Genomic DNA, 72089 nt, shown 5'->3' on the forward strand with positions numbered 1-72089 from the left:
CAGAATAGTTTTTTGAGTTTCAACTTCATTGTGCATTGTTGAGTTTCTCTGCAATTAAAATCAGTGTATAATCTTTCTGTTGACGATGTCTCTAATTTGATATGATTGTACTTGGGAGTGGTATCACAGAAACCTTATTTTTGAGATTTTTTTTTTAAATTTTTAATTGTAATTAAGAATGGTAGACTATTGAATGACATGATACTCTATGCCAACCTTATTAATGTGCAAATTACCTTTTGTTTTTTTAAAAAAACTTAGAATAAAGTATTATTTAAAAGATTAGATGTTTATGAAGGTGGATTTATCCCTTTGTTAATTTCTCAATCTTGTTGCTAAAATAATTATGCTTGGACTCTTCTCAAATATCATTGATAAAATTTGTTTCAAAATCTAAAAATTGTATTTGGATATCAAATTTAAAAGTCTTCAGATCAAAATTGGATTTTTGAACACAAAATTCGGGTTGGGATTGAAATCGGGTATTGAATTAGGAAGTCGGATTCGGATTTTTGAATTTAAAATGTCGGTGAACTTTTTCCCAACTTTTTGCTTTATGTGATTTTCTCGTAAATATCGTGACATTTTCTTTTTGTTGTAAAATCTCGCGATATTTGTGGCATTGCATGGAACCAAACGATCGAATGCATATGACAGTAAAAAAAACATACACACACACACACACACAGTTTTAACGTGAAAAAACATAAATAAAAGTTCATCCGTTGGTTTCCAATCATGTGAAGGTATTTATACAATCGGATAAAAAAAAGCCAATTTCAATTGAGATTTTAAAGGCTGAGAAATCTAAAACTGTTAATTGATACAAATTTAAGACTCAACTATGAGAACTAAACTATCAGATATTAATGTCATTCCGTTCTCTTTAAAACTGAATCTTTGTTTAATATGTAAAGATTAATGAATCGGTTTCTATTTCATAGCATCATCCCAAATCTAAGAAATTTTAATCTTTGTTATTAGTGAGGTTGGATTCAGATAAAAATTGCTACCAATTCAGACTCCTATTTATGATTAGATCCAGACATCTTACCTGGTCCAGATAATGCAATTCGGAATTTGATATGGTAACTCGATATGTTTAATCCGTTTACATCCCCACATTTAAGATGATCTGAATAATAAAGATGTTGGCAGATTAGTATCCAATCGAAAATTGGAAAATGAAAAAAAAAAGAGAGAAAAATAATAACTTGTTTTGAACTTAAAGTATTCTTTTATGACTGAATCCAAGTCTAAGTCCGCTGAGATCTGACCTGATGATCTCCGCTCGAGCAAGGGTTTCAGTCGAGTGAGGTTTTCACTTGAGCACAGGCTCTTGCTCGAGTGAATATCTATTTTCTCTCTGACCTTGTTCGAGTGATCTCTGTTCTCCTTCAAACCCTCGCTTGAGCAAAGATCTGTTCTCTCTGAGACCCTTGAGCGAGGGCCGGTTCTTCCTCAAACCTCGCTCTAGCAAGTGTTTTAGAACCTGAAACCCATTCTAGGCTTTCATGTTTTCAGCTCAATCTGAAGATCTTTTTTTTTTCTTCTTTTAGATTTTTGTAGTAACATATGATTGTTCCTTCTCCTTTTCTGCCCATTTTTTTTCATATTTTATACATGAAGCAGTGTCGCCTTCCACAACAGAAGCATATTGAACAAGCAAGAACACAGTTGATCGAGTCAAGCTTGAGCTATCATTGTAAAGCTCGACTCGAGTTCAAGCTGAAGAAAACAAGAGTTGAGCCAAGCTTGAGCTGGCCAAGCTCGGGCTCGGCTCGACTCGTGTTCAGCTCTACCAACCACGTAGACCTGGAAGAGATCCGAACAAGTTGAATACAGTAAACAGTGGATTTGAACCATGTCCGAACTAGGGGCGCAACAAACTACAAAAATTTATGACCTAACCCACCGACATAGTCTTTAGCCGACCCGAGTTTGATTCACGGGTTTACTTGATTTTTACGGGATTAGCTACATGGGTGCTGGTGTGGGCAGTCACCGGACCTTCCAAAATCTCATTGAAATTGAGGCTAATCTCAGGTCTAGTCACCTGCGATGCCCACGCTGACTAACCCCGGCCGTCGACTCCGGTGCTCTTCAGCCAAAAAATCCCACCTCTGGCAATCTGATCCAGTTTGTTTTTTTTTTTTTAAAAAAAAAAATTAATTTTTTAAGCCTTCTCTTTTAATTTAATCTTTGCAGGGGCCTATCTCCTTGACTTGGTGATGTTTCTTCGGTGGACAGTTGGAGTTTCAATTAGATTTGGAAGAATGAAGCATCAAAGTGTGGTGGCGTTATGGGGACTCCTCAGTAGGTGTTATTATTAATAACTCCAGCTTCATACAATTATGGCCTTTTAAAGAGGAGTCATATCGGGGGTCCCCGGAATTTGCATTTGAACGATTCACGTCCGCATTTTAGTTGCTCAGCTCTTGGCTGCTTCAACACGGAAAAGAAGATTTATTTGGTCAAAAGTTGCAAATCTACAGCTATTAATGCACCAAATTGGGCTCCAGATAAGACATCTCGTCCATTTTAATTATTCAGAGACAGCTACCTAGTATATTATATATATAATTCAAATCTGCGGTCTATTTTTGTGGCTGCAGGATGATTTTTGTTTTTTGAAGCTTATGATGCTAAAAACCATCACTAATGATATATTTTGTGATTAAAAACTATGTTCAATCAGCTGCCGTCCCAAGATACATCATTTACCACAGGTTTTAGCATTACAAAATATAAAAAAAACCATTAGACCATAGTTGTTAGTTGGCTAATTTCAATCTCTCTCTCCCTCTCTCTCTCTTATATATATATATATGAGGAAAGATATAAAAACGGCATAACGTCTCATTGATTTTACATCTGACAATTTCTTAAAAATGAAAAAAAGGTAAAATAAAGATCTTATCAGAAGTTAAATCTTATATCTGATCTAAGATTCTTAGTTTTACCGGATCTTCGGGCACATCAGTAAAAACATGCTACGTTAGATTCATGAATTTCAAAAGTAGAGTAGCAAAATGCCCTTTAATTTTAAATGAGGAGATAAAGGAAGAGCTAAGAATGGAAACATTCTATTTTCTTTTCAATAAAAAAATACAAAATAAAAATTTGATAGCTAAAAAATTACAAAATATTTTATTTTCAATAAAAAATGAATGGAAAATATATGAAAATAGTTTCAAAATAAAATTACAAAATATTCTTTAAAAATGACGAAAAATTGATACGTCGCACTCTTGAATGTCCACTCAGGCCCGAGTAAACGTCCTTTTGGCCCTTTGGGGAGATGAGGAATTTCAGAGATTTCCGTCTACAGTCCCATCTTCGATGCAGGATTTATTGTTCATTTGTTTTACGTGGTCTTTCATTTTTCTGCATATCAACAGACGTCAGATCGAGCCAGAACACGCAATAAAGGTGTTCGTTAGGATGTTGGTTTCTCGTTCGTATGCTCTTCTTGCTTAGCTTTTCAGTACTGGATTTTTTGCTACCTTTATTCGTCAGAAAATGATTATTTTTACTTAGCTTAATATACATTTGCAGAAAGTTTATAAAAGTAATGATTTATTATTGCAATATCATGTGCAAGCGCGTTTCAAATTTCAATATTTCATGTTGTTTTGTCAATGTTTACTAATGAAAAATGTCATACAATCTCAAGCAACACACGGTAAAGTGATGGATATGAAAAGCTTTAAAAAAGGAAAGATGAATTCTGAAAACAGCCGATCAGATGGGGAGAGCCCAAGTGGAAACGTTCAATTTTAAAATGTCAATACCGGGTCAAACTTGGTGGTTCTAAAATTTTATTTCCATTGACAAATATGCCCAACAAATTTAATTAAAAAAATAATAAAATTTTACGGGTGGACTCGGCTTTCGACAATGACTGCCCATCAAACCAAAAAGAAAAAAAAAAAAAGAAAGAAAAAAACTTACCATCAGCCTTTTCCTGGGACATGCCTCCGACGGCATACGTATTTATAGTAGGTGGCTAAATATGTTTTGTTCTAAAATTAACAAAAAAACGTACCTCTCACTCTTATTCGGCGGTTTCATTAAAAACGTAGTTAAATTAGAAAACCACTTTTCACAAATGAAAAATGAGTCTAAAAGCTTTCCTACGGGCGCGATAGGAAAGCCTCACCCCGGGAGGCCCTTCCCCATTCAAAGTCAAGTTAGCCGTTACAGTAGTGGACAGGCAACATTGCCGGCGCCGACCGCCGCTTGGCAGTAGTTGGATTTGCAATATGAGAAAAGCTGCACAAAAGAGGTGGAGCACAGGACACTGCGCTGGTTGGCGTGCAACAAGAAGAAGCGTTTACATGAATCATATTTTTCTTTTAAAAAAAGGATGTAGATATTATAAGTTTGTCTGTAGGTGATGAGGTACAAAATGTATTTACATTTTTGCAGATGACTCTCACCAGTCACCACCAAAAAACAAACACAGAGAAGACGAGACCAGTGTTTATTCAACCAAGAGGAGAAACGCAAAACATGCAAACAAAAAAAGAAAAAAGCAAAAGCCGTATCCTGCGTCCCAATATTTACAGTGAAGAGACTAGGAAAAAAAAAGAACGGAGAGTTGATGTTCATGGTTGGTTAGTAGGTGTCCTCTAAGCCGGCGAAAAACGGATCCTTGAGAAGCTCGGAGGCAGAAGGCCTGGCTCGGGGAGCGGCCAGGCACTTCTCAATGAAGGCCTTGACGCTGGGGTCCTTGACTTTGTTCATGGCCGCCGGCCGGATGCCGGAGGTAACCTTCTTGTATATCTTGGCTATGCTGTCGCACTCGCTGTAAGGGATCTCCAGGGTGACCATCTCGAGCACGCACATGCCAAAGGAGTATATGTCGACCAGCTCGTTGTAGTCCTCTTCGTAAAGCTCGGGAGCCATGAACTCGGGCGTTCCGAGTATCGAGTGTGCTAAGTGGTCGCTTCCAACTATGGCCGCCAGACCCAAGTCGCCAATCTTCACCTGAAAAGTTTGGCATCCAAGCGCTCAGGGAACGACCAACAAACGGATCTCAAGACCAGACGGGCAACCGAACTTCAACGATTCAGTCGCTGATACGACTCTCATTTACATTAACAAAATTAGAAAATTGCATCATATGTTTATATGGTAATTCAATGCAATTTACTTGAACGACATGCATGGGCTATGGAAAAAAAAAAAACCCCCGTTTGCACGCGGATGAGGGATTAAAGTTACCCCTCTCATGAGTCTCATCAAATAATACAGGAGAGCAGCTCTATAGTCCCACCTCTACGTATATCTCATCTGCCCACAGGTGTAAAGGGAACACCTGCAAGGCTGGTATGATGGAAAAGAGGCGCCATGAGAGAGAGGACACATTAAGGGAATCACCGGGGGGAGGGGGGAAAGGGTGGGGGGCAGAAGAAAAAAAAAGTGCTGCAAAAGAAAGAAAAAGGAAAGGTGGGTCTACCAGACTACAAAATAACAGGCAAATAACAGGCAAAGGGAAGCACCCTTCCAGCGTAAAAAGAAAAAGAGCATTAATGAGAATCAGCAAAGACGTGACAAGGTTCCCTATACAAACAGGCAGAGGGACAGGTGAAGCTCCCCCGGATCTGTCTTGTTCGAGAAGAGCAGCATGGCGTTCCCAAATGTCGAAAATCGTCGAAAATAGCCTAAAGGCAGACTCCAGCTGTTCTCAAAGACTATCTAGAATCTCGCAAGGACGAACCTGACTGCTGAACTAGAACCATCTTAGACCGGTGTGAACCAACATAATTTCGGTCATGGTTGTGAGAGGGTCTCTTTCACCGCTGAGATAACCTAAACCACGTAAACATCATGCTTCTAAGTTTCTAACCATTTGTTTTCTCTCCCTTCAGAGACTCAAGATACCAAAACCAGTAGAAGTGACATGCTTTTTCTTTCTTACCTTTTTACTTTTATTAGGGACAAGCTGGAGCAAAACTCAGTCGTCGCGAATAACACTAGTGATTGTATCAGTCGGTAAAGAAATAATAATTGGAAAAGGAGATTTCTATAACCGAAAGATCAGAAGAATAATAAACAATATATGCATATAGTTCTCGGTTTATTATAGTTATCTTAGAGAGAAGCGGCACACGAAAACGTGACAGAATCAAGAAGAAAAAATCATTATAAACATGCAAGGCAAAGCATATATGAAGAAAAAGGAAAAAGAAATGAAAAGAAACCCTAAAATTCAAGAGGAAGAAAAATAGTAGGAAAAGGAAGAGAAAATCACCTTGCCGACGTTGCCGTTGATGAAGACGTTGCTGCAGTTGAGGTCGCGGTGGATGATGCACGGCTCGTGGGTGTGCAAGTACTCGAGGCCCTGAAGAATCTGCTTGGACCACTTCTTTAGGGCCTTGAGAGAGACGTGCCGGTGCTTTTTGCGGTACTCGCGCAGAGTCCCGGACGTGCAGACTTCCGTTATGAAGTTGAGGGTGCTCGGCTCCTTTTCCACCCACACGGCGTACAGCACGATAATGTTTTGGTTCCGGAGGGACTTCAGCAGCCGGACCTCGGCGAAGAGCCGGTCCAGCATCGACAGATCATCTGTGAAATTCCGCAGCTGCACCTGGTTCCACGCGACCTCGATCCCTTCCTCCTGATCGAACGCTCTGTAAACCCTCTTGACCGCGCCCGAGCCCAAGAGGTCGCTGTAACGCCCATAGCGCCCCGTCGGGTCTACCTCCACGAACGGCTCGGCGTCCTTATCGGCCGGATCCAGCCTCACGCAAGGCATCCTCGCGAACGGGACGGGAGACCCCTGTACTGATCCCAAACCCTAGAGCCCGGAAACCCTAAGGTTTTCCGGCTACACAGAAGAAAAAACAAACGCGAACACGGGGGGAGCACGCGGAGCCTGGCTAAAGGAAAACCGACGCAGAGCAGATCACCAGGAAATACGACGTACGTGCTTCCTTCAGATAGGGAATCGCCGACATACTTTCTCACCGGAAACGATCAATCCGGCTATTGCCAAATGAGAAAACCGGCCGGAAGCCTGGTCGGCCTCCAGGATTGCGCAGATAGAGAGAGAGAGAGAGAGAGAGAGAGAGAGAGAGAGAGAGATTAGGCCTCCCGCATCACCAGAGGGGCGCGTTTTATAAGCAGGCAGTTGACCAGAGTTAGGGTTTTAACCCGAGTTGGGTTGACTCGTGGTGAGACGAGAAACCCTTCGGGTAAGGTAAATCACTAACTCGGATTTACTTAACTACGTTGCTAATCAGGTAAGTAACGTAATTACCGAAACGCCCCTATTGATTTTCCAAATTTGGAGATAAAAACCTTCGGTCGGGTCTGAATCCAGAGATCTGGATCCTTCTTTAACCGCCTGTGGTCGACTTGGATTCCGATCCATTCTTTCTTTTTGGATCTCACTTATTCTAGACTGATGGTCACAGTGTGATGGAATTTCTCATTGTCAATTCGATTTTCATGGTTGTTATATTAATTGACATATATCAAATTTATAAGAAAATAATTTTCACAATAATTGAAATACTCTTCTTAATTTGTTCAACATATCACGTTCAAACTCAAAGTCCGGAATTCAAATTAAAAGAACGATGACAACTTGGTTTTTTAAGTCATGAATTGGGTCGGCCAGTGCGCGTTCCAGCTAACTTGAATTTGACCGTTCAAGGGTATAATTGTCATTTTACTCCGAGGACATGGATACCAAATGTGAGGATACGCGAATTTAGAAAGCTTAAAAGGAAAGAGGGAAAATAAGAGCTGCGTTTGCGGCGAGGTATGGATTATCCCACGCACGGTTTATCCTCCCCGTTAGTTAAGCTAAGGATAAATATTTACTTCCTTTTCATCTCCATTTGCCTCAAAGCTCGCGAGAATTATTTGCCCGAAAAAACCGGTGAACTTCAATATCATTAAATTCTCAGTTAGAGTAAAAAAAATTGGCCTTTAATTTAGAAAAGAAATATGTTTTATGATTTTTCAGTAAAGAGTTATACGTTTTATTCATATATATTCAGTAGGATTCAATTTACATTTTCATATTTTATCTGTCTAACTTTTGAGATAAATTTGAAAAGTTTTGTGGACTCCCCAAAGAAGATAAACCATTAAAAAACAAAAAAAAATGTTGATTTTCGTGTTTCCTACCAGGTTGGACTCATCCAAACCATTAGTTCCGGTTAAAAACTGTCAAATATGAACATGATAAACTTCTATTAAACTAATAAATAAAAATTATTAACTAAAACCGTACAAAAATGTCTTAGCGGTAAAGATAACAATATTAAAAAAAAAAATACATCCATCTTAAGAATCATCCGGACTTTAGGATATATTAAAGTTTCTCTTTCTATATTCTTACTTTCTCTCTCTAGACCGCCAAAAAGTTCGGAGGAAGAGAAAACTCTCCACTTGGTCGTCCCACCCTCAAATGTGGGGACAAAATGTAAGGAGAAAATTCAAATGAACGATTCCGCAACGGCTATCTCTTCCTTTTTAGAACACGAAACCGGACCTATCCAATTGCCCAAAAAAATCCAAACCCGTCTAATAGAATCCAGGTAAACAAAACTGGATCTGATCTTAAAGGATTTTGGATCCGCGTCATCATGATCAACCTGAATCCGTCCATCAGCACGCATTACTTCTCGGGACACCCATCAACTAAAGTATCGCGCTCTCGGTATGGATCTTTCCCGATGCTGACACTAGATTTGACTTTGGATATTAATAGGCTTGATCCAGTTCCGGTTTTAAATTAGAAGCCCCTGTCCCTATGTGATGGATCTTGTTAAATTATTTCTAGATCCAGTTCATATCTCGCGTGAAACGGTGTGATGGATTTGGATCAGATTTACCAAATGGTACGTTGGTATTCTTTTGAAGATGAAGATAACTTGGAGCGATTTGCTTTTAGTAGAGAGCTCCAGATCAACCGATAAATGTTAAGAAATAGATAAAGAAAGACGGCAGACAGCATAAAGGTACTCCAAACAAGAACCAAACGGGACCGAATTCTGATTCTTTTTGCCAGAGACCACCCCAATTTGTTGGAATAAACCATGCGGGTGCCATAAAGTTTTGGGGAGATTTTTTTTTTTTTAAGAACCAAAACAAAAAGTAAAAAGGAAAATATAATATTTTATTAATATATATTTTTTAAAATTTCTTCTATAGAAAATCCCGGCTGGCAAATACCCAGTTCACCTGAAAATGAAGCACTCCATGTGCATCTCTATTGACTTGACATAGTAGAAATCTCACTGATAAAAATGTAGCCTAGTTTTAAAAAAAAAAATATTGGCAAAAAAATACTGAAGCTAATGTTTTCTATTTTTTAAAACAATGCAAAATTAACTTCAGGCCCTAATTCGAAGGTTTTCAATATAAGTGATGACAATTAAAAAAAAAAACACAAAAAAAATATTTGCCTTCTTAGAATTGATACTTGCAAAAAGTAAGCTAAAAAATGAAAATCCCTAAAAAGCGATTGTTAATTGCATTAGCTAAAAAGGAGACGTAATGTCTCGCCAAGGGCCCAAATTTAAGACTTTGAAGTTAAATAAAGTCATAATGAATTTGTTTAAATTAACATACATTAGGTTCATATCAAACAGCCATGCAGCCTTTAGACCTTAGAGATGTGAAATTATTTACCATTCAAAAATTACTTGCTTATCCGAATTACATTTGCCAAAGACAAGAATATAAGAAGATGTTATGATATAGAATGATAATCTAGATCGAGGTTTGATCCAAAAACAAGATCTGAGTTTAGTTTTAAAGAACATTTGAGATTGCATTGATTTTGCAAAAGGTTGAGTAGCCATATTATGTTGAAGGTGATATCTATTATTTATATATGTTTGAGCATTAAGTAGATGTCATTTTTAAGCATGGGCACCGGGCCAGGCACTGGACATGTATTCGATACTTGGCTTGACTCAGGCTCAAAATATGGGTGTTTTCGATAACTTATATTTAATATTATTTTATATTAAAAAATAATTTCAATGTTAATGAGGTGGATCGTAGCCCTGGTCTCGGATAGTCGGGCCAGACCTGGGTCACAATTATGGGCTGCGGCCTGCCCGACAGCTTTAGTCATTTCAAATCTAAATTCAAACCATTTTTGGGTTTGTTATTTTTTCCATTTAGTTCGATTAGTCAATATTTGATTCAAATCTAATCCATTGAAAACCCATAGTGCTGCGTCCTCTCATGTAATCTTCCAGCCCTCTTTGACATTTCTTATTAAACGTTTAGCCGACTTTCTTATGAAAATTTAAAAAGTTGGAAGCTTTTTTAAGAAATTATAAGTAAATGATAGTCCTCAGAAAGGAAGTTTTCCCATTTTACATGGTAATGCTTGAATACGTTGGTAAACTTTTATAAACATTTAATAATTGCCCATAACAGGACTTTTCATAATAATAATACTTTATAATGTTTTATTAATCTGTCTCAAAAATTAAGATAAAATTAAAATGTAATTAATTAACACAAAAACGTTGTTTAAATTTTTTTTCTGCCTTTGCTTTTATCCTTATAGAGTACATTGTTCCTTTTTTTTATTCAAGGGCACTTTTTCGTCGTTTCAAGCCCCGAACGCTCATTCCTGTGTTCGGGACCGAACATATAATTCTCTGCTCGTTCGTTATATCACGGGCTGCAAGAAAAGACTCTAAAACCATAAATCTAAAATTTTATTTTCACATTTATCCACGATTCTAAAATGACACCTACATTTACTTAGATGGCGAACACATAAATGTATTTTTAAAATAATTATTTGTTTAATTTTACATTTTTTGCAAAACAGTTCAGTTGGATATTGGATCCAAATAAAATGTATCAACATCTACTTTAATTGTGCAACAGGATTGGAAACATAAAATGATCTCACATGAATTGTGCCAACAAACTATCCGGAACCAATATTCGCGGGCTTAGATCAGACTACTCAATAATCTAAAGCCTTGAGTTGAACATACTTTGAGAAGCTTCCCTTCTAGATCCAATGTTTCAATCCATGATCATATTGTCAAATATGTGGAACTTGAGTTTCACGCTGGAAGGTAGGTACTCCATTCCGGTTGAGCAAGAGGTTAACAATCCAGTGTCGTGAAAAGAGACCCGAGAGTTATTTGAAAAGTTATTTAAAAAATAGTACTAATAGTTAGGGGTGAACACGGCTCGACTCATCACTTACGTGTTGAGCTCGAGCTCGACTGGGCTCAAGCTTGATAATAACTCGACGGAAGCAGCTTGATCTCGACTTGGCAGTTATGTGTTGAGCTCGAGTTCGACTCGATTAAAGCTCTACAATCCTCGTTTGAATAGAATTGATATTCATCGTTACGTGTTGAACTTGAGCTCGACTCCATTAAAGCTCGACAAACTCGTTTGAATATAATTGATGTTCATCGTGCCGTGTTGATCTCGAGGTCCCCATCATGGGGCAATGTGGTAGGAGCAGGAAATAACACAACTACCTTTGATGGTGAATGAGAAATCTCCTCGTATAAGGGCAAATTTGGAATATGAAAAAAAGACTTTTACAAAAAGATGAAAACATCCCATTATAGCCACCTAACACATAAACTTACCTGGTCAATAATGCACACACACATATATATATATATATATATATATATATATATATATATATATATATATATATATATATATATATATATATATATATATATATACATATATATATATATATGTCCATTGAGAAATCAGACTGGATTGGTTTCAAGAAAAATGATATCTTATGTATTCTGTTTTATTTTAAATAAATATTGGAAGCATAAACCATGTTTTCATGCACCCAACAATGCCCATGTATTTTGAAAGTCAAGTTTTTAATTGGATTCGATTGTAAATCTGATAGTAGATTCCATATGGGATTTGGATGTGAATTTAAGACTCGGATAATTTTTTCTTCATCTACATTCAAACAAGAACTCAAATCCAAATGTGTGACTATTAGATGAATCAAACACGATAGCGGTACATCCGATTCAAATGATCAGTCGACATTCTTGACTGCTCGCAAAGGTAGGTTGAGTGTTTGCTTCACCAGGGTTGACAATGACTCCCGGTCGTTTTGGGACGTGGAGTTCACCAATACCACAGGTGTGAATGCAAGAGACAGATGAGAAAAATATCATTCTGATGGCCGTCCGCCCCTTTTCATGAGATTGTGGCTGACGTTCACAAACGCTGCACGTGAGCCGAGTCGAGTCGAGTTTAAGCGAAGCTAGAATTTGACTTGAACTCGAATCGAGCTCCATAAAACCCACTCGAATTCAACTCGATAATGCAATGTTGAGTTTAAAGTATAGTCACAAATAACGTTTTAGAGTTTTAAACGACGAGCTTAAAAAAGATGTGAGAACGACGAAAAAATATGGTAAATTTTTTAAAAAATTTTAAAAACAAAAAATTGAAAAAAGTAAAATAAGTGAGAAACTAATAACATAAACATCACGAGATAAGTAGATTTGCAACAAAGGAAAGATAAAAAATAGAAAATAAAAAAACTGTTTGGCATTAAAAAACTGAAAAAAAGTAAAAAAAAAAACCTGTTAAAAACGCATTTTTTTAAAAAGTTTTAATCGGTTATTTAAGTTATTACGTGTTTTTTTTGAAAAAAAAAAGTGTTTTCCGTGACTATACTTTAAACTTGGTTAGTTTTAACTTGTTTATGTTAAGCATGCCTTGTTTCTTTTATCTCATTTAACTCATTAACTAGTTTAACTCAATTAACTCGTTTAGTTGTTATTCATTTAACGATTTTCTCATTATAATTCAATATTCATTGTGTAGTCTAACTGAGTAGAGTTCTTACAACTCGAACTTAATTTGTTTAACATTTGTGTTGTCGAACTGAGTCGAGTTCTTACAACTCGAACTCGAACTTGTTTAACATTTCGAACACACATTTGAACTTCAACTCGACTCATTTATAAACAACTCGACTCATTTATAAACAAGTAAGTTTTGGCTAGTAACTCACTCGGCTCGTTGCGCAAACGACATGCCCATGGGGGCAACATGCTTTGTCAGAAAAAAAGGAAAATTAGCGACGACACTCGCGGCAGAAAGTGCTGTAGCTTTCAATGATAATGCACATCAGATATGCAATAATTTGAGGTAAGAGAGCACGTGTAAAGTGATCTTGCGTTCGGACCTCGGTCCGGTCACGTATAAAAATGACCCTTGATATATGCTTTCAGGGTCAGACCGATACATTACCTGGTGGGTCATTTCATGTGAGGTAAAATAGGAGTTGTACATGGACTCTAGTTCGAGTCGAAACTCCGAACTTCCCAACTAGGGAGGTGTTTGTATCGTCTTCCCTTTTCCCTTTGTCCACTTGAAAAATTTGTCCTATATGCGTCGACCTACGGATTAGCTGTGTTTGACTGACCTCCAAATAGGGTGTCTGCGACACTCCTTTTAAGATGCCCAGTCAGGGCGGCACAACGAGCCGAGCCAACTCGGCCTCGATTCGAACACAGTAAAAAACAGCTCGGCACGTGCTCGACTCGTTTACAAATGAGTCAAGTTTGAGCTTACAAAGATACTTGAAACGATAAACGAGTTGAGTTTGAGTTTCAAGAACTCGATTAATTTATATTCGACTACACTCTCAAACCGGTACTCTATATAATATTGTCAAAACCAGCTTCACATGTTACAGAAGTTAAACACTTACACAAGTTAACGCTAAACAAGTTAAATGAGTTAAACAAGTTGAGTTCAAGCTCACTTTTGTGTAGCCGAGTCGAGATCAAGCTTGCTATAAGGAGCTCGATCTCGAGCTTTTTGAGCCGAGCTGAGTCGAGCTCGAAGTGGCCAACTTGGGCTCGACTTGGCTCGTGTGCAGCCCTATGCCCAGTTTCACGCCACAGCGTGTGAACACACCTAAGGAAAAAAAAAAAGACATGTCGCACTATATATGTGGGAGACATAAACAAAACAAAAGGCCTATTAAAAGGCATGATTGAATGTCACGGACAGTCGGTCATGCAAACAGTGTCTCAACCGTGCAAACATGCCCCAATCAGCTGATCCAGCCAGCCAGGGTGTTGTCGTTAAGTCATTATTTGAGCTCTCTCCAAAAACTTGTTCAAGGTGGTGTAAACAGAAAACGCGTTTAAGTTGGATTCTGTTTGTTATGCAGTCCGGATAGGTAAATGAAAAATGAAAACTTAAGCATGCTTTGTGCTATTGCATCAAAAGTTGAGGTCGCTTTGTCAAAGTTTGGTATTAATATTAAACGCGGTTGTTGTTTGTAGTTTTTTAGTGTTTTGACACTTCTAATGAATATTTTAAAGACTAGGCCTTTTTTATAAAACATTTGACTTGTTCGAGTAATCCTTAGAATGATGGATCCTAATCCGCATTTACTGAACAACCAAGTTAAACTTGTCAATTTTTTTTGATATTTTGCATTTTCAGACCTACTATTTTTTATAATATTTGAAGAAGGGACTATTTTTGGTGATGTTTGTATCTTAAAGACACAATTTTCAGGGAACATAAAATGTTGGCTGAAAAACACCTTGTTCTTGTTCGAGAAAACTTGACGTGATTATAAACCTTGTTTGTAGATCCATCAACCAAATCTTGCACACAAGCATATCATGTTTTCTAAAACAACGACAACTTGTTATCCAAATATGTTTTATAGGAACGCATATTTCGCGGACACAATGTTCTTCTTACCAAACGCCTCCTTAAGGTGAGTTCTATCTAACAGGTTAGGCTCAGTCGGCGCCTAGCCCACTTGCAGCCCTAGAGATCTCAAGGATTTATAAAGAAAAGTTGCAAATGAATTACTCATGTACTCATCATCCGGAAAGCTGAGCAAACGTTACGATCAAATATGAGAACAACCAAGTTGAAGAATGCTGAAGATTCCAAGTAACAATGGTGTGAGCTACTTGACTCCAAGTAGTGGATCCATGCTTTAGAATGGTGTTCAAAGAAGTGCACATGGTTAATGGGGCCCTAGAAAGGCTCCGGACACTGGCGCCTGCCGGCCCGCTCCTTGTTTATCCTTAGGCCATAGGCAGGTGTGGTTACCATGTGGGCAATTGCCCACACCAACCCACAAAAAGTACTTATTTTTATATTGACACCTTGCAGCAATTTTTCTCATTTACATGTTGATGATTTCTTTCTAGTGCCCTTTAGCAGGAAAAATTTGCTCTACTCCTAGTTGATCCAGACTATGTCCATGGCTGGAAGGAGAATCTTCATCCTAGGGACGTAAATGGTTCATATTCAGGTCCTAAAAACTTCACCAAAGAACTTCACATGATTGGATTTTATGTAATCAGATTCGTATTCTGATTCTCTCAATGAATCCATAAGAAGTGATCTAATTTTGTTCATCGGGTTCGGGTGGAGACCAAAGATCTTAAGCGACCAAAGATAAACAAGTATCGTTAATCCCTTCATGCTCGTTCCAAGTTCGAAGTACCATTTGGAGAAGGAACACATCTTATAATTAGCATAAGTTCTGCCATTCATAGGTGATTAGTTCAAATCATTCCTGGACAATAATCATATCTTGGATCTTGAATCCAAGATATGATTATGAAACTGCATTCCAAGTTTGAATATGTTGGGACTAAATGAGGTTTCAATTTCGGATTAATAAACAGATGTATTTGATCTATTTACATCCCCACATCAATCCAAGTGAGAAGATACACATAGCCTGTCAAACTAGAATCTCTTGAGCTTAATTTAGCAAGTGCTTCAAATGAACAATAGAAAGAAAACAAACAAACAGGCCATAAAATGTAGGAACAACTAAGGAATAGAGAAAACAGTTGGGTAGATACTATTTGCCAGTCTGTAGATCAAAAGGAAATGATCAGTAGATTGTAGATGATGTTGAGTTGGAGACTCTGGTTCGTGTCTCAGTTCTGTCACTCTGCAGATGATGTCGTGCTCGCTCCGAGTATAGGTCACCGCGAATGAGTTAAGCTCATGCTCTCTTCTCCCTCAGCTCGGTTCAGTCCACCAGTGAGCTAAATATAAGCTATGAATCAAGTTCAAGCCGGGTCATCTTTGTTCGAACCAGCTGGGTTAGGTTACTTAGCCAAATGATATGTATCCAATATGTCTAGTAGTGCTGCACAACGAGCCGAGTTCAAGCTTACAAAGATATTCAAAACGATAAACATGTCAAATTCGAGTTTCAGGAACTCGACTCGCTATCCGATACTCTATATAATATTATCAAAATCTGTTTCACAAGTTACACCAGTTAAACGCTTACCTGAGTTGACGCTTACAAGAGTTAAACGAGTTAATGGTTACACAAGTTAACACTAAACAAGTTAACGCCTAAATGAGTTAAATGGGTTAAACGAGTTGAGTTCGAACTCTATTTTGTGTAGTTGAGTCGAGCTCGAGCTTCTTATAAGGTGCCCAACTCGAGTTTTTTGAGCCGAGTCAAGCTCGAGCTGGCCAAGCTCAGGTCAGACTCAGCTCGTGTGCAGCCCTAATGTCCGGTACAGACACCGATCACGATCGATTTCTTTTGTATGATCTGCCTATATGGTTATGGTTCGATGAGAACTAGACCTGAACATGACTTGGTTTTGCTTCCAGGGCCTACTTGCAGGCCATGGTCGGGCTCATCTAGTGTTTGTTTACCATTGAGGGAGCATGCCAACCAGGCCAACTGGTCTCTGGAGGGTTGCTCCTCATAAAAATGGAAATCATCATATAAAGTGAAAAGAGGCAAGTTATTTGAATTTGTGTCTCGTTATAGGCAAAATTGGCGCGCAAATTCCCGCCTAATTGTGATTTAACATTTGGAATCAACTTGTTCATCTGTTAATGATCATATATATGTGTGGAAAGGTAAGGGTTTATGTACGTCACTCTATGAACTCATTCAATTCCTTTGTTTTTAAACATACTTACGTTGTTTAAAAACAGTTTTTAATCAAGAAAATTTACTTGATGAACTTATATAAGCACTTCGAAGGCGAGGGTCTCCGCGGCAAATTTGAGTAATGAAACACAAGAAAAGAAGTTCAGATTCTTTCAGACATGGAAAGACCATGCTCCTCCAAACAGAAGTGAGCAGCGTAGTCCCTGCATGTATAACTGGTTGATTGTTTTAAAGGTCAGAGCAACCTGCTTTTCCGTTTGTACTGTTTCTTCTTATGTCCTGTCTGGTTGTTCTAACTTGTCATCTTTTATCAATTTCCCTATGTTTGGTTGTGCCAAAAACTGGCAGGAAATGTGGGGTGGGGGATAGTTTTCCCTTTAGTACTGTTATGAACATGAGAATAATTTGAGTGTATATTCATTGACAATGGAAAAAACAAACGAAAAGGAAGAAAATGGGGGATGGGAAAAACTATCTTCTTCTTTTCTTTTGGTCACAAACATGATGGAGGAAATAGGAAACAATGTTGATCTTTTCTTTTGGTTCGAACATGAGAAAATTTGTCCTAGGAGACTAAGATATTTCTTTCTTTGTAGAGCATGGTCATTCTTAGGTCCGAGTACTTTTATCTTTGTGATCCTAATCATGTCTGTGATAAGAGTGAAAATTTTCTCCATCTTTGTTCAAGGAGAACCTTGTTTGATCTCCAGTAGTGCTCTTTGACTCATTTTCTCGTGTTACATCCTTACTTGCATCAAAAGACAAGATTTTGCGTGTTCTAGAATGTTTATCTATGTTTGCAGATGCAGACTGTCAGTGACGTGGTTTTAGTAACATGTTGTCTCACTTTTTTTTGTTTCAGCAACGAAACATGTACCGTGAAAATGCCGACTATTGGTCCACATGCAAACACGTCCTTACTATTTCCATCATTTTCATTGTGAGTTTACCAAATCCAACTTCTGTTTTGTTTAAATCATTTAAACGTCTTTTCAATCACCGCCATCCTAATAACCTGAACTTGAAAGTCAATTAGCCGGACATTTTCACTCTTAACTTCATCTATCTTCATGAAGATTTTCATATGTTCAAAAACCACATCTTAACTTCTTAGATTGGCGAGGTAATGAAAGTTCAATCGTCAGTTTGATTCCTGTGAGGGCTATTCTTCTGAGTGGATGCATGACACTCTAGTTAACAAGTACTTAACAAGTACTGCACTCCACACCGAGATTTTGAAGCATCCTTGGACACCGAGGCAAAGAGAAAGAAGGAGAAGCTTCGGCCTCCTTGGGGGTATCTCCCTTCCCCTTCATTCCTGCAAATGCTTTCAAATGACTCTTTTTATATGTGTAAACAAGATTTAACATGTCATTAGCTCAAAACATCTGCACCATTGATTTTTAAATTATCAAAGAATCCAATCTATGCAGGAATATGTGTTTTGATGACACACTTAAATAACATTTTGGAGGCAAAATGCCATTTTGTGTCCAAAATAATGTTCATTAGGTGATCAAAGTTGGGTTTGTGAAGAACCCAGTTTCACAAAAACCATTGTTTTAGATGTGTCACTCAAACACACAAATCATACTAATTATAAAACCCAAGTTTTAAGAAAACCTATGTTTTACAAACGCTACCTTAGATTTTCCCATACGAATGTCACATCTTTGTGGGAAAAAGAAACAGAAACACCATTTTATAACTTGCTACAGTGTAATTTCCAAGACCAACTTCCCATTTCTATCCAAAGTCATCTTAAATCAAGCGGTTTTCTCAATCAATTCAACGTCCTTCCATTGCTTCAACGAGGAACTACAGTCTTGGTTATGGAAAAGCACAGGATTGACAAATCTGAAAAATAACTGATAAAGGTAGAACTCACATGAAAATTTTAAAAGAAAACTTGAAACTTGAGTCCTGTCATGTGAGATCCTCAATTTTCCTATGAAAACTTTTCCCACCTTTCACAGGCACCTTCTTTCCCAAGAAGGGCAAGCAGGTCTGCCCTGCCACATGCAGTAACCGGCTGTGGTATAAACCAACATTAACAAAGAGGCAACCATTGTCTGCCATCATGAACAGGCCGTGTGAAGAACCAACAACAGATCGTAAAAAGTGGGAGGAAGGAAGAGGACATGAAGGCAAGATCAAAAGATCACCAATCCAAGGACCATACAACATAGATCTCCGCATACCCATCCAAGCCACTCCATGACAAATCTTGAGGGATCCTCTATCACTTCCATCCCTCCTCCCTCCCCAAATTTATTCCCTCCCCACTTCTTCTCCTCTTCCTCCCTTGTCTCTTCTGTACCTCCCCCCACTGTACCCTCCTGCATTATTGAGAGAGAGAGAGAGAGCACTGTGGCAATAAAACGACAAGGGAGTCACCATGCAGAGGCCCTCTAATGATTTTTACTTACATGGCAAGTCTTGTGACTGCAAGTTTCTGCTCTACCATCTTGCTTTTGCTTTTGATGGGGTCTTTTGTAGGTTTCTCCACAGCCAGGGAGTAGGTTGGTGATCTTGCAGAGGAATTATTCCTTCCCGAGTGTGTGAGACCAAAGACCAAGGCAAAAGGAATTCTGAAGCTAGAAGACAAGGCCGTCCTCCCAACCATGATTCCCCAAGGAGTGTTCATCCAAACGCAAGGCTCCAAGCCTCCCTTGGATCTTGCTCTAATTCTCTTATTGGAAACACCAAATGCCCCACACCCCCACCTCATTCCCTTAACCCAAATTCAAAAACACTTTCTCTGGATATGATCACAGCACCCCACCAACAACTATTTCCTTCTTGGATTTGGTACCATCTCATGCTGATTCTATCAATTTTTTCTCACTTTTTAGATCCCCCTTTCGCTGTATATCTATATATATGTATGTAAATTAGACGCCCCTTTTCACTGAAGAATCCCTATACTTTCCCCTTCATACACCTACGTAGGCAATCAAATTCTAGATTGATGGGGAGGCATGCAAACGATTCTGCGGTCCTTCACTCAACGATTGCTCTACTGCAAGAAAGATTCAGACAGCTGCAGAGAGTGAAAGAAATGAGGGAGGAGAAAGAGTTGATGAGATTGGTCGCAGAGACAGAGAGCAGGGCGACTCCTCCTCCTTACTGCAGTACTTCAGCAGCGGCGGCGGCAGCAGCATTCTGCCACCCGGACGCGGCAGCGCTTCTAAATTACAGGGCTGCAGCGTCTCCTCCTCCTGATCAGTGTGGGGCGCAGAGCAAGCACCTCGGCTTCCTGCAGCCTGCAGGCACGAGTGGTGGTCTCAACAGGGTGCACAGAGCAGGCGAAGAGCTTCGGTTCCTAAGTTGCACCCCACATGGTGAGGATGATAGCAGCGAGGTTGATACGTCTCTGCATCTATAGATCCATGAGAGCCTTTGGGTTCTTCCTTTTTGGTTTCTTTTCCGTGTTGGCTGTGGGTGAGGAGGATGTAGCAACGGTTAACTAGTGTTCACAGTAATGATCAGTAAACCCTTTCAGGTTTCTGCCCATGAGATTGTCTCACCTGGTCTCACTAGTTAGATTGTTTTATGATTAGTTCATAGAACTATAGTGGAAAGAGCAGATGGTGTGAAATGTAATTGCACGAAATCTCTGCAACTTATCAAAATATACAAATGTAATTTCTCTAGTCTCAAACCTATGAATCTGCTCTTGCCTAATTATACAGCTTCCGATCTCTCCAGTTTTAGACCCATAAATATACTTCTCAACTGGTTCTATTTGAATATTATAAATATGTACCATAAGGTTTAATTGCTAGATTTTTTTTTCCCATACACCACTTGACAAAAATCCTGTCAGTATTGCTTCATGTTTAATCATCACCTATGTCACCTCGACATGCTTGGAAGGAACACGGAGTTTGCTAAATTTTTGTAATGCAGCTAAGGGGCATCACGTGAACATGAATTGAGGTGTCCCTTTCATATAAGGCCATCAAATATGCCCTCATGGCGGAATGATTCTCAGGGTTCGGTGCAGCTTGACATAATTCAGAAGAGAGAGAGAGAGGAGGTATATGGGGTGTAGAGAGAGAGCAATACATGAATATGGGGAGACAGAGATATTTGTATATGAGGTGTAAAGAGAGAGCAGTATATGAATATGGGGTGTGCAATAATGCTCCTGTTCAAGGGGGAGATTTGCTTCAGACCAAGAAAGTTTTTCATTTCTTAATGGAAAGAGGCCGATATCCATAACACCCGTCCTGTTTCTCTTTTTCCATATTGGAGTTAATGTAAGGTTTTTCTCTCAGTCTGAACTGTTAGATGTGTCTTCTATTGTCCATTTGCTAATCAACATGTATTAGATCAAATCGAATTGCATCAATTAAAATTGAATCTTGTTGGAGGGTTTCACGTGGTTTCTCTCCATGCCTGAGCGAGAGCGACCCCTGTCACGCCAATAACTAGTTAGAAGACAGTTTTTCATGGGTTTTCAGATCACTCAAGGATGGGAAGGACAGCAGTCAGGATCAACATTTCATTCTAGTCCAGAGACGATGTTAGGATGAATGGAGTCAAGGAGAGTAGTGGGTTTCCACAGCCTGCCAAATCAAATTCCAAAAGTTCAGATTCTCAGTATGACAAGACTCCCAATGTGAAACAGTACTCGAAAGATTTCCATCTTTCTTGGGCTGAGGCAAATGCTTGAAGCAGAATAGGTGCTTGTGCATCAACAAAATAAACGAATCGAACACGCTGATCTATGAGTTCCATCTTCCTGCAGAATGAGTTACTAACTTCCCACCTTTGTCGTATAAACAAATAATCCAGTTGGCGACGAAAGTGATTATACCCAGTAAGAAAAACAATTCAAAGTTTGAAACATATGGTGCTTAGCCAAGAAAGATCTGAAGACGAAAAACTAGAGGTGAAGCCAGCAAATTCTGGCTAAGGGGCACCAGTTTTAAAATCCTTAATTTGTAAAGATCACCAATATTTAAGTGAATAGAATTTCCTTGAAATATCAATATGAAAATAAGAATGTTTTAGTATATGTAGGCAATTGCTCACATGGTGCCGACACTTGCCCCCGCCCTTGCATGAAGCCAAAGACACCAAAGGTAGGATTCATGGATCCACCTATCATGGGGTTCAAACACTGCAGTATCTTGAGGAAAGCAATTCCTAGAACTCAAGAAAACATCCATCTTCAACTCGAGGTTAATTTCTTGAACAACACAACAAGATGAACTCAGACAATGGAGGACTGTGACATTTTTTTTTTTTTTTTCAGTTTTGGAAAACTTCATGAGGACCTAGGACAGGAAAGAATGGAAAGAAGAAAACATGTCTGATCATAACAATATGGCTATGTGGAGATAAACAGATTGCCATAGAGCAAGTATCAATATCAACAAGGACGCAAATGGTGGTTGTGGGTTGGTCCACCTGAAGATGCAGGCCCCCAACTAAAGGGGAGGTGCCCTACCTGGGGAATGAAAATATCAGAAGCCACAAATCCCAAACTGATAGCCGCTATTAAAACCACCCACGGCATATTTATTTGCAATTAATGGTAAGGCCACAAACGACCGAAGAAGATTTAAGGAGAAGAGTTGTCTACGCCATTGCGTTTCCAAAGGATAAAAGACCATTGACATACTGAAGCATTGTCAGTAAAGATACGAAGGATAAAGGAGTAAGAACGCTCGAATCTGCACTGCATAAAAGATGGCGAGCAGCCCCACAACGTTAGATTGAACAGATGGCGAGATTATAGGCACCTTAGCCCAAGGCCACTCTAGTTCAATACCAATTTTCCAAAACCTGGCTATACATGTTCTGTATGAAATTTGATGCATCATTTTTACAACAAAAATTCCTATAATTAATATAAAAAGAAACTTTTTGTAAAAACAAAAATAAAAACTAGAAAAAAAAAGATTTAAGGATTCGATAAAAGTAAAATTTGTTAGTTTGTACATACATATTGTTACGACTAATATACCTTTGAAGCAGTAAAAAAAAAACGTTTTCCTTTTTTTTTCTTGTTCGTAACATTATCTTATCAATATTTTATTATTTCATAAACATTATATCATACTTATGTTTAGCACTATCTCATACATTTATCTATTATCTTATTATTTCATAAATATTTTATTATTTTTATAAATACTATCTCATACTTATGTTTAACATTATCTCATGGATCTTTTGTTATTTTATAAACATTATCTCATATTTATTTATTATTTCATATTTAGTTGTTACCTCATGCACATGCATATGTAATGTTTAGACATGAAAATAAATGTGCATATTGGTAATAGGGTCCACATCCAACATATGCTGGTTACACACGGTGGTGTACAGAACTTGCTCCTCCACCCAAATACCATGCTAGGTAGAGAGTGAACAAGCGAGTCCCATGAAACTGAGTTCAACGTTTATTAATAGATATTCGTTAAGTAGGAAAAACGGACTCAGAAGTAGCCATGGAATGAACAATTTCAGTTGCCAAGATACAGTCATCAAGGAGAATCTTCTTCATGTTGAAAATGGAGGCAGGCAAGATGTACCCCTGGTTCTACCCCGTCCAGATGGTGTGGTATGCCTACCAGTCCAATCATGCGTTCACGTTGAGCATTGTTATGCAGTGTCTAGTGGTCACTTCTGCTTCAGTTGTAAAGATTCAACTAGAATGTCTTGATTGTCCGAGAAGTGAAAACAGGCATTTGTCTAACACTCAACTGTGGTGCCCATGAACAGCATGGAGCTTTGCTGAAACGTGTGGCTAATGATTTTTCAAACTGCAACTCGTCAGGACAAACATGCTTCTACATATTCAGTCTCATTTAACTGACGTCCATTTAACCGTAAGGCCTACGAAAGACATGGAAGCTGCAGAAGAGCTTAGGGTTCACTCCTGTCGAAATAAATGTTTTACATGAGAATTCAGATCCAGTCAGTAAGAGCAGTAAGAGCATCCTTCAACCCTCAGAAGATGGAAGACCCTAAAGCAAAGTGAAGTTCAACCATTGCTCATAGAAATTGTGAAAGTTCCTGATCAGGGAAAATAGCTGCAAGACAAACCAGGTGAGAAAATAGAGACGCTTTTGGTGAAAAGTGATTGGAAAGTGAAGGCAAATAAGGACTATACGCCAGACATCTGAAACATCATGGGGGTGATAGGAGGTTTAGCTGATCAATGGAGAATAAATTACAGTTGTTGATCAAAGAACCGGTCAGGCTGTCCACACATGGCTTATCTGATAATTTCTCCACAATGGTCCAATAACAATAGGAACCAATCATCTTGGAAATTTTTCCAAGTATCCAGCGTCTAAATTTCAGTGCAACAATTTTTGCTTTTCAAATTCATTTTCCAACTTCAAAGTACATGGGAATATAAATAGAGTAACAACAGTACATACCCAGATATCACAATTTGCTCTTCAAGTATACAAGAGGAAGGAGTAAAGTGAAATTATACCATCAGAAAATACAAATACGGGATCTGCTCAGATGAGAACCCAAGTTGTTTCTTGTTGCTCTCCAAATCCATTTTAATCTTTTAAAGCAATCGGATAACATAGCAACAAAAGCACTAGGCAGGCACCACCATTTGCTATGAGTAAAGAAGAGGAAGGAGTGGAGTGAAATATTATTTTCACGACAGAAAAGATGGATTAGAGCAACCAAGTTGCTTTATCATAGAAGAAACACAAAAGATTACTTTACAAGTTTGCACCAGAAAATATGCGACTCCTGTAAATGGAATCAGATTCAATACTAATTTTCTTCATAAGATCAGAATGATAAAGCGCTCACACTAAGCGATCTAAGAGTTTGAGACAAGCACCTGTTTGAAAAGTACATCGATCAACAAATGTCTACCTTGGTGGGCCCTTCCCATTGTTGTCAGAACCCAACTACAGGAAAGAATAGAAACGAACCATTCCAAACCCTTTCATGTATCTACACCCATACAGAAAACAAATAACCCTCACCCAGATAGCCTCTCCGGATGATTTTTTCCATCCTCCTGAAGGGGATGGATCGGTAAATGCACAAGTCTCTCAAGCACAGTGAACTTTTTCGAGAATTCGTCTGATCATGCAAAAATGCTCGTTTATGCACAAGTCTCAAGCACAGTGAACTTTTTCGAGAATTCGTCTGATCATCCAAAAATGCTCGTTTTTGAACTGAAATGACGAAAATGCTGACAATGTAAGTGATTATTTGAAAATGCTTACTAGAAATACGTCCTAAAATATCAAACATACATCGTCTCCTTTCAAATTTATAAGACCAACTCCAGTAATACTGCAGCTGGTACTGATTAACCTGAACAATAGATGCCTGTCACAACCACCATGTAACCAATCTTCCATGTAGATTGACGAAGTTGCTGTAGACACAAGTGAGGACATCATGAGAAAGAAGGCATAGAGCTAGAGCGCTAGATGAGGTGCAGACTGAAGAATGCCACTTCCACCTAGAAGCGTGCCACCACCATGATGATGGCACGAAGACCTGTTATCACACTTCTAATAACAGATAATTATAAACAAAGTGATGGGCAATGAACTTCAAATATTTAATAGTTGCACTTTGGAAAAGTTAAATAATAAGCGACAGAGGCATCCCTAACAATTTTTGCTTGCAGCAATTCTGTTCAAAAAGTGGCTTGCATTTTGCAACATAGTATGCATTAGAAAAGCGCACACCCTATGCAAGGACAGTATCACCTTTTGATTTGTTCTCCAAATCTTGGAATTGCAAGCATATATTGCTGCCAAGGATCTGCTACTGAGACTAGTTGATATCGAAATTTCTAATGAATCATTTGAGACTAGTTGATATCGAAATTTCTAATGAATCAGTTGATTTCTATGTGGAAAACAATCAAACCATCAAAAGAAAAAGTAAGAATAGGAAGTAAATGAACTTGTCGCTTTCATGCTTCACCTTTCTCAAGGTCAAGAACAAATAATTATATAAAGTACAGCCATAGAAATGATTTCAGCCTCAGATTCTGGTTCCCTGCTTTCTTATCTTTTGGTATGTGAACATGTACGAATTACAAAGAGTTTAATAAAGGAAGCATGTAGATAGCATCTTTACTGACCCGAAGCTGATCCCACTATAAGGTACCCGATCTGGTGAGCGCAACTATCGACACTGTTTGTTCAATCCTTCGAACTATGAGTAGAACCAGAGAGGTCGATTGCCCAATAAACCTTCTTTGAGACATGGGACGACTCTCCATGGCTACCAGAAAAGAGAGATGACTCTAGGAAGCCAAGATGCAGCCTCCAACTTAAGGTTTCAATTTCCATGCCTTGCTTTCTAGACCCATTAGGCACAGAATAATATGACAAGGGACTAGGATTAACCACATCCATGACAACTAATCACAGGGTCACAGTACCACCTGAAGTAGAAAGCTTATTTAACCTAGCTTGTGCAGCCTTCTTCCTAGCATACGAGGAATTCCATGGTCCTCCATCCTGAGCATAATAGTCCATTGGATAATCATTTACATGATTCTCTCCCTGCTTTTGAGGCTCTTCCCTCTGCAGCACTGTTTTACTTGCTTCGTCAGCACATACACCAGAAGTTTTACCGCAAGGCAAGCACTCATTACAACTATCAACTTTACATTCCTTACCAACAGAGGAAGTTTTCTTTTCCCACCAAGGGTGTACAAAGCCAAGTGCAACTTCAGCCTCAAATGGTGTAAGCAAGGGCTTAGTGAATGACTCTCCCCAGTCGATCGAAAGACGAGGACAAGCTATCTGTATCCAAGCATCTATAGAATCCTCAAACAAAGCGATCTTAGAAGGTGTTACCTCAGACAAGAGAACCAGCATCGACACATACCCCTTCTCTGCCAGACGTCGCTGTACATGTTCAAGAGTCCTAGGGTTTCCCTGGTGCCCTAATGTGCCGAGAACAACGCCCCACACCCGAGATCCCCGAGCTTGAAGAATGGCTTTCTTACGTGCTTCTTTCATGCCATTGTGGTCATACTTCTCTAAGAACAAAACCTTAAGGTAAGGGTCATAGCGGTAGGCTTCAACCTCAGGATTAGCAATCATAAAAGCTTCTAGATGAAACCGCCCGTCTGCAACAAACACTACAGCGTCCACAGATCCCTTGGGCAAAGAAGGAGAGGTGCACCCCAATACTTCCCCAGATGATAATGGCTTTGATTGGGGCACAATTATCTGCCTACAGGCATCGGCATCCGCATCACTTTCAAGGGCAGCTTTCGCGGCATGGATGGCAGAAGAAAACTGGATGGTTCCCGCCATTGCAAGCTTCATGTGAGGTGCAAATTGGTTCTTTACGGTATCAACTAAATGCTTTACATCAATCTGTATATCGACAAACACATACAAGCAGGGAATGCTAGTTACGTCTATGGGGACCAAACAGCTATGACCATAATGAATCAGAAGTTCAGCACCGAGAGCAGAAGCAGAGAAATCATCAATGCAGCAGGCACCGTAAGTCACATCACCAAGAACAAAACATTCCTGTACATCAGAAAAAGCCTCTAAGATGTCGCAGATAACCAGTGAATACATTAGCAAGCCCTCGGGGAACTGAAGCGCCACGCGCTTCGCCCCCGATTGGCGTATCCTCCAGATGCACTTAGGAACCTCCAGATTGTAGTTGGAAGGAAGAAGGGACATGGCCGCCTTCAGCGCAGGGTCGTTCAAGATTGAATCCGGCACTTGCTGCCTTACGAATCTTTTAGGAGGAGGGCGAGATGCTGAGACGCTAGAGGAGACGGAAACACCAGAAGTCTCCATGCCTCAGGAACACAAAAGGGGGTCGGTCACTGGGTACCTTCCCTTTTACCTGTTACAGAAGAATTCTGCAAAATAGAAACATGGGATTTCATTCACATGCCTAAGCATTCAACTTTACCAACATTGAAACCAATGAAGAAAGTAAACTACCACTTCTGCAATCAATATCTTTCACAAACACCTATTGACAGAGAGAGAGAAAGAGTACGGCAGGATGGGGCGACTGAGCTTCCCAGAAAACTCTGGCTCTTGTTCGGAACCCCGCCGCCGAAGATGAGAGATTGATGGAGGCGCTTGGAGAACGAATCTCGGAAAGGAGAAGCTGCCTGAACCTACCCAGGGCGGCAAACGGGTTAGACCCGGACGGGAAGTGCCTTACTGGATCTGCTTATTTCGGTTCCCCAATTACCCGAGTTTGGGTCGGAACCTGGGGTTTGGAGTTATAAACAAGTTCATCCAACAAGGTTCTGTATGGTCGCATTTGAAATCGAATTGAATTGGATAGACCCTATTTTCTAAACCAAGTTTGAATCCAACTCGCATAAGATTCTAGGTAAGCCGGGTTTTCTTCAGATCTCCAATCGAATCACGAACTCAGATTCAGATATGAATCTCCACTCCCAATTTCAATTTGATCGATACTGGGATTCAAATTTCTTTATCAAATTCAACTAATTCAAAATCAAAATCGATAATCAGTCAATTTATTGAGTAACCAAGAGTACCAAGTTATCAGGTTGTACCAAGACCGACCTTAAGCTTTTACCACAACTTGCTCTTCGTCTGGTTCAGATCTGTTTTAGCATTTATCAAGTTAAAGAAAGAAACCCAGATCTGAAACACCCGTAGGAACAGGAAGTACATTCTTTAAGGATGTGAAAATAGTTCAAATTTGGCTTGGATCTAGCCTTAAACAAATTTCTGCTTAATCTCATTCTACACATACTTAGCCCAGTAAGAGCACCCTGGCATAAAGTTGACAATTATGTGTAATCAGGTTGAACCTTTACTCGATCTCAATCAGACACTAGTAAGGAATTTGGTTTTGAAGCCGCTTACCAAATTCAAAGCTGATTAGTAATCGGTTCAGGATTCACTTCCTAGATCCAATAAACTAGATTTAAAGTTGAATCAGTAATTGAATAATAACTCTTACGTCCTTAAACCTGTTGGCCTTCAAGAGTGTTTGGTTACTCCAAATTTGAAAGCCACGGATCTGATGTGGATATGCCGTGGCATACTTTTATTGATGTGAAAAAAAAAAATCATGGTAAGACTCATGGTTCATCAAACTAAGGATCTTAGGCCAAACCTAAGATTCATACTTTAATTTTTATTTTACTTTTTTGCATTGAAAATGTGAGATTTAAGACCGGGAGGAAGAGGAGGGTCGGATCTTAAATCCACAGTTCTCAAAATTCTGAGGATTTCAAATCCGACACTATCAAAGGTGTATTCATGACACAAGGTCAGGACTATTCAAGTCACAGATTTAGAGTTGAGCCTGGACCTGTCATAACCTAGCTGGTGACCAGTATGAAAATAAGTTTAGCTTAGGAAATAAATATCCATGCGACAACACGATCTTTCCAGGAAAATAGTCTCGATGGAATACTTACCAGTCACTCATTACATCCCTATGGCCAACCCTGCAAAAGGAAAGGTAGGCATCCATCGTCCAATAAAAGAGCTGCTGAACCCCCGTCCCTCCATCTTATTAGATGATGGCAATCTCAAATAACAAATCGGGAGGTGATGTATCTTTTCCCATAGGAACTGCTATTTGGTTTGTATTTGTACCCGAGGAAGTTGAAACAATTGACAAGCAAAGGGTTTATCAGATACAACAAATCGAATTTTGATGTCAAAGGTAAATAAGTCTTTAAGTTCAACAACTTTTAAACTGTATTGAAATGAGCCAGAAGACCCAAAAACGTGATCTAATAGCTACAACAAACACCTGATATCAGGTTCAAAGATTGCTGAATTTGATTTAGTGTCTGGATCCATATCGATAACTTGCGGAAGTTCTTGTTTATTAAGAAGACAGAAAAATCTGAAGCAGCAACATATGCCCCTCTTGTCAAAGACAACACACTTCAAGCCAACAAATGCTGCTGCCTCCAGCAGCCAGTTAGTAGCAACAACCAGCTGGTATAAAGTCAAACATGTTAGTGGCAGCAAATCCACTCATATGTTAGTCTCATTATTAGGATGGGAAGGTAAAGGAATAGAAAAGCAATTCCAGGAAGGAGAAGAGGATCTCCAATTCTAGCCAATGGACATTAGTCATATTATCAAACAAAAACGGGAAGGAAAACGACACGACAGCATTTCACAGGTCTCACATATCTTTCCCTTAGATGAGAAAGTATGTTTATATGTATGTTGCTATAAGGAATTAGAATATGCAACTAAACAAGTATCTATATATATATATATATATACACACAGGGTTAGAGGCCATGCCCCCACCCCCAACCCCCCTTCTTCCTTTCATTTTAGAAATTTAAAAATTATGAGTGTATAAATGAGTAAGTGATCACACTGGCTATCCGGAGTATTCAGCCATCTAACTGAGGTCGTCCATTTGAAACAGATAGATAGTTGAGAAGAAAACAAAGAGAAAAAATGTGAACTAATACTAAATGATGAAAATGTCCATCACCTTTTTCTCTTTATTTTCTCTTTTTTGTCTATCATGTTAAATCAAACAACCATAGATAGATAACTGGGTGACCTCTGAAAAGTCAGAGTCACCATTCAATTTTCCTTTTTATATATATATATATATATAGAGAGAGAGAGAGAGAGAAAGAGCTCTCACGTATCTTATGCCTATATGAGAAAGTGTGTTTGCATGTATGTTGCTATAAGGAATTTATAGGGATAAACAACTAAAGTATATAAGGTTCAGTACACACACACATATATATATATATATATACTCGAAAAAACAAGCATATACATGCAGAGGCGGAGCCATAAATTTTTCATGGGCAGCGGAATTAAAGTTTTTAAATTTTGACACACGTTGAAAGATCATTTTTCAAAATTTTTATATAAAACAAGTATATTTTTCTAAAATTTACATGTAAATTTTTTTATAAAAATAATTGAAGTGGGCCAGGGCCCATGCGGGCCCGTTGGTCCCGCCCCTGTACATATGTATGTGGCTTAGAAAGAACTGGAATAAACAACTATAAGTATGGGAATCTGACAATCACATATTCAACAGGCTGCGTGTATGTTTCAATACAATCATATCACTGAATCACTAATCTTCATGTGTTTACTGCAGCAAGTTAGTAACAAGAAGTCCAGCATTTCAGCTTAAATACAAGATTTGACCAACTAGTGGAATAAAAGAGTGAACACCATGCTTCTCTCCGTATCTTTGCTTGCTGTGAGTGTTTGATCTGGTTCGATATTAACATTGCTGGAAAGACTGTTCCATATTCCTTTTCTCTCTGCAATTTGACATTCAGCTAGATGCTACTTGCGACCTTCAACACTTATTTTCACATGATAGACGTCGGCAAGTTTGCACAAATTACTGCTAATAGTTGAGAATCAAAATTACCTTAATTTTGAACACAGTCGCCTGACAGGTATGATGAGTAATATACACTAAGGATCTTCAAATACAAAAGCATTTGAATGCACCATATGCATTACCAGTATGCATCCACGTCCTAGAAACACCATATGTCACAGACAAATCAGTGTAGAGAAGTAACAACTCTATCTATTATCCATGCATGTTTAATACTTATTGAATGCCTAAAAGATTCATTAGACATCTGCAGCTATAAAATAGCCAACTACTAACTCCATAGGACCAGGAAAAAAACCATTGCTCTAGCACATCATGAACCAATGGAACAGATTAAAGTGCATCAAATACCTGTCTCTTTGAGTGGTATATCTCTCGAGCAATGTCTTTTATTCAGACGTAAACACTTAGTGCTCAGGTACAAGAACATGCTCCTTAACGTGGACAAGCAGATCAGCGTCCTGAAAGAAGAGAACTGAGAAAGTACATTCCCAGGGCAGGGGATCATTCATACAGTGATACAGGACTCCTTGCAACTCACTAAGAACCCACAGAATCACATGCCTAAATACATTTTTCACGTAAACCTGTTGGACCATATATGAAATTAGTGCATGAATGTCTATATGTTTTGCTCCTGTCACAACCAACTAAACAGATTTGCCGTCAATCGTCATGGACTGGTCAAGGTTACCATACGGCATCAATTTCTCAGAAGTCAAAACTCAGACTGAAGAAAAGAAAAATGCGCATCAAGCAAATCTCTTAAAAGTACAAGTCTTTACAATATTAAAGTGGGCATTTTCAGTATTTCAAAGAGTAATTCCACCAAATTGAGAGTGTTTGAAAGAAAAAAAGGGAGATCCTTGATGCAATTAAGCTTATGAAGAACCAAGAAGAATTTTCACATGCACATACAGCACAAGGAAACAGTGAGATGGCCGAAAGAAGCAATCTATAAATCCACAAAGATTGACATATAAGGAGAAGAGTTCCGTTAACCCACTTGAAGAACCTCCAAATGAAACTTGATAGATATCTCCTGAAGCCACTGCCTGGCAAGTGGTGTTAAGCTTTGGAACAAGTATAGCTTGGATTACATACCCTGACTTCATACGCCCACTATAAGTTTTTATTGTCTTTACACATACTTTGGCCTTCTCAGGGAAGGAAACAAAAAAACTGAACCAGAATTTCATCCAAAAGAAGCCAAATCATGTCACCAACAATATAATATCAAATAAGAAATCTATTTAGACGGCCACGCCATTAATTTCAGCGCTCTGTTCTGTCCCTTTCTATAGCTAGGACCTTATTACCAGGTCAGCAGGGTCATTCCATTGGTACTTGCCTGGTGGAAGAATTTGGTGATGAACGAAGACAGTGCTTCTGTGATCGTCCCCTTTGGCCTCCCACCATACTTGTCGATGAGCTCAGTTTTTGCCATTTTGATCTCAACTCCAGGCAGCCTCAGTTTTAAACCATATGCATTACGGGCCGTAGAATTCTGAAGGGCCTGTTTGTTTGCTCATTTATTGACATTTGTTTCCATCCTGTCACTTCTCGTGCACTTACCACTCAACTAATAAAAAGTAGACTTCTTTCTACATACACAAAGCACGTATGCGGACATGAGCACAGGGCTGTTCAATCAGCTGAGCTGAGCTGGAGCATCCGAACTTCGATCGTATATTGCAGACTAACCACAAGCTGCTTCAGACATATACAAGCATACATGCATGCAGACGCATGCCCAGATGTGCGCACAGTAACAAGCATATATGCATGAAGCCATAAAGCAAGAAACCAAACATAAGTTGATGTTCTAGAGAATATGTTGAGCTGCAAGAAGACATGAAAAAAGAGCCCTCCATTGGCTTCCTTCAGATGCTGATGAACAGTTCAGGCTTGAAAACCCCTCAAGTTCCAGCTTCCAGCTGAACAGAAGCACTGCCTATTCAAATTTCAATATGTTAGACTATTCTCATCACGAAAAACACTTCCTTTTTATAAAATTTGTTGCTTCTATTACCACTTCATATTCCTTGCATCCCACTTGACATTGTTCCCCAAGTCCTATCGTCTGTCTTAGTGTAATATTTTTTCAATAAATCATTAGGCGTCGTTCTGGCAATCTGAATACCTTGATATATAATATGCTTCTGTCCTCTTTCCTATTCTTAGCAAAGAAAGGGATTTACAATGCCTGGTGGAACGCAGGAAGTATGTGCCGAGACGGTGATTTAAGGCATATGAGGATAGGCGCCGTTGGAGAAAAGAGGATGGAATGACGGCACCAGGTTGGTGGTTCCGAGCTTGCAGAGACAAAGATCCACAGAAGTACTTTCAACGGCAGGAAGTCAAGAGCACACATGCATCCTTTGAGACCAAGAAAAGCTTGAACTCAGTCAAAGAAGAGGAAGGTTTTTTGAGATTCCATCAATCTCTCACTTCGCTACTGTTCAAAGTGGCGAACAGGACCTGCTCACATAGATTCGCCCTCTTGGTTGGTCCAACTCTTGGATGCTACCACTACCGTAATCATTGTTAAGGACTTAAAGTTTATCACAATTAAATTATTATAATTTCACCATTTTACTCCCATTCTTCAGCCTTGAACTGTGTCAAAAATCCAAACCGAATCAAGGTTGGGCTAAGTAACGTTGGTCATGTGATTAATCTCGATGTTCAATTAAATCAACCACGAAGAAGATTTTGGAACTTGACCCTTCTTTTGACACTCCCCATCCTATCGTACCCAATACCGATCTTGCTGTGCAACAGTTTGACGGCCAAGTCTGCATTCCCCGCCTTCCTCAACGCGTTAAGCAACACAGTCCGCACCTTACCTGGTATCTCCCGCTCTCTATCCACAATCCCATCGGCCAATTTACAAGCATGATCCACTCTTCCCACCCTACACAACACACCAATCATGTCTGCATAAGCACCGTCAGGCAGAATGCCCATTGGAGCAAGGTCATCTAATATCTTGCATGCTCTTGATACCTTTCCTGCCATGCAGAGCCCAAGGGACAAAGCCCTGAAACAAGCTGCATTGGGAGTGATTCCCTTATCAATCATCTGTTCCCACACCTTCAAAGCCTCCTCATTTCTGTGCTCTTTAAACAACCCATCGATCATGATAGTAAAACTGTAAACCGTTTGTTCACACCCCTCTTTCTCCATCTCCTTGAAAAGAGCAATAGCCCTCTCAACCTTCCCAGCCTTCACAAAACCGTCCATCATTGCATTGTAACAATATGAATCCCTTGCACAGCCTATGATCCCCATCTCTCCAAACACCCTATCGGCTTCATTGATCCGTCCTGCCTTCCCCAATCCATCAATCAAGGAAGTGAAGAACACGGAGTTAATCGCAACGCCTGACTCCTTGCAATTCTCATACCATTCCAGAGCTTCGTCTACCTTCCCAACCTTGCACAATAGATTCACCATCACACTGAACACTACTGCATCGGGCTCGAACCCTTCGGCTTTCATCCGATTGAAGAACGTCACAGCCTTTGATTCGTTCCCCATCTTTGCAAATCCGTCTATTAGAGCAGTATATATAGCCACATTGGCAGCACAATTCTTCAAAGCCATGGAGTCGAATACCCGAAGAGCTTCGTGGGGTTTGCCATTCTTACAGAGACTGGTGATCACCAGAGTGTAGGCATGAGGCGGAATCTCTACGCCCTTTTCCTGCATTTCATGATAGAGCCCTAAGCACGAATCAAATTCGCCTACGGAATAAAATGATTGAATCAAAGTTAGATACGTGATTTTGTCAGGGACGATCCCCTTCTCCTCCATCTCTTTGAGTTGAGCTGCAGCTTCCTGAGTCTTCCCCCATCTGCAGAAACCCTTGATGATGATATTGTAGCTTACTACGTCCGGCGACATCCTCCCCCCACCGATGATGGAATCGAAAACCCTTGCCGCAGATTCATAGAACCCCGCATTCACCAATCCGTCCATCAAGCAGTTGTAGCTCAGCAGATCGATCTCGATATTATTCTCCTTCATTTTCCGCCACAACCAAAGCAACTCCTTCACCAACCCCGCAGCGGCGAAGTTCTTGAGTAGGGAGTTCGCATGTTTCGCGCCTATCGCTGAAACCGCGGGCATCATTTCCTCCGCGAAGGCACGGACCAGATCCACGTTGCCGGACCGGGAGAGGGAATCGATCAGGGAGACGAAGGCATTGAGGTCCGGAGAGAAATTCCTCTGATTCCTAGCCCAATCGAAGAATCGAAGGGCGATCGCCGAAGAACTTTGGACTCTAGGGTTTCGGAGCACGTGGGAAACAAACTCCGGCGATAGTCGAATTAGGAAATTCCGACAGAACTCATCAAGGTGATGCTCCATTTCCGGCGACCCATCGAGAAGGGCCACGATTCGGGCCAGCCACGGTGAAGGCGCGAGGTTCCTGGGGTTCCCTTCGACAACGTCTGAGAGGTCGGCGTAGGGCTCCAAGGTCTCGCGTGGGGGCATCGAGACGGGACGGCCGTCCGGTCTCCGGCGAGTACCATCGGTGGAGGAGAGGGCGGACAAGAAGCAGCGCTGGCCGGAGCAGAAGGTTCCGGCGAGTAAGCGAACGGAGGGTTTTAGAGCCTGCATCAAGAGGTTTTCGCGCTCTTTTCCTCCTACTTTTTGGCTTCGACGGTCGCCTTGTTGACAAGGAATCGAAGTTCAACAGAATGAGCACCGGGTCGGGTGCCGTCGAGCTTTCTAGATCCGAACCCCTACGCTCGGGCTGGACAAGAAATCGCGTCGAGTTTGAATCCGGATTCAGGTTAACATCAGGCCGACCCGAACTGAGCACGATTATTTCTTTATATATATATATATATATATATATATAATGTAATACATCCAATATAAATCTTTTTATTTTCTATTATAAAGCTAAGCAGTTTATATGTGAGGGCGTAAGAGGGGAAGGCATCTTGTGTTTGTTTACTCAGTGAGTCTCATATAAAAAGGATTTCCAATCAACTTGTTATAAGAGAACGACAGGTATCAAACACAATTAAACTCACTAGTTTTAGTGGAATTGTTGATGTTCCGAACCATGGAATGCCTGATTTCTTGACGGAATCAGAAGATCCAAGATTACATTTCCTACATATCAAACGCAGCCTAAGTTTTAAAAGTACCAAAAAAATAAAAGAAGGCGATCCTACCAATGAGCGCCGTGTACATATATTCATTAGTATCACATCCTTATTCCTAGCATTGTTGTTGCATCCAATTTTCAGCCATTGCGACAGAACTTCATTTTAGCCCAAACATTGCAAAGCAAACAATTAGATTATTTTTAAAAGCATCTCTCTCTCTCTCTCTCTCTCTCTATATATATATATATATATATATATATATATATATATATATGTATGTATATATATATATATATATATGCATCAGTTGAGTATGTGTGTGTGTCTATCTGTGCACACATGCATGTGCGCAAGCAAGGATTAATTACACAAAATGCATATTCTAATTGGCCAAGAGTTTGCAAATGGGGAGACCTTTGCCTAATTATTAAGATTTAACCACATGATTAGGGATGTTAATGGATTATATTTGAATTGGATGTAGCTTTTGCATATCCGATTTATTGGATGTTCGCGTATTCATATTCTTATTCAAGTGCAAATCTTTTAAAATTATAATTGAATCCAAAATCGACTTATATACAATATCTTAAGAACCAACTTTCAAAAATCGTATATATTGGAACTTGATATTTATTTAAATGTAAATGCAAATCTAACTAGATATAATTTCAAATCCGATCGGATCCAATTTCTTGAGCAAATTAGATGAAATTCATTAACATGAATAAGCGAGGGGAGTTGCATAGGCGTGCGAGCTGCGCCTGCATTTGGCTTCGCGCAGCAAAATTGTCAGGGCGTCCCCGCCTCTTTACCGACGGTAAAAAGTGAAACGGTAAAAAAAAAAAAGAAAGAAAAAGGTAAGGAACATTAAATAATACACCAAATAAAATAAATGCCATAAAGACGAAGGCAATGTTTGGTTCAGTGGACTTAGTTGGGGGGAAAAGCGTGGGCCCCACAACCCTTTCCCTCTGCTTCTTTGCAAGTGGACCGAGGTGACAGGCAAAAGCCAGCTCACGTCCAGCCAGGTGCATCGGGTCCCACCCCATATGATCTCGGACCCACCCGATCCGGATCCAGGACCCAAATCTCCTATTCCTGTTTTCATATATATATATATATATATATATATATATATATATATATATATATAGAGAGAGAGAGAGAGAGAGAGAGAGAGAGAGAGATGATATTGAGATAAGGAAGAGTGATTCATAGAGATAGGGAGAGTGATATCCATAGGCCAGGGTGCATCCCAAGGCGATGTGATGGACCCACAAAATGTTGCATCAAGGCAGACTGTAGGATCACATCAAGCCCAAAAGTTTTGTTTTTTTTTTGAATCTTTTTAGATTGTCGATTGATAGAATCCGACACAATCTAGTGCTGCTTTGGCCGGATTGATCCTGTTTGGTTATGGTTTGAGCACACCCAAGGTCTTGCTTTTTATATAAATTGCAAATCCCAAAGAGGGGGTGCTGACGTGAATTTAAATCGAGAATCCCACAAATCAGAGCAACAACATGCATGACACAATGTATAATCAATCTTGAAGACAGCCCAACACCATAGTTTAGTGCTCCACCATGATCAATTGGCATAATATAAAAATATGATTCATTAAAACAAAGAAAAAGAAAAAGATCAGCAGCTCTTTCTCTTTTTTCTTTCTATTTGATTAATCAGAGGTACATTTGTAGACTTGCAAATTCATACATTCTTATTGATTGACTTTCTGATTTCATCTCCACACAGAACACTAGCAACAAAGTGGGACAAACATGAACCTTTCAGATGCTTGGTATATATATTTACTCCTTTTCAAAGTAATCACTGTCCTCTGTTTTTCCTGAGCAGCAGAGAGTCAGCTCGCCTTCCTATGATCCCTGCATATCTGTTACTTATGGGATTTCATCTAAACCTATAAAATACACACTTCTAAATTTTTCCTTTCTTGAGCTCTTTGATTCTGTAGTTACACTAAACTTTCAAGGGGGGAGGGGGGATGGAAACTAATCCAAACTATGAATCTAGTTACATGATCACTCTCTGTATTTCTTGGTGTTCTCCCCAAACTGACAGGGAGAAGAAGCTTCTTCTTTTTTCTTGGTTGGGTATGAGATCCATTGAAAGGAAAAGGTGTGTCAAGCTTTTCCTGGTAACGTGTAAAAACTGTTTGTATTGATAAACACTAAACGACTAACACTTTTGCTATTGTACCTCCTCTTGAAACACTCTGCACTGTATCTTCTTTATATAGCTGTGGGGATGCTGTTGGCCATTGGAGATGCAAATGGACTCTCGGGAAGATTAAGACCTTGGCTACTGCATGGGGAGGAAGAAGAAGGAACCATGAACAACAGGTTGGTGTCAAATAAATACACAAACAACTCATTGTACGTTGTGTTTTCCTCTGCTTTACCTCTCCTGATCATTGTAATTGTTGTCCATCTGCCTGTTTACGTCCTCACTTGCTGAACCACTGTTGAGGACATCGAATAAATAGCTGAAGCGATCTGCAGACAACAATGGCACCTGAGATATTGCAGAATAAGTTGAAACTTGAAAGTAATAGACCAGAAGAAAGAAGAACAAAAGAAAACCTTCCGTGTGTTTCACATCTTCCAAAGGCTGATTGAAATAGTGACTGTTCAGTGGTTTGGGAGTCAACTGCAAATCAGAGAGACGCATTCTTTCCATCTCAAGAGCCTGCTCTTGCTCTTCCAGCAAATGCTTCCTAAGCAACTGAGAATTATCGCATATTCCTGCAACTGCAACTAAAAAATATCACCACCCAAGAAGAAACGCCACCAGTAGAAAGATTAAAATCTTCACATGCACATGGTGCAAAAAAGCAACAAATTCTGCTTACCTGAATGATAAGCAGGATCCAATTCCAGCAACTGTGAAGGGTAATACACCGGCGAGTCAAGCCTGTCTGGGTACTTTCTGAATAAGAGAAACTATAACATCAATAAACCTGAAGCTTTGAGCATTATCCTAAAGCTGCAAAAACTAGAAACACTAGTACCTATCCACAAGCCTCGGCTTCTCCCTGTAAGGCTTGACAAGAACACGGGCGCCGCAGACAAAGTGAGGATTTCCTTTAGTTAGAATCAACCTGACAGTTTCAGGGTACACAAAAGTAACAAATCCAAACATCCTCTTCTGCTGGCATGGTATCCTCACATCCTGGACAGGACCATAGTTTCTGGTTCCATAGTAGTAAAAGAAAGATCGAATGCATTAGAGAACCATTTTCATCAAGGCATTTCTTTATTTGCTGCCAAACAGATTGCACATACCTAAAATAGTTGGAGACATCTTCCTCTGTGAAGGTGCTTTCTGCTGGAAAAGTAAGATAAATCTGTCGAGATCCCGAGACGATCTGGCCCGGATCACTCCTTTCACTTCTATAGTCTGCATATCTTGGTGCATCCTCTGTTAAGACGACCACATGCTGCCCATGAGGCCTGCAAATTGAAGAGCTTTACACATCCAGTAAGCCATTGCTTTTGAAAGTTACAGTAACAAGAAAGCTGAAGAAAGAAGAAAGGTTGTAGCCTTTCTACCGCTCGATAACGACGATGGACTTCATCCGAGCGAGCAGTTTCGTCAGGCTGTGGCCGGATTTTCCATGTCTCTGGCTCTCTGTGAGGTAGCCTTCCGCTTGAAGCGTCCTGCCATATCTCTCATAGTAGAGCTGAGGCAGCGAGGCAATGGAGACCGGAGTCCGTTTCGCTCGCAGAAGCTGTGCAAGATCCAGCTCGAGCCGCTCGAGCGTGCCGGGAGAGAAGATGTGGTCCTCACTACTGAGTTCTGCTTGGCTACCATTCAAGATATGTGTGAAGTTGTCCGGCAAGGAATGGCTATGGAAAAATCGGCAGTTGGTGCCGTGTTTACAGTAGCCCCTAGCGAAGTAAAGGCATGGTTTCAGAGGGAATTCAGGAAGGCTGGGAGATCTCCGGCTTGTCCTTGAGGTCAGGCTGCCTAGAGGAGATTCAGGGAAGAAAGGCTCGTTCGGAAAATCACCTCCGGCGAGGTTTATGGGATCAGTTCTATCTTCCAGCCCAAGAAAATGAGCCTGGTTATGCAGAGCAAACTCATCTCCAAGATTTTCACCATAGGCTGAGGAGGGACTGAAATCTAAATTGAGGACAGTCTGCGGGTCACCTAAATGCTGAGGCTCCCAATATGGAGAAACAGCCGGAAAAGTGGGTGGAGAAGAAAAAGGCCTAGAGGAAGCCGGCGAGAATGGGGTGAACTGCAGAGGCAGATCGGAACGGGAAGAAGGACTGAAAGGAACAGCCGGTGCATGGCTGGTGGCCGGCGGCTTGGCCGACAAACCCAGTTCCAATTTGGCCTTGCTGATCAAAGAATGTATCAGGCCGTCCGGACTGAACGCCAACCTGATCATCTCCCTGTCGCCATGATCCTGCAACAGCAGGTAACCCACGATCTTGGAGACATTTTCTGGCTCCAGCTTCTGAATTCTACTGTACACAATCCTCGTAGCTTCATACACATCCATTTCAGTCTTTCCCTGCAAGTAGCAAGAAAAAGAAAGATCCCAAACGTTTACAGAAAGCCACAGACTACCATTTTAAGGCAAAAGGGAGAAAAAAAGAGAAGGCCTTTGCCCAAGAAACAGAGACTGCAGAGGCGCATGCGCCACAAAGATTCAGGACCATTCAATCAAAACCCTAGCTTTCCATGCTACCATTTTTGGCTGCCAATTTCCTCCAAAAATATGCCAATATCAAACCAAGGTAAGTAGTTAAAATTGCATAGCTTAGTTTCCACTTTCTCCCCATGGTTCCAGTATTTACTGCAATTAATGTCCGCATCCTATCAAAAACAACCAAAAAGAACATCTTCTTCCCTTACCGCAAAAACACACCTTCCATTTACACATACCCACAAAGAAAATCAACTCAAAATAAACACCCAAAAGAACTTCAGAACAAAAAAGAGAAAACCACACACACAGAAAGCTTCCAGAGACTAAGCAAGCTATAAACCTCACAGAAAACAACCCCCCAAAAGCTCAACTCACCATTTTCTGCCAATCTAAAGCAAACCAACTTTCGTTTCAGTGTTGGAAACTCATTTCTTAAATCTACAACGAAAACCCACAGCAGAGAAAAGCTATTTTTCCTTTCATTCCTCTCTTTTGCTGCTCAAGTAAAGGAAATCCAAGAGATGCAAAGGAAGAGCAGCCAAGAAAAAAGGAAAAGAGAAATCCAGATTCTTTTGCAAGGAGAGTACACAGATCTGGACTCTATGCTTACCCAAGATTCTTTTGCAGATGGAAACTCACATAAACCAACCCCGAACTTGAATCTCCTCCATGATTACTCCCCCACCCCCATCTCTCTCACTCTCCCACCCTCTCTCTCCTTCTGCAACAACAAACACCATCATCGAAAAAAGGCAAATAACAGAAAGAGAGAGGGGCAGGAGCTCAAATCAATCTGATAATGGGAAGAAAAAAAAAATTGTATTATTAAATAATTGTTAAATAATTGCAGAGACCAACCCATCTGTCAGACAGTTTTTCCATATTTCTAAATCCTGCAAAAATTTACAGGTTGGACTTGTCGTTATTGGGAGTTTATTATTGCCACCTAAGGATTGCATTCTGCCACGATAGTTTCAGTTTTCTACGCTGCTGCCACTGTACAATCAGATGACTATGATGCCCTTAATTGGACCCTCTTAAATGGGGTGGTCCATTCTCATGTCCACATTTTGATCAGATTTTTTTTTCTAGGGAGAAAATTCAAATCAAAAGTTTTTTTTTTTAAAAAAAAAACACTACCAACAAACGTTTCTTTCATTTGATCAAATCTTTCTTACGTATTTGGCGCCGCTAAATTTGACGATATTTTCGTTTTCTCTTCAAAAAGTTGAATGCGATTTTTTCTACAATTTTCAAATTAATATGATTTCTCTATATGCTTTTTGTTTTTTGGATTTTAGATCTGAATATAAACTAGTGTCAGCTCATGTTTCTCATAAATTTTTAATAAAATCTGGTGGACCCATTTATTTAATCGAAACTATGATTCTGACCTCGGTACTTCATTGATTCTCTTTCGGATTCTCCTCCATATCAACCCTGGATTTTACCAAATTTAGAACAGATCTGGATAATGGTATCACATGAATGTGGGGAGAGTGCACTTCATGTTTATATAATCGAAAAAATCGTCAGGTGTCTTTTGACCAAGAACTTCGTGTAAGGTAGCTGTTGATGACCTTAAAATTCATGCTTTATTTACAAAAAAAAAAAAAAAAAAAATCTCTTATTATGTCATGCATAAATTATGTAAGTTCATGAGTCCTTATGATATAATATACTTCTCTTATATATAGGTTGCTTGAGTTGGCTCTCGCTTCATGTATTATGATTGATGGTGATTGCGAACAAGTTTCCACTTTGCACTAATGAGACTTTCATATGAAGGAATAATATTTCATTAGATATGCTAATGCTAGATGACATGTATTTCAAGATTATATATCATTAACCAATTGCTTCACTCTGTGTAAGATCTACCAAGTTGGCATGTATAAAAATGTGGGCATGACAAATGATGACCTAATAATTGTAGTTGAAAATCCGAGCCTTAGCCTGTCGTCATCAACTTTTTACTATACTACGCCAGATGAGGAAGAGTATTTCATTCTACCATTTGGCTGAGAGCCGAAGCTTCTACCCTTGTCCTCACTCATACAAGAGTGAAAATAATGTCGGAGATGACACAATTTCTACTGGCTTAAATCAAGAGAGTTTTTGTCTTTTGGCAACAACACCAGGATGGTAAGGTCATACAGTCAAATCAGCATTAATATTTGCGAACATTATGTGTGTGACAAGGACTTGAGCATAGTCTTATATTTCGAATTTTTCGGGGTTATCGTTTGACATTTTATTAACAAAAGGTAGGAGACCTAGCCCCGAGCCGGTGTTTCGGAAGCGCTTACAGATTTGTGTCTTTTGTGCAACAGTTTGCGGGGTGTTTATCTTAACGGCAGGTTGGGATCCGCCGGACCAGGCGCTTTCTTTCCGGTCAAATTGCGATGATAATGATTTTAAAAATTTTAAAAAAAAATTATTCAGTTGAGTTTTTGACCGGGAATGTACAGTTCACGGCAACTGTAATATTGACCTGTTCAGTTTTTTGTTTTAAGATCATTAGTTGAATCTAATTACCAGATTAAGCTGGTCTTCCGGATGTTGTTAAAACAATATGCGTTTGTTTAGCTAAACTATAATTCGTTGATTTTTTTTTTCTATAATTTCTTGATAACCGACCGATTTTGCTTGAAATATCCGCACGGTCCATATCATATTTTGTTTTATTTCGTTAAGGAAAACTTATGTTTTCATGTTCATGGACATACTGGGACCTTGAATTAATTTCTACTGTGTGAGAGTAAATAGTTGCGAGACTTTTCTCATAAGATCATTAATTTCTTCTTGCTAAGAGCCTTTTTTACTATACCAATCGTAGCTTTATCAGTATTTTGATAATGTTAAACTTAGGAAATTCATTATACTTTTATTTTATTATGAAAAGTGTGAAATTGACACTTTTTTTTTATTTTGAATTAAAAAAGTTGAATATCATAATTTTATTGTTTATCGTTTTTTTTTATTTGCTTTGAGAAAAGAACTCAATCAGGCAAGGCCATAGGTAGAGTTATAGTTTTTCTTCTTTTGATGCGATGTGCAGCAGGAACCTTTTTGTCTTATAGAGTAAAGTTAAGGCGATAATAATGTTAGATATATTTATTTCAGAAAATAGTCCTTATTTCCAACTCCATCTTCTACTAGAAATGTAAAGTTCCTATCAGATTTCCTGTAAAGCTAAGCATTAAATAGAACTTTTATCTTTGAAACCTCAGAGGATAAGGATTATGAAATGTGAGGTTTTCTGAAAATTGTTTTTACCATATGGGTGATATTTCACATTGGTTCAATTAAATATGTGTTAAGTTGAACATAAATTCTTGCGTTAACCCAAAAAAAGGCTATTTATAACTATGTTTCTTTATTGAACATAAACCCTTAACTTTATTATCTCATATTATTAGAAGCATCATTTAGTTTTAGATGCTCCATGTTTAATATCAAGGAAGAGAAGATTTTGTGCTTGCCCCTTGTTTTATTCAGTTTTTGCTTCTAGGTCCTACTGTAAAACCAAAACCATCAGTTATTTATTTTGCACATGGTTGTTGGCCTTGGAAATCCCTTTACTGAAGGTAATTTAGCAGAAAACAAAAAGATTGTGAGCCATTTTGCAAACTCTGTAGCATAGGGAGCATTTTTGTAATACGCTAAGAGTTCAATTCACAGAACAAAACAAAAGCACGGAGATATTTTGGATATTTATTTAAAACATTTTTGTAATAACGCTATGGGACAAATTTTTAAATCAAGGTTAGCTGATGGTACGTTGAAGTAGGCCCTTTCTTTTCCACTACTAAAAAGAAAAGTTTAATTCACATTAACAAATTGTAGAGAATGTGACAAATCAAATTCTTCTCTCTCTCTCTCTCTCTCTATATATATATATATATATATATATATACACACACACAATATTTAAAACAATTCAAAAATGATCTTTATCTTGCTTTTATAAATGTTTGTTGTTTATTATTTAATAATGAAAAAAATATTTTTTGGATGAGTGGGAGTATTTCATCATCTTGCTCAACAAACGATCCGAAGCTCGAATTCATCCTTTCAATCCCCCAATATACCAAGCGTTTTTTCGTTGATTCGTTTCAACTTACATATTGATGTTTTATTCTTTTACAGTACAAAAAGTTGACTTCCTGATAACTCAAAACACGGGCTGATCGCCTACCCACCCATATATTATATCAAAAGTTGCACCAACCTCTTTGGGATAATAAAATCAATTATTTAAATGTGTGTGTATATATGTATCTAAGGCAAACTGCTCTTCAAGTTAACTCTTTAACAACTCTTTCTTTCTCTACCAAATGTCAATTGAAAAAAAATTGTTTTACGATAGTTACTAATATAGTTAGTTATCAAGGTTTACTATACACACACATACATATATATATATATATATATATATAAGCAACATAATATATTCCCTAAATATATCACTTATACATGCCTTTAAATATTTTAAGCAGTTTTTATAAATCTAATCATATAAATAAATGCAAAATATATGGAAATATAATAACGAAAAAGAAAGTTGAAAGTTCGATGTGCAGCTTGAGTCATACATGATGAGAAAGAGACCATTGATTCTTAAAACTTTGTAACTTAGAACGTATACGTTTGATGTGCATAATCTTCCCGAGTCTTGTAAATTTTAACATTTTACATTAACATTCTTTCTTATATGTATATATACATATAACTAAGGATGGTCCATAGATATTCTCAATAACTAATTTTACGGTTTTAATATCCAACAATGTTCTACATCTACATAAAATTCGCACGGAATGTACAACAAGCAAAGTGGAACACGAGCTAGGCCACTTCGAGTCACATATTGCTCGGCTCGAGCTCAACTCGGAAAACCACATCCAAATGGCTTAAGGTCAACTCGTCTAAGCTCATGTCACTTGATCTACACATTTTTTCTTTAAATGAACATGAAAATGAAAATCATAAAAAGGTTTTAAAATTACTGATATGCCTTAATAAACAGGAAAGACACCAATAAAGTTGTGTTTAAATGAGTCAAAGCCGTATAACTAGAACTTGATTTGTTTATAACTCAAATATTAACTCAATCCCGAGCTCAATCAAAAGGCGAGTTCGAGTTGGCTCGGACTCATTTTACACCCCGGACCATACCCATAAATCTTGATGCCAGATGGCAGCAAACTGAATCGAGTCCCATTGGGCCTACCCAAGCCAATTTTTTTGGGCCCGATAGGGCCGAGTATAAGGTTCCCATTTAGTACTTGAGCCCGATGCCCAGACTTACTTGGTCGACATCTTATCTAGGGTTTCCCTTTGTTTTCGGCCATGGGAGGAGGAATAAATGGGCAAGTATGACAACCAATAAATTGTTTGATGATCAACAATAGTAGTAGTAGTAGTTTTTGCGAAGAACAAACTTGTTCAAACAAGCTTAATCGAATTCGAGCTCAATGTTGTATGGTCGAGTCGAGCTTGAACCCGTTCTTGAAGTTCAACTCGATGATGATGAGCTCGAAGTTTTACGAGTCGAGTCGAGCTCAAACTGGCCACGCGGCAGCTCTAACCAACTAGTGTCAAAGCAAAATCAAAGGAGTTTCTCTAACTTTGTAAATATTTTACTGAACGACATGCTCTTGTTAAAGTAGTTCCAAGTATCCGAGGCGACCTCTTTTTCCTGCCGCCATGTGCTGCCGGGCCCAAGAAAGCAATTGCCAGCCGCAACGCCCACTCCCTTTGCCTGCGTTTCCTTTACTCCGGTGCTCGACCCGAGCAGCTAATCTAGTTTGAAAGCGACCCAAGTGTCAATTCTCTTGCAATAAATGAGCATAAGAGTCCTTTGGTAAAATTCATTACTAAAGTAAAGAAGGCCAATGAATGAACGTAGTTAGATTCAACATTTGGCACGAAATTATCCCCTTCCTTTTTTTTTTTTTATAATAAGTTTCTTGAAAACATAAAAAAAGGAGCCTTATATTTTAAATTTAAAGAATATTAATGTAAAAACAAGTATTTTTTTGTTGGTCTATGAAGACACTTGCCCACACAGTGCCCACGCTGGCCTTTGATTGTATATTTGATGGATAATTACTCACTTATTCTAAGGCTATAACCATAGGTTGGAACATCAATTTCTTGGTTGATTGGGATTTTTTTTTGGAGAGAAATTGATTGGGCTGAATCATAGTGTGGACTTGCTGGGCCACCTTGCTGTTAGATAAAATGATTGTCTAAGTGTGGAAGTTGGGTCATTGTCAGCATAAGCATGACCCACAAATGGGGTCACAAAAAAGAAGCCTCCAATGATTAGAGCTGCATGCCCTTCACTTTTGGCTTTTATAAATATAAATATATATACATATAAACAAAAACATAGGCAGTCATAGGTGCGCGCACATATATATATATATATATATATATATATATATATATATAATTCTAAAATTAAAATTTTCATTTTTCATGAAATGGGAATTGTGTCATCAAACATAGAAATTTTATTTTGGACCTATAGATTCATTCTCGAATCAAGATTCGGGAATTGTATTTATTATAGGGGATGGAATTATGAATACAATTTTTTTTTTTCTCCTTGGGGCACATGTTATTAAAGTTTTAAATTCTGGAATTTCCAAACTATCAAATACAAAAGGAAATTAGAATTGGAATTTTGATTTCAATTCTAGTTTGATTTGAGGTAGAATTTTAATTTTAGAATCAAAATTCAAGGCCGTCAAACACCCTGCTAACATGCTATGATGTGGTTTGGATTTAGTGGTGCATTAAAAAAATTGAATTCAGATTCAAGTGTAAATTTAAAAGTTGGATTCAAATCAGATTCATATAGTCAATTTAGAAGCTAGATTGCGATATAGTATGCATTTTTCGTTATTCATATTCGAATACGAATGTCTGAACGTTTTATGTGTATATCAAATTCTGCAAACTAAGAATTAAGTCTGGATCATATCGATAAATTTTGATTTTCTTATTTTTACGTATATATCACATTTACGCAATTAATTTTAGCTGAAAATATTTCATAGTATTAAACATAATAAAATGTTTTATATGAATCCACACATGCGCTCATATTTTAGAAAGCAATCGGTAAATAAAAATAGTGAAAATGCAAAAATAAAAAAAAAACAATGGATTTTTTTAAACCTGAATAAAAAAAAATGTTTCCAATAAAACAAACAAACTCAAAATAAGTTTCATCTCTCTTTCCACCGAATATTCAATCATATCACCTACGTATCTCTCTCATCATATATTAAAAAAAAAAAGGCAAGTGATGGCATTTGGTAGCGTTGAAGTTGACATAAAAAAATTATTTAGCAGTCTAACAGTTTTTAATTATTTGATTTATTAATCTTTTTGAACATTATAATTACAAAAAACTTGTTTGTATTTTATTTTTAAAGATAAATAAAATATTATATTTCAGGTGAAGTGTTGAATATCGCTGCTCTAGTCCTTCACTTCTTATATGAATATCTGTCCAAATTGGACTTGAATTTGGGAAACCAAATATAGATCCAGTATTGGGTAAGATCCGATTTTTTCACTAATAATCGAGTGGGATCTTTATTGGATCTCTAATTTAGATCTCTATTTGATCACGTGAGGGCATGCTCATCCGAGTCCTCTGATGCTTCGGATCAGTTTTCCCTTACAGGATCTGGTCAAATGGATCTCACTTCGGGCCTGCAACCAAATTATTCACCCGAATCCAGACATGATCTCTGAAAAATGGATGTGGCCAAAGGGTCCGATTCATTCTAAACCTGAATACTACCAAAACTTAAAACTGATTATTTGCAGGTATCCGGGCAGGAACAAAGCCAGAAATTTTTCATGAGAGGGCCGAATTAAAGTTTTTAAACGCCGAAATCTCATTTTTCAAAATTGTTATATAGGACAAATAACATTTTTTAAAATTTACATGTAATTTTTTTTAAAAAAATTAAAGTGGGGGCCAGGGCCCATGCGGACCGGACCCTCCATTGGCTCTGCCCTTATATCCTTAGAGATTCTAGTTGGCCTTGAATTTGGTTTAAAAAAGATAATCCAAATTTCAGATTCACATCTGCCTAAGAGGCCGTTTGGTACAATAATACATTGTTACTATCTTATGAATATGCCGAATAATAACATAGGTTCATGGAACATGTGCCCTGCTTTTTTGGGGTAAATTCATAGGACGATATGTTAATGTTACCAAATGAACCCAAATCGAGCTTGAAAAAAACTTTTCTTGGAAAATCGCTGATTCCGGCATTGGTTACAGATCGGAAAACAATACTAAACAAACAGCATGTTTGACACAAATAAATACAAACAATTAAGTTAAAACCGGCAAACTAATCTTGATGAAAAAACTGACTTAAGGCAGTCTTGCATCAACAGCAAATCGAATCGGTTTGCGACCACCAGCTCGGTTCGAATCGGACCATTCAAGCTGATTCAGGCTTAATCTGATATCACTGGATCTTACCAAATAACAAAAATCACAATTATCTTTAAGCAGTTGATGAGATTCTCATTTTTTTTTAGTTCCAATGAAGGTACTAGACTTTTTGCTCTGCTTGTTCATAGCACTCTGTAGTCTGTACTTGCTCCTCTGCCCTTCTCCTACTTGTTGGTACTTCCCACTGCTAATCCAGAAGTTGACATACTTGTACTTGCCATCTTTGTATTTTATAATTATAAAGATAATGAGGCATCACATGGAGGCATCACTTCATTAATACAGTGACAACCAAAGAAGCCTTTTTTGCTTCTTTAAACCTTATTAAATATAAAAGGGAAAGGCTAAAGAAAGACCTGAAGTCTGGGGGATTGGAGTTGGACACTGTATTGTTTCTTTTTTTTAATAAAGAGATCAAATAAGATGGTATCTCTATTTGTTTTCATAAATGTAATAAATTGGGTTTGCTGGATACCTAACCCGATCTCAGATCTGTTTAGATTGTAGTTCTAGAGAAAATGGGTTTGGTTACAAACTGGATCCGAGTCTTGTGTGCTTTAATGGGACCCCATGCTTTGAAATCCCAACAAAGATCCAATTTCTTACTTCATTCTTTATGTGGGATCTTGATCTACTAGGACCAGTAGCTGAGCCATGATTTTTTTGGCCGAGGGGCACTCGAGTCACACTCAGGTCCGATGTGGGCTTTGCATGTATTTTTGAATCTTTATGATGTAATTTTGAGTCTTTCCAATGAACTTTTTGATGGCTGTCTCTCATGCATCTCCGCTACCAGGGGCGGAGCTAAAATTTTTTTTCATAAGTGGGCCAAATTAAAATTTCTAAATTTTGACTTGGGTCGAAATATCATTTTTCAAAATTTTTATATAGAACAAGTGAAATTTTCTAAAATTTACATGTAATTTTTTTTTTAAATTTTTTTTTGAGGTTGGGCCAGGGCCCATGCGGGGGGCCCTACCTTGGCTCCGTGCCTGTTTACTACCGACTCGAACCAAATTTTGAGTTCAAGAAGTCAAGTAGATCTGACCTAGGGGAAGCATGTTTGAGACCCGAACCCTGCCCATTGATACGTTTACTACACTTTCTTTTTTGAGAATTATTCTCCACTTGGCTAGGGGTTTGGACTCAATAGCCTTCAAAACTGGGTAGAGGTAAACTAAAATATCTGTGATTCAGTAAGTGTAACAGCTCCATGGCTGCTGAGAAACTGGTTTTGTGCGAGCAAGAAGAGTATTTCATTTTACTGTTCAAAAAAGAGCTGAACCTCCCACCCAACTTTCATCTACCTATGATGCAAGGCCTCAGGGTGTCACCCCCACTATGCTTCAACTGACATGTCAATAACCCCCTTTTATAACGCAGAGAGTTGACCGCCTAGGGTTTCGAAACAAGAACTGACTGCCTACCAGTCCTCACGCCAAATGTTGCACCAACCCCTTGTCCGAGAGATCGGTTGTTGATTTGTTTTTTTATGGGCATCTACTCCTTCTATAAGCTAAAGCAGATAGACACTCTAATCAAGCGAGGTTACAATATTGGCCAGTGGCGGAGCTAGAAATGCAGCAACTGCTTGCACAAGTTGACATGTCGCTCGGGCTCTGCCTTTAACTAAACAAGCTCATTCTAGTCTCCTACCATGAGGATAGTTTTACTTTTTTCAAAAGAAAGAGAGGAAGAGGACCGTGCCTTGTCTCATGTATATAGAATAAACTAAATTTTATGTGAATGATAACGAACTTTTCTGTCTACAATGTGACCTTGCAATGGTAAGGAATTAGCTATAGACCTCATGAGATGATTCAGAAAGCCTTCACCAGGCATCTTTGTCACTTAAAATTTAAGCAAGAAAATTCTCGCCAAAAGCAACTAATTCCAGTGCGGTGGTTGGGAAGAGAAGAATCCGTCTTCTTAGTGGCATATCCCTATTTAGGGATGCAAAGCTTTGTTTCATTAAATACTTAACTTTAATATAAGATTAGATAGTTGCTTTTAGGTGATTATGGTTAAAATTTAGAAGGATTATGGCTTTAAAATATGATAGAAAGAAAGTTGTTACCTTTGTGAATATCTTAACCACATGATTTCATCATTACATCAAGTCATTCTGCCAACGTATGAACATATTGATATTTGATTCAATATTCTTATTTTAGAGCAATTAGCTTATGCTTTCCTTAGACTAGTATACTCTTTTGACATTATAAACTACGTCTAGTTTATGAGGTTAGGGGCGCATGAAGAGACACATTTATACTTTGATTCTTGTGGACGCTATGTCTTTTCATCTTAAGTAGTAGTGACAAGTACCAGCAACGGATATAGGCTGGTGTGGGCAGTTGCCCACGCCAGCAACAAAACTTTTATTTATTTTTACATATTGTTACACAGATTTCTTACAATTATTTACTTCTTTATATATGTTGTGCCCATTCAGAAATGATAATTTCTATAACAGTGCTCCATAACCAAAAATTTCTGGCTCCGCCACTGCACAAAACCTAAGTTAAAAGGACAAACTGCAGCCAATGCTAATATCAATGCAGCCTAAGAACACGGGGAAATTTTGGTTTGTTTCTTTGGGTTTCAAACTCTTTTCTGGGTGGTGGGTCTTAATAATCTCGTTTGCCTGAAAATTGAGACCAGCTTACAGATTTTATTTCAATTTCCCATGCATATATTTGTTGTTTGAGTGTTAAATGAAACATTCCAATTTCTCCATGATCAATAAACAAATCTCATTAACAAAAAATATATACCGTGTAGGATCACAGGAAATACAAATTTTCAACAGTAAAAAAAAAACATCAGTAAAAGTTCTACTAAGTCAATTCGCTGGGCAGAGTAAAATGCGACTGATAATTTAACTCATGGCCAATAACTTTTAACTCATGGAACTCAAATCATCGTAGAGTTCTGTTTGATTCACTGTGTGACAAACAAAGATTATTCTCACCTCTTTTCAGGCTGAAAAACCATGATTACTCAAGAATTTACCTGCTAAATTAACTGGTCAAAGCTCTTGTCTAATCTAATACAATGAGTACAATATATTTTAATCTCTTGCTTGGGGTTTAAGGAACATATAATTTATCTTTCTCATTCTTTGGGGTATTTTGGCTCCATTTTCACATCTTTCATAGTAGGTGACAACTTGGCTTTATTAAGTCCCAAATTGAACATCTTTACAATGTAGTCCAGGTACCTTTCTTGACTCAAACACAGTGACCCAAGTCTCTTGTCTCTAGTGATTCTTGTACCAAGCATATGAGATGCTTCATTCATGTTCAACATGAGAATTGAATCTACCTTCTTTTTTTGTTTATTAATCATTTCTGTGGGATACCTTGTCAACAATCAATCATCAACTTATGCTACCATATAAAGATATAATTATATATTTTCTCCCACTTGTCTCAACAAAATATATAAAGTAGTCTACTTTATTTGCAACATAGACTAATTTGTTAATTGCTTTACAGACGGTCATGAGACCATACAAAATGTTATCAACATATATTCTTTTGTCCTCTTGACCTTTCATTGGTAAGGTGTTTGGCACTCTTATATGGATAAAGATTTGTCCTGAATTCATATGATATAACTCAAGGTTAATTTAACAAAGAAACAAATTAACGCTAAAACAATGTGAAAGAAGGGCAGAGACAAAAGAATTCTAGCTAAGGGGTACTAGGTATAAAATTTTAAAATTTTAAAGCACCAATATGTGAATATGAAAAATTGCTCTGAAACATCAATCTGAAAATAGGAACCTTTTTGGGTTTGTGAGGACAATTGCCCACATTTAGCCCGCACCTTCCTCTGCCCCTGATGCATTAGCGGAGCCAGAAATTTTGGCTGGTGGAGGCACTAGTTCAGTAGTCCTAATGTTTTAAGGGGCACCTATGTATATAAACAACCAAATATATGAAATTATTAACATAAAAATAACTAAAGTTTGTGAGGTTGGTGTGGGCAACTGCCCACACTAGCTACCATGTGGCTCCGCCACTACCCTGATGTGAATATATGAAAATTCTGCAAGCTTAGTGCGAGTTTGCCATAGTTTTTGTTCTACAATTGCGAATATCTTTTTGCTACCAACCTTGCTTTAAATAGTGTACAGTTCCATCTGCTTTGTACTTATTTTACTTTCTATGACATCCATTGGTTCAATGGATTTTTGTGAGTTAATTGCGCCTTAGGGTTCAAGTTTTGAATGTCATCATCCACACCAATTGAGCACAGCTGCAAGCAATTATGAAGTATTTCACTACGTTTCTACGTTACCAATCCTCTGAAAAAGAGATCAGTTCCAATCCAAAGCTTAGAATCTGACATACATTTCACAAAAGAAACCAAGCCCAGGTCTAACCATGAGCGAACCTAATCTATATCCAAGAAAAATATAATATTCCTCTTCATATTGGATTAGCCTCTCTTTCACCAAAACGGTTCCAAAACATAGGTGGAGTTCTGGCTAGTGTGTATATACGTATATATAAGCCTTGAATAGACATTTTTGTATGTTTATATATAAATATATGTATGCATATATGTTGAAATTTTTTTTCTATGTTTCAAGTCTCATCATGAACATAAAATGCATAAATGGTGTACTGCCATGATGCTTAATTATGAAGACCCATCTTGTCATGAAAACTATAGGTAGAAGGAGTATTAATTACTCTCTCTCTCACTCACTCACTCTCTCTCTCACACACACACATGCGCATTGGCAGATCAACTCATCAAATTCTCATTCAAATGAGATCTGCACAAAAAAGACTTAGAAAAATCTTGTTTTCTTATAACCTTCGCCAAATTGTAGTTATAGGCAGACCTCGTGAGCCAAACGAGTTGAAGCAAGATGAACACCTTGGTTTCGTATTAAACTGGTTTGTGTAAATGAGCTTATTTTTTCCACAAGTAATTGAACGTTTTCTTAATATATATATATATATATATATATGTGTGTGTGTGTGTGTGTGTGTTTTTTGAAGTATTCGATGTTTCTGAGCTCCATCCAATCACAACCACCCAATGCATTATAGTATAATTAAACACTTTACCTGATGCAATGCATCATATAGTGCTCCATAAAAGGGTGGCAGATCTATCCATCTATACAAAAAGCTACTGACAGTTCAAACATGGATTTAAATCATTGGATAAAGAAACCATTCCTTTGGGATCAGTTATTGGCAGGGATGGGACCCCGGATCTAGAGTCACTTTTAAGTTCTTTGGTCAAAAATTCACTCAAATCTTTCTTTCAAGTAGCAACAACAGCAATAACAACAACAACAACAACAACAAGCACATTAAGTGGTCAGATTCGGATTTCTTGTTAAATTTCGCCAGAAAGGGCAGGCAGCACCATTCATAAGCATCTCATCTTCTTTTCCAACTTTAATATAGGACCACTGCCCGCTCACAACCCCTCCTTCCCTAGTGAGATGAAACCCTAAGTGAGCCCCAGCAACATGCCCTAAAATGACGACACAATGTGAAGTAAGGTGTAAAGTAGTGTTGTCAATGTCACATCAAATTAACTTGTATCGACCGATACGTATCGTATCTTTACACATTGTCATATTGTGCGGATCAAGTTCTAACTTTTCAAAATTACTTAAGATTATTTTTAAATAACTTTCTAAATAAAAAATAAGAAATTGGCTGAGGTACATGTGCGAGTGAGTTAATACACCATATTAGTCAGTGCATTAGTACAATACTCGTACCTGTATCGACAATAAAGCAGGTACCATAGAAAATGCCAAAACCTTCAAACTAGATCACGCGCATCGCACGACAAGTGTCCTACATGGGGTTGTGTTATTCAATCAACGTAGACCTATTTTTAAAAAAATTTCTTACGTTGTTTTAAAAAATAATAAGAAATTGAATAGCATGTGGGGCCCCTGTAGATGAATCAAAGGTAATTCAAACAGATTAGATTAGAGTAAACAGATTCAAATGAACCCACATGTGGAGTTAAGTAGAAAAAACAGATCAAGATATTCAATTTTGGAAGAAGTTTACCACCTACCGTACTGCACAGATAGTGCCCTTTCCATCATCTATCTGAACCACACAATCGAGATGGACGGTGGTCTATCCATCTCTTTTTGTCTGTGACCAAGTGATAGGTAGCACAATCGGTCGGGTTGGGTGGCCTGTTATAGTCACATCCTTAATTTGATTCATGGATGGTGTTATTTTGATGACATTAAAAATTAGTATTGATTTTGAACTTAGGAGTTGGGTGGCCTGTTATAGACACACACGCACGCGCGCATTGGCAGATCAACTCATCAAATTCTCATTCAAATGAGATCTGCACAAAAAAGACTTAGAAAAATCTTGTTTCCTTATAACCTTCGCCAAATTGTAGTGTGCAATGTCAGTTAGACAAACCTCGTGAGCCAACCGAGTTGAAGCAAGAAGAACACATTGTTTTCATCTTAAACTTGTTTGTGTAAATGAGCTTATTGTGGATTTTTTCCACAAGCAATTGAACTTTTTCTTACCAGACAACATGTGAAGTTGTTGTGTATATATATATATATATATATATATATATATATATATATATATATATATATATATATATATATATATATATATATATATGTGTGGTGCTTTTAAATCATTCAATCTTTTTGAGCTCCATCCAATCACAACCACTCAATGCATTACATCGAACAAGTATAATTAAACACATTACCCGATGCAACATCATGGAGTGCTCTATGGGACACCAGATCTAGAGTCACTTTTAAGTTTTTGCTTGGGCTTTCCGATGGTGTTGTCCTTCTAATAGAAGCCCGTCAAAAAATCACTCAAATCTTTCGCAAAGATAGTAATAACAACAACAACAACAACAAGAAGAAGCCTATTAAGTGGTCGGATTTTTGAAGGATTTCTTGTTAAATTTCACGAGAAAGGGCATGCAACACCATTCTTAAGCATCTCATCTTCTTTTCCAACTTTAATGAGATGAACCCTAAGTGAGCCCAAACAAAAAGGCCTAAAATGACATCACAATGTGAACTAAGGTGTAAAGTAGTGTTGTCAATGTTACATTAAATTGACTTGTATCTGCCGATACGTATCCCATCTTTACACATTGTCATATTGGTCGGATCAAGTTCTAACTTCTCAAAATTACTTTTAAATTACTTTCTAAATATAAAATAAGAAATTGGCTGACGTACATGTCCGAGTCAGTTAATACGCCATATTAGTCAATGCATTAGTCCAAAACTCGTACTTGTATCGGCAATAAAGCCGGTACGATTAGGGATGTCAATATATCTGATTTGAATCGGATATCCGTCCGATTCGATCCGAAAAAAACGGATATGGATAAAAATTTAATATCCGATTAAGAAATCGGATCGGATTCGGATTTAATAAATGACATCCGATCGGATTCGAATTCGGATTCGGATATACATGAATATCGGATCGGATTCGGATACGGATTCGGATCAGATTCAGTTTTAGACAAATATCCTCTATCTAATACTTGAAAAATGGCAAAATCCGGTTCAAAATTCGGATTCAGATTCAGATATAAATATAAAAATCGGATTCGGATCGGATTGTAAAATCGGATTTCGGATTCGGATTCAGATATGACTTTGCCTTATCCGACTTTGAATCCAAATTCGAATCCGATCCGTTGACATCCCTAGGTATGATAGAAAATGACAAAACCTTCAAACTATAGATCCTGCTCACATCCAATAACCTATTAGTCATACATGAAATTGTTTTGTCATTCTAACTCATATGTGGCTTGTCTCCATCTCAATGTATGGGGTTTTAATTAGTTAGGTCACAATTGAGGCTTCTATTGGTCAATAGTTGGAACTTGACCTCTGCTGTTTCCACTAAAGCTTTCAACAACACCATGAGGTCATATGTTTTGGCCAAACACATGTTCAATTCGCGCATTGCATGACACGCGTCCTACATGGGGTTGTGTTATTCAATCAACGTAGACCTATTTTTAGAATATTTTATAATTAAAATTAAAAAATTACTTAAGTTGTTTTAAAAAATAATAAGAATCAAATTTGAGACAGATTAGATTAGAGTAAACGGATTCAAGCACATTCGAATGAACTCACATGAGGAGATAAAGTAGAAAAAACAGATGAAGATATTCAACTCTCGAAGAAGTTTACCGTCTACTATATTGCACCGATAGTACCCTTTCCATCATCTATCTGAGCCACACAATCGAGATGGACGATGGTCTAGCCATCTTTTTTTGTCTCAGACCAAGTGATAGGTAGCACAATCGGTCAGGTTGGGTGGCGTGTTATAGTCACGTCCTTAATTGGATTCATGAATGGTGTTATTTTGATGACATTAAAAATTAGTATTGTTTTTGAACTTTAGAGTGTGATTATAAGCTTTAAGGGAACTTATTCTTGTGTGTTTTTTTTTCACTCTCATTCCTTTCTTATTAATAACCTCTCTTTATAAGCTCTTGAAGATCCATCACAATCTATCCACGTCTAAGGCACACGCATCCGCACGTGTGGGACCCCAGGTCTCTTCTTCCTCTCTCTCTTAATAAGATGGAAACTCCTTTAAATCAAAAGGAAGGAAAAAAAAAGTGATGCTTAACGAAAATGTGTAAAAAGGAGTGTCAAGGAAGAATTTTGAAAGAGCCCATGGATTGGTGAATGGCGAATCATGTGTTGGTGCGTTTGAAGGACAATCGATGACCCACTCAGCCTTTTTCTTTTTAAGTAGCCAATAATTGCTTGTATGGCAGCTGCAACGTCCCTCGCAAACTGTGCACATAAATGGGTAACCGAGCATTTAATATTTGTTTCTAATCAATTCTTATTCATATGATTAGATTGAAAAATGTACAATATATACTGATATTATATTTTTACTGGTTCTACTGGTCAAATTGATAGGCTTGTGAATGTGACATCGACACTATTCATGAACACGTAACTCTTTAATTGATATGTGTATCGTTTTCTAAGCAGGAAAATGAGAGTTGAGAGGGGTATCTCCCATCCACTTTTACATACATATATAATAATAAAGGAATTGGTAGAAGCCAAATGCTTAGGTCATAAAAACTCGACACTTTAATTTTTGTTAAAAATTATTTTAAATAACATATAAACATCTTAATATATTAATAAAACTTATTTTGATATAAAACATCCTTTGATTCAAAATTTTTTATGAAAAGATGTGGATTTTGTTTTATTACCTACACGGGCCATTCATTTTTTTTATTATAAAAACACTATTAAAGTGTAACAAATGATCAACTTAATATTCATTTTGTAAAAACAACATTTTAAATATCAAAATTAAAGCTCCTAGCTTTTAGACCTGAACTAAGTGGTTGGTTATATATATATGTGGGTTTTTTTAAGATTTTAATATGCTCTATGTAAGATATTGTTGGATGATTAAAATTTTTTTATTAAAAACTCTATAAACTATTTGCATACCCGCAGGAATTTTGCTTTCAAAGAGGGCATACCCCTTAAGTTGTCTCATCTTTACATTGCTACTTAAACGATTCAAAATAATTTGAAATTCATTGAAAACGAAAGACGATAATTTATCAATCTTTTCATTAAATTAAAGTTTCTCAACTTTCATTGAAAAGTGAAGGCAGGCCCAAAAAAAGAAGCACTTTTTCAATTTTCTGATGTATATGATGGCAGAGGAAGTATTTAAAGCCTGGATTTAAGAGGCGCAAGGAAATCCGCAGCCAATATCGGGATATTCGGCGAAGTAAGGCATTCCTTTCAAAATTTAAAAAGAAAAAGGTTGACCCACAGTTTAAATGAACCAGAGATTATGATGCTGTTGTTATTAGAGACTACAAATGATTTTTCTTCTTCTTTAATCTTTCTCTCCACATTGAAATGCAGACCTCATCAATGAGACCCTGATTAAATAATAATGAAGGAAAAAAGAGAGAGAGAGAGAGAGACAGAAAAGAAATGAAAAGAGAAGATGAAAGGGAAAGGAGATGGAAAAAGACAGACCATGATGAGGTCGCTCTTCTCTGTGTGGTCATGATTCATCCACTATACCTTTTTTTTTTTTTTTTGGGTTTCAAATAAATTTGGTCTCTCCCCCTCCTCTCTCTCTCTCTTCCCTTTTTTTCTCTTTCTTTATCCCTTTTCAGGGTGTCTTTGTAGAAGCTGCCTGCCTGTTTCTTTTCTCACTCTTATTCACTCCCACATGTTTCTCCACCTAATCATTTCTTCCTGTGGGCTACATGTGCTGCTCTTGTGGAACCCTAAAAAGATCAAACCACTTTCACCCATTTCCACCCACCTATATATATATATATATATATATATATATATATATATATATATATATATATATATATATATATATATAAGAGAGAGAGAAAGTCAAATTTTTAAATAACGAAAGTTAAAAATCTAGTACTAAAAACATAAACATTAGTGATGATTTATGATGTAATGACAATTTATATTATTTTAGCAACAATTTATGACATTATTGTTAGATTTTTTTAAATTTTAATCAAGGACATTATATATATATTGGGAAAGATGAGTTTGGATTCAGAGTCACCGATCCATCTTATTAAGGCCGTCCATCTAAAACAGACACATATGGTTGATATTTTTATGAAATATTAGATAATAAAAATATCCATCATTATTAGTTTTTTGATTTTTGTTAAATGTCGATTATGATCGATTGGATGGACTTGATTAGATGGGTGAGTAGCTCTGAAAAGCCAATCACAACTCAAATATCCATATTTGTGATATATTGGATTGTGTGTATATATATATATATATATATGAAGAGAGAGAGAGAGTTTTGAAGATATGAGGAAATTGAATTAGATTTCAGTACTCACCAGTAACATTTGTTGGACATGGATGCGGAATCTGGATCTACTCTCAATACGCGGATCACACTAGTCAGACTCAGATCATAATTTGGACGAGATCCAAAAACATATACAAAATGATTGGATCAGTTCAGATCCATAAATACCCAAACACATCACTGGTTTCATCACTCCCCAAAGACCATTTTCTCTTCCAAGTTATTTGCAATCACCACAGTGTAAAACAATTTTCTCTTTCCTCAGAGAGTAATGAAGAAAATTAATATGTTAGGCTCCTAACACAAGACTATGTATTAAGGACGGAAAATGACCAAAATACTCTTCAATGTCTAAAAGCAAGGGCACCCCCTACAAGGACAAAAGTGGAAACCAAAAAAATATTTTTCAAAGAAAACAAAAAATGCCTCTCCTTTAAAATGAAACCTGTCAAGGAGGAGGGGGACAATGACAGTTGAATCCAAGCCTGGACACTTGGCGGGCCGCCGGTGGGTACGGCCCGACTCGGGTTAAAAAAAAAAGGCATCGGAACGGCTCAAAATATTATTAGGCTAGCCAGAGTGGGCCTGATAAGCTTGGGTGGACCCAATAACAGTTTTTAATATATATTTTATTATATATATATAATTATATATTTTATTATAATTTTTAATATTTATATATTATTTTATATTAAAAATATATATTTCGTAATTTAATCGGGCTCTGGTTTCCGGTGTCGGGCCGGCCCGAGCATGACTACTTATCCGGCCAAGCCAGGATGCCCAGGCTTAGTTGAATCTCCCCTTTTGTCATTGCTTTTAAGGTCTAGAGCCATGTTGAGCACCGGGTGTGAGAACAATATAGTGAGAACAATATACTTCAAGATGGTGCCGCACCCAGTTCCATCAGGCCCGAAGGAACATTGTCCACAGGAGTCGAACCGATGACATACAGTCCACATGCTCACCAGCCCGACCGGTTATACGACAACTCGAGGCGCCAGCCCCTGATGGGTATACTTTCTAAGCAATGCTATGGTCCTTGGTGAATAATTTCAATTCATTGTGTAGTCCTTGTCATAAACAATGGTGGTATGTGTCCCTTTTTGTCCTTAATTGATGCATCATGTGGGACTAGAAAGGAGGGGACAAAGAGTGATAATTCAAGCTGTGATGCATGTGCACCACCATTCTTGAACTTCAATCCATTAAATAATGCCAACTCAATACAACCTTCCAAAGGTCATGTCACACATTGGTGATTGCCTAGCATGCAGCCTCAACTTTTTTCAACTTCATATGTTAATTATTTTGTTTTTTAATAGGGAACCTAAGGGTAGGCGCAGTGGCGGAGCTAGAAGAGTTTAATTTTCGCTGACGGGCGTACCCTTCCGAATAGCTACGTGGCATTAATATGTGAATAAAAAACTTGAGTGTGTCGGAGGGGAAAATTGCCCACACCAGCCCGCATGTAGCTCAGCTCTATCATACATTAGACGTTGATATTGGAATGTAGGACCAGATAGAGCTCTAAGGTGGGCAGTCACTTTTATAATTTCATGCCATTGTATTACATTGAATGTACCCCTTAATGTATCCGATTTATCGCATGTTCACATATTCAGATTCGTGCGAAAATGGAAAAAAAGTTTTTACCATGTTCATATGTGACTTTTAAGTTCAGTTTTTTTAAGTTCACAACTAGTGATGTCAACGGATCCAATTCAGATTGGATATATTTTTAATCATATTCACTTTCCTGACATTCACATTTTGAGTTCGAGTACGAATAAAGAAAAGTCGTATCCGAATCTGAATCCCAAATCTGATCTTACAATTTGAATCCAAATTTTATATTCATATCTGAGTACAAAACCGAATTTTGGCAATTTTCAAAATGTAATGACATTAGATACATGATGTCTGTCTAAAAATGCGTATTTATGTATATCGAAATCCAATTGGATGCCATTTATTAAAGCCGAATTCGGTCTGATTTCTTAATCGGATATTAAAATTTTTTCCATAGCCTATTTTTATTCAAATTATATATATCGACATCCTTATTCACAACCAAATTTTGAACCTGACTATTAAATTCAAAACTGAACACAAACCTTATTATGATATGTTCAATGACCTTCAAAATGTATGAATATTGAATATGAGAAAATTTAGCTGACCGATACTCATGATCCAATAGGATATTTTCTTAAAATTCAATCCAAATCCTAATATGATATGATATCATTCCTTATATCCAAATATAACCCGATTTCCTAAATAGGTGTTAATTTTTTCAATGTCCTACTTTTTTGATGCAGTTTAGTCAGATACCAGATCCAAATCAGATAAATTGGCATCATTCTATTTGTGTGTCTTATAGTAAGTGGTGTCAACTAACTATATCAATACTTCTTATCCAATAGTATAATATATATCTAAAATAGAATCCAAATGCAAATCTGAATATCCTTGAATCTAAAGAAAGCCTGCTTCACAAACCAAAAGTTAATTTTTTCACATATGAGTCTTTCTTGATGCATTTTTATCAGATAATTTCCAAATCCGATCCATTGACAGATTAGATATTCTGACTTGTTTGCAACACTATAGTGAACAGTCTTAACTCTACATGGTATTTTAATTATTTAACACAAGAAAAGGTTTTACATGAAACTTATCCTTTCCATTTGCCTGACTTATCCATTTTAAAAGCTTCATGTTCGCTGTCCATGTGCATCTACTATTTGCATTTATTATATGGAGCAGCTTAGCTTCATATAAAATGAAGATTTTGGTGGATAAGGTTCAAAGCTGCAGTAAGTGTTGTCACCCTTAGCTCATGAGAAGTACCAACTTAAATTTTTAGTTTCCTTTGCCCTTCTAGAGAGAGAAAGAATTTTACTTTCTACCTATTTGGTATGAATTTCATGTGGACTGCAATGGGAAACTTCCAAGGAGTTGTTCCCATCACATTTAATTACTTTGGACATCAATGCTTCTCTTATCTGCTGCAGATAAAGTCAGATCATTATTCCCACTTGAGAAGTTTCTTAATATGTGTGTAGATAAGGGTGAACATAAGTCGTCGAGCTCGAGTTCAGTCAGCTCAAGCTCAGCTCCGTTAATGAAACCTAGAGCTCGACTCGGCTCAAGCTCAGCTTGAGAATAATTTGACAGAAGCAGCTCGAGATCAACTCAATTAAGGCTTCACAAACTCGTTTGAATAGAATTGATATTCATGATTATGTGTTGAGCTGGAGCCCAACTTGATTAAGACTAGACAATGATTAAAGTTTGACAAACTCGTTTGATTCGTAGAATTGGTATTCATCATTAAGTGTTGAGCTCGAGCTCGACTCGATTAAGGCTCGACTAACTCATAACTCATTTGAATACATCAACTTAATTAAGGCTCGAAAAACTCGATTTAGGCTTGGGCTCGACTCGGTAGTCATGTGTTGGTCTTGAACTCAACTCGATTATTTGAACAAGTCGACTCATGAACTCGAGTGCTCGACTCGTTAAGCAAATGACTTGGTTCGAACTCATCCACAAGCCAGGCTTTAGTACAGTTGAGTATCTGGAGAGAAGAGATGAGACATTAAAGCTGAGATGCATTAATTACTAAACTAATGTTGTTTTTATCATCTCAAATCTAAGATCGGAGGCACATCTCTCTAGACAATCACTGGATTTCAGATGCATGGATTTCAAATAATCTCTCCAGACGGGGTTAGATATTTGTTCCGCTGCTTTCAAATCTATAGGAATCTCAAATCACCTTGGATCTAAAATCTGATTTGCAACGATCACCACGGGAGCTGGTAAGACCTATCGCCCTCAAGACACGTGGTTGTGTTCGGTAGGACCAAATTACTCCACTTGATCCAAGTGGGTCAACAGGCTTCATGTACATTGGCATGGGTTTTGGAGCCAAAATAAAGAAATTACAAAGTTCATCAAGGAAATTAAATAAGCGTCTACTTAGGGGCGAAGCCAGAAAATTTTCATGAGGTGGACCGAATTAAAGTTTCTAAATTTTGACTAGAGCCGAAATGTTATTTTTTAAAATTTTTATATATAACAAGTGAAATTTTTTAAAATTATTTTTTTGAGGTGAGGCCAGTCAAGTGTATCACGTTGTCGAGTTGCTCAGGTCGACCATTGAGCTCAACTCCCTACAAGCCCCCGCGTAGCATTGTGAGATCTTTCCATATTTGTCTTTGTAGAAAAAGAGCCGCCTTTCTATATCAGCGGAGGCAGAGCCACATATGGGCTGGTGTGGGAAACTGGCCACACCGGCTCTTCAATGTTTCTTTATTTTTATTTTAACATTTTCAAATATTTGTTCTGTCGTATACATTTTCAAATATATGAGTGCCCATCCAAAATGATAATTAGGTCATTTTAGTTGTTTGGGTGTTTGAACATGTTGGATAGTCAACTCTTGACATACTTCAACTTGAAAGTCTGAAGTCAAACTCCTTAGTCAAAGCTTTAGACTCTTTTTTGTTAAAATTAAAATAAATTCATCAGCAGCCATATATTAATAAGCCTCTGATTGACCAACTCCCCCACTAAGAATTGCGTCGTCTGCAAGTTCTAATGTTTGAGTCACACAAATACTGGTACGGGTACATATTTTTATGTGCCAAAAATTCCACAAACAAAATGCAAATTGTCACAAGAAATATCAAAAACATCACAAAAATTTTGCAAAATTCCAAAATTCTACAAAAATGATGCAAAATTCCACACAAATCCACAAAATTGTACAAGAAACATGAAAAAAATCAATACTGCTGTATCCAGCTGTGTCTCTGCATTCATGCCGTCATCTCGGCATGTCAAGACTGGAACTGCAGCGCTCCAGGTGTGTCTGTGGTACTCAGTTCTGATGTTGGATAGGGTGAGGTGTGGTCTCTCTGGGGCTTATGCCCATAGATCTTACTTAGGTGAACTTATGTACAATTATGTGGAATAGCCCCAAGAGATCCATCACTGTCCCATGATCAATTGGAAAATTGTTAATCATATATTTAGTACTCCATGAAAAAAAACAAAATTGACTCCACCTGGTGAAGGCCGAAGCTTGCCCTTTTGTTTTATGAGTTTAAAGTTGTGTTGGTACCTGATGCGAAACCCCAATGTATATCAGCTAGTATAATAGTTCCACCCCATTATTATAAGTGGGGGGACGTTGATGTCTATGCCACTCGTGATCGGCAACCTACAAGCCAGTGGCCTGAGCTAATATGGTTTGATAAAAAAAAAATTACACATAAACTCCTTTGAAGGCAACAATAGATCTCCTTATTAAATATATAATCATGCAATGCATCAAATCTTAGAATTCCAACTAGATATGAAAAAAAAGAATCAAGGAACATTTTCATTTGAATTCTTTTGGAAAACTAACATCTTACCACTACCCTTAGGTTTGTTATTGATTTGTTGCAGACATGTTTCAATTTCGAACTTGCATGATATGTATTAATTGGGAATTGATTCAAAGCAAAAATGAGAGAAAATAATTTATTTCTCTTTGATATAGGCCCTTTAAGAGAAATTACAAATGTTTAATGTCTCCCTTCATCTCTTTGCCCTTACCTTCTCCTTCAGTTTGATTTTGCAGGCTGTCACCTAAGTGCCGGGTGTGGGTGCTGGTGGGTATCGGAATGACACATCTCAAAAAATATAGGTGCAGCGATGCGGTAAAAGTATTTTATTATTATTATTATTATTATTAATTTATTATATATATAACAGAATAAACATGTATATATTATTATTATTACAATTTGGTTATTAATGTATATAACATAAAAAATATTAGGATAACATATATTATATAAGTAATTTAGTAATATGACCTTCTAATTGGGTTCGGGTGTGGGTCGGAGCCACACCCATATCCGGTGTGCACCCGACTTGATACGACTCGGGTGCGGCAATAAAATAGAAGAGTCTCGTGACTTAGCTTGCAGGATATATCCATGAGAGTTGCATCATGTGTTGTTGTTCCTAACAGCAACGACTCTACTCAAAACTGACTTAAGCTTTAGGCCCCAACACTACAAAGCAACAAAAAACTAGGAGACTATATATATATACCAATCACTTTTTTCTGCTTATTTTGATGGATCAAACAAACAGTCCTGATGACTACCAGAATCTTATATATATATAGTGTGTGTGTGTGCACGCGCGTAAAAGACATGCCTCAAAGAAATGGCGGAGACAATTTACCCCGCTGTGAGAAAGGTGATTCCAATGGTACTTTGAAAATTCTCTCTCTCTCTCACACACACACACAAACAATTAATAGTTTAAGATCCTTGGATTCATTAAAATAATATTATTTGTAAGGATGTGTTACAAAAACAGCCAGCTAACCCTTGTAGAAAAGCCCAAAGAAAACAAAAGGTCGTGTATGATGAACAGCTGCCTCATATAATATCATTCTTGCATCAGACAGCCTAGCCAAAGCCTGTTGCCAGCCTTAGGTAATTGGCGTTACTTATTGTATCACACGCATGATGTCAATATGTCAGATTTGTATAGGATATCCAACCGAACTGTTTAAAAAAAGTTGAATATGAAAAAAATTTAATACCTGATTAAGAAATCGATCGGATCATATTTAGATTTATAAAATGACATCTGATCGGATTCATAATCAGATTCAGATCCGGTACATTGAATAATATCATGCTCTTATATTTTGAAAATTAGCCTGATTTGGTCCAAAATTCAGATTTAGGTATGAATGTAAAATTAGATTTGGATTGTGAGATCAGAGTTCGGGTTCCAATTCAGATATGACTTTCCTTTTCTTCATCCAAGTCCAATTCCAAATTCGAGCCCGAGCACATGAATATCCGAAAAAGCGGATATGGTTAAGAGTATATCTGAATCTAATTCAATTTTTTTTTAAATTATATAATATTAAATTTGATTATTAAAATCTCAAGGGTCCCTTGGCCCATACTGGGCCCTTTTAGAGTTCGCCTTTTATACACATACACATATGTACAGTGTGACTGTGAGATCGTTCAGGTCCCGAAACAGCTTTAGAATCTAAGGCGGAAGTGAGGGATTGGGTTCAACCACTTGCAGCTCAGAAAAACGAAATAAATAAAATTACCGTTTATCTACCATGTGCCGTTCGACCTTAATTAATGCACGAGAGTAATGATGCATCGGTAAAAGGAGGGATAAGTTCAAAGAAGGTCGTTGCACTCATAGCGATAGTAAATAACTATAGATCCCCTGCTTCGGCCGGCACAGTTTTCAAACATGAGCAATCAAGTTGCGTTTATCTAAAGATCGACAGGAGATGCCGCAGCTTAATCACGTGGATACTTCCATTCTTATTTGTATCAACTATTAAATTATAGTTTTTATATATGTATACTTTCTTATGTCTTTCTTACTTTAATTGCCGAACTTGGAATTTCATTCACGACTGGCCAACAATAAAGTAAAGTTCATTCATGAGATCAACAAGAAATTACTAATTGTAGAATTCCTACTTATAAGTTACTCAATTGATCGATGCCAGTTATTTAAGAGCTAGATTCTTCATCACGCCCAAGGCGCAATCGCACATTTGTCACACATGCACACGTGCAAGTGTTTGGGGTAGATCACTGGATCTACTTAAAGGCTGGGTAGTGGACGGGGTAACGGTGAATACCCGGTACTCGGCCTGAAAAAAAGGCATCGGAACGGACCGATAATTTATAAGGTCCACTCGATTTGGCCTGATAAACTTGGGTGGATCTGATACTTTTTTTTAAAATTTATTTTATTAATTTATATATATAAATGTAATATTTTATTACAACTAATCACATTTTGAATATTATTTTATATTAAAAATATATTTAATCAGACCAGGCTCAGGCGGAGCTTCGGTTTTAATGGTCGGGCTAGGCTCGAACCTAGATTTTAGGTTTCGCGTCTACCCGAGCCTGGCTCCCTATTTGTAGCATAGCTTCGTTTGATTTGTTCAATGACAACGTGGAACAATTTTTAAGTAATGTCAATGAATCACATTCAAATGAGATGTATCATTTGTTATATTCGATTTATGGTACGTTCAATATTCAGATCAAATTGGGTTTTATATGCGAATCAAGAAGAGTACCATGTGTGAATCCAAAATTTGAATTCATAATCCAATGTGAATACTAGCTGTGAATACACATTTGGATCCGAATCACATTATGATACGTCAACAACTAATTTATCAAACGTATTGGATATTGTGTATTTAAAACAGAACCAAAATCTGATTCCAATCAGATATTGTTTTTAAACCAGTTTCAAATCTGAATCCAGATCTTGAATTGCTTTTCCATATCGGACCAATTTAAAGCACTTTGGTCAGATATCCCATCCAAATCATTTCCATTGACATCCCTACTTTGGAACTGATATGGTAAAAAATGCAAACCAATTTGCAGGTCAGAAATTAACAAGACTCCAATGAACCCAACAGCTCTATTTATGCAACAAATATATGGAGTCAATGTCAAATAGATATCACATTGCACTTGAGCAGTTGTACAGTAAAAGCCAGAAAATATATATATATATATATATCATTTTTGTGTGTGTGTGTGTTAGTGAGTATAATAGAGTTAACTAAGAAGAATGGAATCAATTTGGAAATGAAATTCAGTAGCTTTTGCAGTTACAACTTTTAACAAACTAGTTTTCATTTTCCTTCCTGCTCCTTTGAGAGAAAAATGAATATTTATACTTAGTGCCTATTTATAAGTTGTAACCAGCTTTTGGGCTGTCAATGGATTTTCTTTTTTCACTTCCTGACCTCAATAAATGCACCAAAGAGACTTAGTATAGCTAGTCGGGCTGGTGGTGTGTGAGCAACACATCACCAATTTGATTCCTCTGAGCTCTACTTTAATGTGCCATATGGAAGTGAAGCGCAGCACCAAGATGAAAGTACATTGGCTTCTTTCCAGGCTCCGATGCAGCTTTAGACTTTTGAGGAAGACGAAAAGTAGGGGCAAGGGGATGAGATCAGGCTTTCACCCCACGAGTGCAGTAACCTTCCACTCACAAAGAGATGCACCAAGATGGGGCTCGTAATTGCCGTCGAATTTTACAAAATGAAATTTTATGTGTTCATTGAGTTTTACGTGAAAACCACACGGCTTGTTAGTGTTAAAACATGTTCTTTAAAACTAGTTTGACAGTCGAAACCAGACAATATTTTTTTTTGTCGCAGTTTGAGTGTCACCTAAAATGCAAGCATAGCTGGTTAGCCTGAGTATAGTGTTGGTGTTGACAATGTGTCCACAATTATATTCTCATGTGCACTAACCTTCTAAATTGACGGGTATACTGTAAGACCATCCAAGTTTGACAGGAGCCTTGGGGCTGGCATTGCCTCTCGTGGACCGCCAAACCAGATCAAGTAAGACGGACACTGGCTGCTTATTTGCATATTCATGGCTTACTACCATCTTCTCATTCATATATGTTGGCGCCTCTTAAAGGTGGGCTGAACGACGAGGCTCGACTCGTTAAAGGTCGGCTCGTGGATGAGTTTTAGTCGAGTCATTTGCTTAACGAGTCGAACTCGAGTTCAAGAGTAGACTCGTTCAAATGATCAAGTTGAGTTCGAGTTCACTGAACTCAAACTGCTAATGCTTGACTTGGTTCGAAAATGATGTGAAACAATTTTTTAAATATCCGATTCATTTTTTAATTAAACAACTGATATATTGACGTTCATTAATTATGTAAATTTTTACAAAAGCTTCTTCAAGTTTGCGATTTATGACAAAGTAATAGTCCATGTATTCAAACGAGTTTGTCGTGCCTTAATCGAGTCAAGCTCGAGCTCAACAAGTAACTGCCAAGTCGAGCTGGGCTGGTCTCGGCTAGTGTTCACCCCTACTTAAAAAAAGTCTATAAATTTAAAGTACTAGCACCCCACCAGAAATTTCTCGCTCTGCTCTGGCACACCCAGATTCACAACTTTATGCTTCAGTCAATGGTGTCTCAGCCATGCTCAGTAACATGTCAGTGCCAGGCAAGTAGCAGAACAATACAATAATGAACATGCACCCACTTTGTGTATCTGCTCTTATATTATATTATACGTTTCGAACAATTGGGTATCAGAGGTGAATCTTTTTACAGAATCATACAGATAATAAGGCAACAAGGAGAACAAAAATAAGACTAGAAATCAAATTCAAGGAACTAAAAGGTTATAAATGAAGAAAGATATCAAGATTTTGATCAGCTTCTATAGTGTGGAAATGGAAGTACCCGCAGCTATTGTCAATGGAGGTTTGGGCCATGGCAGTAAAAATAGAGCAGAGCTCTGCCTTTCACGTGCAATAGCACCATGAAATGTAAATGACTCATCTCTTACGTGGTCACAACCAGTCACATGCAGCCCACTTCCCACATGCCAATTGGCCGGCAAGCGCGCCCCCTGGCATGGAAATGCCACAATTTGATTGGTGCCTATCACATAGGAGATCTTGATCTAAAATATCATTGGATCGCGAAACCAGACCAAATATCCTGACATCACCATTCACACACACACACACCAGCGGCAGAGTCAGAAATTCTTGAAGGACACTCTAATTTGAATTTCAAACTTTAAGGGACACTCATATGAAATAAATTTGTTGGCGCCCACACCAGCTAGAATGTAGCTCTGCCACTGACCTGCATCAATGCTAGTGTGTAAGGTACAACATGAAGTCATGATGATGTCATCGGCAATCACTTATGCTGGCTACCGTAGATCTGGGACGATCAACGGCATGATGCTGAGTTGGGGAAGTATTGAAACCATAGCCAGACTCGGCATGGTGCATATAGTTGATATACATATACACACACATGCATAGTTTTACGTAATGTTGTAAAACACGTATCGTGATGTGTATTGGTTGGGCCGACTTATACACTGTATCGTAGCATATCGAAACATAGTGCAATGTATCACAGATTGATTTTTTAATTCACAATTTTAAAAAATAGAAAAGAAATAAAAAAATCGATAAAATCAGGAAAAACAAAGAAAGTTTCATAATCAATGTGTTATAAAAAAACTCATCACATCATTCATAAGCCATAGTATATTAACAACACATTTAGAAATTAGATATAAGAAATTCATAATAAGCGCCTATCACAACTTTAATGTTTAAACTTTAAAGTGTTTTAGATTACATTACAATTTCTCAACATAAAATATATCATGATTATCATCACTCAAGGTCTCATCGTCCCGTCATGAGTAAACCTTCCTTTCCACCAGCAAGTTCTCTTCTAAATCAATGATTTATCACACAATTTTCGTAGAAAAACTAATAAAACTTCTTCCTCTCACAACTTTTAGACATGTTTAGAAAGACAAAGCAAGACGTTTTTTTTTGTAAAAAAATATATCGGCTGTATCGTACGATACGGCTTCAATATCGCACGCACGACCAACACACCTACTGTACACAAGTGTACTGTGTATGGTAGGTGTATCGTATAGGTTTGTCACTGGTTTTACGTATATCTTAGTTGGAATTTCACAGCC

At 37.9% G+C, this 72089-nt stretch overlaps 4 protein-coding genes across 13 annotated transcripts; all 4 read right to left on the reverse strand.

Moving 5' to 3' along the window:
- Positions 1 to 4467: 4467 nt before the first annotated feature.
- LOC116257062 (probable serine/threonine-protein kinase WNK11) lies at positions 4468 to 7085 on the reverse strand. Its single transcript, XM_031633677.2, has 2 exons — positions 6260 to 7085; positions 4468 to 4992 (listed from the first exon to the last, which is right to left on the reverse strand). Exons 1-2 carry the CDS (start codon positions 6761 to 6763, stop codon positions 4621 to 4623), a joined length of 876 nt encoding a protein of 291 aa, XP_031489537.1. The 5' UTR covers positions 6764 to 7085; the 3' UTR covers positions 4468 to 4620.
- Positions 7086 to 23449: 16364 nt separating this feature from the next.
- Positions 23450 to 28093, reverse strand: LOC116258020 (uncharacterized). 7 transcript variants are annotated; one of them, XR_007573971.1, is made up of 4 exons: positions 27880 to 28073; positions 26037 to 27794; positions 25192 to 25316; positions 23451 to 25110 (listed from the first exon to the last, which is right to left on the reverse strand). XR_007573971.1 is itself a non-coding variant. In XM_031635077.2 (2 exons), the coding sequence occupies exon 2, from the start codon at positions 27727 to 27729 to the stop codon at positions 26323 to 26325; it is 1407 nt and encodes a 468-aa protein (XP_031490937.1). In that variant the 5' UTR covers positions 27730 to 27794; positions 27938 to 28093; the 3' UTR covers positions 25848 to 26322. The 7 variants fall into 7 exon arrangements, 3 of the variants coding, with proteins under 3 accessions (XP_031490937.1, XP_031490936.1, XP_031490938.1); XR_004173567.2 differs by having other exon boundaries at positions 23450 to 25316; XR_004173568.2 differs by lacking the exons at positions 23451 to 25110; positions 25192 to 25316 and adding an exon at positions 25331 to 25455.
- Positions 28094 to 32016: 3923 nt separating this feature from the next.
- On the reverse strand, positions 32017 to 35961 carry LOC116257645 (pentatricopeptide repeat-containing protein At1g03560, mitochondrial). Its single transcript, XM_050078865.1, has one exon. The coding sequence runs from the start codon at positions 35909 to 35911 to the stop codon at positions 33983 to 33985; it is 1929 nt and encodes a 642-aa protein (XP_049934822.1). The 5' UTR covers positions 35912 to 35961; the 3' UTR covers positions 32017 to 33982.
- Positions 35962 to 38008: 2047 nt separating this feature from the next.
- LOC116257894 (zinc finger CCCH domain-containing protein 18-like) lies at positions 38009 to 41862 on the reverse strand. 4 transcript variants are annotated; one of them, XM_031634910.2, is made up of 8 exons: positions 41471 to 41669; positions 39987 to 40957; positions 39720 to 39902; positions 39446 to 39625; positions 39287 to 39363; positions 39018 to 39185; positions 38837 to 38930; positions 38009 to 38739 (listed from the first exon to the last, which is right to left on the reverse strand). In XM_031634910.2, exons 1-8 carry the CDS (start codon positions 41471 to 41473, stop codon positions 38667 to 38669), a joined length of 1749 nt encoding a protein of 582 aa, XP_031490770.1. In that variant the 5' UTR covers positions 41474 to 41669; the 3' UTR covers positions 38009 to 38666. The 4 variants fall into 4 exon arrangements, with proteins under 4 accessions (XP_031490770.1, XP_031490771.1, XP_031490769.1 ...); XM_031634911.2 differs by having other exon boundaries at positions 39720 to 39887; positions 41471 to 41664; XM_031634909.2 differs by lacking the exon at positions 41471 to 41669 and adding an exon at positions 41706 to 41862 and having other exon boundaries at positions 38837 to 39185.
- Positions 41863 to 72089: the final 30227 nt, after the last annotated feature.

Source organism: Nymphaea colorata, chromosome 7, assembly GCF_008831285.2.
Source record: "Nymphaea colorata isolate Beijing-Zhang1983 chromosome 7, ASM883128v2, whole genome shotgun sequence".
NCBI lineage: Eukaryota > Viridiplantae > Streptophyta > Magnoliopsida > Nymphaeales > Nymphaeaceae > Nymphaea > Nymphaea colorata.

Bases quoted from the DNA above. Each gene is read 5' to 3' on its own strand.
- LOC116257062 (XM_031633677.2), bottom strand. From the start codon at position 6,763: ATGCCTTGCGTGAGGCTGGATCCGGCCGATAAGGACGCCGAGCCGTTC. The intron at 4,993-6,259 runs GTGATTTTCTCT...CAAACTTTTCAG, and splicing joins TCAACGGCAACGTCGGCAAG to GTGAAGATTGGCGACTTGGG.
- LOC116257645 (XM_050078865.1), bottom strand. From the start codon at position 35,911: ATGCAGGCTCTAAAACCCTCCGTTCGCTTACTCGCCGGAACCTTCTGC.
- LOC116257894 (XM_031634907.2), bottom strand. The intron at 39,903-39,986 runs GTAGAAAGGCTA...GGATGTGTAAAG, and splicing joins TCCATCGTCGTTATCGAGCG to CTCTTCAATTTGCAGGCCTC. The intron at 38,740-38,836 runs GTAAAGCAGAGG...CTCCCCATGCAG, and splicing joins AATTACAATGATCAGGAGAG to TAGCCAAGGTCTTAATCTTC.
- LOC116258020 (XM_031635077.2), bottom strand. From the start codon at position 27,729: ATGGAGACTTCTGGTGTTTCCGTCTCCTCTAGCGTCTCAGCATCTCGC.